We start from the raw sequence: 72,089 nt of genomic DNA, 5'->3' as shown, positions 1-72,089 counted from the left end.
CGAAGTACCTTACACCATCCTTCCAGAAGATCCACCGCCTGACTTCAGTGACCTGCAAGTCATCAAACCTCAAGGAATTAGCATCAATAGACAGATGTATCTCCATAAAAAAATTAGACCCTTCAAATCTTCAAAAAATGTACCGCCTAAAAAAGTAAGACTCAGAAAAGAAAACCACCAACTCTGGGAAAATTCTTCACAAAGATGAGGTCTCGACCCACCTGCGGCTACTGTGGAGAGGTAGGACATCGGGACCAGGCGGTGAAAGGGTATATAATATGCCCAAAATGCTGTCTTCAGCATGAATAACTGATATTCCTGTCTTATGCTGGCTGTGATTAACGATCATTAACGTATGTGAAATTTTTTTATAAGTGCAGTAGTGTTGCAATTAGTTGCCTTCAGTGACCTTCTGCAAGTCATAAAACCTCAGAGACTTAGCATCGATAAATATATCTCCATGAAAAAATTAGACCGTAAATAATATCTGTTGGTAATTTTTGTTAAAAAATATTCTGTCAGAATACTGGTGAACATGAAAATGTAAACACTAGCATAACTTCCAAATAGTTTAGTAGTTATTTGTGTCGCAAAGTAACCAAATTTTTAAACAGCTCTACTGAAAAGTTATGAAATCTGAAAAGCAGCTCGATTTGTTCTGGGTGATTTCCGACAAAAGAGTAGCGTTACAAAAATGTTGCAATGTTTGGGTTGGGAAGAATTGAGAGAAAGAAGAAGAGCTGCTCGACTAAGTGGTATGTAATACCAATATAAATGATCCGTTATTGGACATTATAAATTTTCCAGCTAGCTCATTCTTGGTTGCCAGCGTTTCGCCCTCGTGTGCTAGGGTGGGCTCATCAGTTGGTACCTAGCACACCTACCAATACGCTGGCTAGTGCATACCGTGGAGGCCACTGCGTAGGCTAACTGGAGCCACCGGCAGTGCCAATGCACTAAGAGACTTTGTCTCATCACTAAAAATTGATGCCTGCTTGGCCATCAGATGATATAGATGTTGATTCCCATAGGGAATCTGAAATATTTGTCCTGAATGAGCAAATTTATAATACCAATATAAATGATCCGTTATTGGACATTATAAATTTTCCAGCTAGCTCATTCTTGGTTGCCAGCGTTTCGCCCTCGTGTGCTAGGGTGGGCTCATCAGTTGGTTCCTAGCACACCTACCAATACGCTGGCTAGTGCATACCGTGGAGGCCACTGCGTAGGCTAACTGTACAATAACGGATCATTTATATTGGTATTATAAATTTGCTCATTCAGGACAAATATTTCAGATTCCCTATGGGAATCAACATCTATATCATCTGATGGCCAAGCAGGCATCAATTTTTAGTGATGAGACAAAGTCTCTTAGTGCATTGGCACTGCCGGTGGCTCCAGTTAGCCTACGCAGTGGCCTCCACGGTATGCACTAGCCAGCGTATTGGTAGGTGTGCTAGGTACCAACTGATGAGCCCACCCTAGCACAGGAGGGTGAAACGCTGGCAACCAAGAATGAGCTAGCTGGAAAATTTATAATGTCCAATAACGGATCATTTATATTAGTATTATAAATTTGCTCATTCAGGACAAATATTTCAGATTCCCTATGGGAATCAACATCTATATCATTAAGTGGTATGTTCCGAGCTGTCAGCGGAGAGATGGCGTGGAATGACATTAGTAGACGAATAGGTTTGAATGGCGTCTATAAAAGTAGGAAAGATCACAATATGAAGATAAAGTTGGAATTCAAGAGGACAAACTGGGGCAAATATTCATTTATAGGAAGGGGAGTTAGGGATTGGAATAACTTACCAAGGGAGATGTTCAATAAATTTCCAATTTCTTTGAAATCATTTCGGAAAAGGCTAGGAAAGCAACAGATAGGGAATCTGCCACCTGGGCGACTGCCCTAAATGCAGATCAGTATTGATTGATTGAATTGTATGTTGTAACATTACATGCTAATTTAAGGCCTTAATTTCTTTAGGAGGTATTCATTTCAATTACATGATATTAGTTACATATTATGGAACACGACAGTACCTTTATCTCAATACCTGACAAGTGGTCCCTTTTCATATCCATGCACACTCGTAATGAATAAATAATTACAACATATAATTTACGGTATTGAATTAATCTTTGTTAATAGTGATAAATTGTCAATAAGTTCAGAACATGCTGCTTAGTCGAGCAGCTCATCTCCTTACTCCCAAGTCTTCCCAGCCCAAGGTTTGCAACATTTTTGTAACTCTACTCCTTGTCGGAAATCACCTACAGCAAATCTGATCTTTTCCAGTTCTCAAATCAAGTAATCCCGGTGAGGGTCCCATACACTGAAACCATACTCTAATTGAGGTCTTAGCAGTCACTTACATGCCCTCTCTTTTACATCCTTTAATTAATCCACAGCCTGTTTCCAGTCATTCGACTGGGTCAGGAATGGAATGAATGAAGCCCCCATCTAGCGGCAAGGATAGGAATTGTGCCAGCTGTTGAAGCCTTCAGGTAGCAGGTAGGGACCCTTTTCGGAGGTAGCCCTACCCAGGGAGTGGCGCCCCTGCCTGTGTGAGTCCCAGAGCACACTGACCCGGTGTGTAACATCTGGTAAGGGTCCCAGCTCAGGGTTACGAGTGAAGACCTCAACGAGTTCTACAGCGGAGAAGGTGGACTTCGGTACGGTGGAGGTGGCGGAAGAGGCAGCCCTGTATTCAGGGATTAATATGAGTACAACCTGCTGCCTTGTAGGTTGAGGTGACTGGACACCAAAGGCTAAGGGAGAAAACCCTGAAAGAAAATCTCCATCTGTGTTAGGCTCAGTAGGTCAACAGAGGGATTACTGAAGAAGTTGCTTTCAAGGATAATACGAGCCTCGGATGTAGGAATTCACGACGACAACATCAGTTTGGTGCGAATGACGGTTTACAGTCCGATGCTACACCAGCTACCCAAACCAAACGAAGACAAAGTATCAGATTGGGAACATTAAATATCCTGACATCGACAAACAAAACTGAAGAGCTGGTCGACCTCATGGAAAGGAGGAAACTTCTGATCATGGGCCTGAGTGAAACAAAGTGGAAGAAAAGTGGGAAAATGAATATCAGATTGGACTAAAGTCTCTACTGGTCTGGAAATGAAGTAGAGTCTAAGAATGGAGTAGGATTTTTAATACATAAAGACATAGATGCTTGTAGTGAAGTTGAGTTTGTTAGTGAAAGGATAATTAAGTTATCTGTGAACTTAGGAGGGAAAAAGTACAATGTGATCCAAGTCTATGCTCCACAGGTAGGATGCTCAAAAGAGGAAAAGGCCAACTTCCTTAATAACTTGGAAGAACACACTGAGTATGACAATCTAATTGTAATGTGTGATTTTAATTCTCAAGTTGGCTTACAACGAACAGGATATGAATCCATACTGTGCCCTCATGGAATGGGAAACAGAAATGAAGAGGGAGAATATATGCTAGATCTATGCATGAGAAACAACCTGATAGTGAGTAACACTTGGTTCAATAAAAGGGACTCCCATAAGATCACAAGATATAGCTGGGATGATAAAATAGGTACAGTAATAGATTATATTCTGATAGATCAAAATGTATGGAAAAATGTCAATGATGTTAAGGTCATTCCAAGTGAAGACCTTGGTGGAGACCATAGACTGTTGGTTGCAGTTATTGCAGAGAAAAGACCTCCAAAAATCTATAACAAAAGAGTCCCAAAAATAAAAACTTGGCGACTAACCGAGCCAAGTGTAAAGGAAGAATTCAGGGAAGGTGTCCGCAGGTTGTTGCCGAGAGAAGAGCTGAAATTGGTCGATGAAGAATGGGATACTCTAAAGAAGGTTGTGGTTGGTACAGCAGAAAAAGTATGTGGATGACAGTCAAATAAGAAAACCTAAAGAAACTGCCTGGTGGAATGATGATATTAAAAAGGCTATCAATAAGAGAAACCATGCAAGATCCTTATATCAAGCAAGAACGTGGGGAGATCAACACAAAATAGAGGAGAAGCTGTCACTTTACAGAAAGAAAAAATTACAGGTCAAGCAGTTGGTTGTAGCTGAAAAGCAGAAATGCAAGGAAGATCTGGCTACCAAAATAATGCAGGATGGAAATAAAAAACTGTTATGCAGTATTGTTAAGAATAGAACAACTCAAAATGAATCTATCCAATCTGTAGAACTTCCTAATGGTGAGGTGACTAGGGATAAGACCAAAATGTTACAGGAGTTCCAAAGGCACTTTGAAACTTTGCTGAACTGTTATGAAAATGTCACTCCATTAGACGACGAGCCTTATGATTCTGGCAGCACAAATATCAGTGGTCTGACATGGTTGGAAGTAGAGACAGGAATATCTAAGCTGAGAAACAACACATCAGCTGGATCAGATGAATTAAGTGTTGAGATGATCAGAGCACTAGGAGAGGTAGGACAACAGTGGATGTACAGGGTACTAAATAGAATCTGGAAAGAGAATGTAATACCCAGTGACTGGAAGCAAGGAGTCATCATCCCACTGTTGAACAAAGGTGACAGAAAGAAATGTACCAACTACAGAGGTATAACTCTGCTGTCACATGGCCTTAAAATCTACGAATCCATCCTTGAGAGCAGGATTAGAAAATATGTTGACTTTACACTTGAGGAGGAACAACATGGATTTAGACCTCATAGATCAACTATAGACCTCATTTTTGCCACCAGAATGTTCTATGAGAAGTATTGGGAGAAAGGTAAAACACTTAAAACTGTTTTTCTGGACATCGAGAAAGCATATGACCATGTACTACGCAGGCATACATGGGAATGTTTGAGACATAAGAAAGTCCCCGATGACATTATAGCGCGATTACGATTATATGACGAAACCAAGTGATGTGTCAAGGTCCAGGATTGAAGGTCAGGTTGGTTTGAAACGAAGAGTGGAGTCCAGCAAGGAAGTTGTCTTTCACCACTTCTCTTCATAATCATAATGGATGAAGTTTTAAAAGCAGTTAAGAGAAAGGATCCAACAACTAATGCCCTGGTTTTTGCTGATGATGTAATGGTATGAGGTGAGACAGAAGCCGAAGTACAAACTAGACTAGATCTCTGGCGTGAAGTTTTTACACCATAAGTCTCAAAATCAGCCAAACGAAGACAGTTGGCTTGGTGATGAGTAGAAACTCTCCACTTGTTCATCTAAGAAGTGGAGATGAGGAGATGGATATTGTAGACAACTTCCAGTATTTAGATAGTGTTCTGTCATCAGACAACATCAAGAGATTAGTAACAGAATACAGAAAGCTTCCAAATTCTATCACGCTGTACGTCAAACACTTTGGGATGAAACATTTCCGTTAGTTTCCAAGATCAGCTTGTACAAAATATATCTAGTACCTATATTGACGTATGGCCTGGAAGCAGCAACACTTACTGGACCAACAAAGAGTCGTCTTCAGGCAACAGAAATGAAGTTTCTCCGTTCTTGTCTACAAAAAACAAAAATGGATAAAATAAGGAATGTGGATATCCGACAACAGCTTGGATTGGAAAGAAGCTTGCTGGAGACTCTAGAAGTGAAGAGATTGCAATGGTATGGTCACATGAAAAGAATGAACCCTCACAGGATTCCTCGAACATACTTTGACCACAATGTTCCTGGGAAGAGACCAAGAGGAAGACCTCGTGATGTTTGGGAAAAACAGATAATGAAGGGCCTTGTAATTAGAGATGTGAACTGGTGTTGCATATATGAGCAGCATCTGTAGATGGATAGGACAAACTATGGAGGCTCGTACACAACCGCACCCTGCTTGCTGGAGCGAAGAAATGATGATGATGATGATGATGATGATGATGATGTTGAAGCCTATTGCATACTTCTGGGGCAATGATTAATTACTGATGGATGAAATTAAACTACAGTGTATTGGAGCATGTTATGGAAAGAAAGATAATAGAGAAAGCTGGAGTACCCAGAGAGAAACCTGTTCTGCCTCTGATTTTCCAGCAAAAATCTCGCATGGAGTGACCAGGGTTTAAACAACAGAACCCAGTGGTGAAAGGCTTGAGCCATGGAGGGTCATCACCTCCTTACTAAACCACATTAATCTGGTTACGCCAATGAAGATCTTTTCTTATATTAACACAAATTCTTACAGTGATCTTCATGAGGTACTTCCACCTCATCAACACTGTAATTATAAGTGAGGGAACTTTTCCTCTTGGTGAACCTTACAACCTGATTTTACACTGTTGTCTGCTGTCCATCTCTCAACATTGTCAAGGTCTTATTTATTACTCAGTACAGTATAACATCATCCCCAAAATGTCTTATTTGTAATTCCAGTCCTTTACTTGTACAATTTATGTAAGAAATATAAAGGTTCAATAATACTGCTTATCTTGCAGATAAGCTTGGAATCACACTAGATGAACATTTATCTTGATCTGCGCATATGGTATCAACTTGCCTTATCTTTCGCCAGGTTCAGATATTCTCTAGGTGGTTCTGCTTTTTTTTGTTTCAGCTATGCTATCCAGATTAGCTTATTTGCCATTTGTTGATAATGCTTTCCACCAAGCGAGTTGGCCGTGCGCGTAGAGGCGCGCGGCTGTGAGCTTGCATCCAGGAGATAGTAGGTTCGAATCCCACTATCGGCAGCCCTGAAGATGGTTTTCCGTGGTTTCCCATTTTCACACCAGGCAAATGCTGGGGCTGTACCTTAAAGGCCACGGCCGCTTCCTTCCAACTCCTAGGCCTTTCCTATCCCATTGTCGCCATAAGACCTATCTGTGTCGGTGCGACGTAAAGCCCCTAGCAAAAGATAATGCTTTCCGTCATTCGCATTACCTTCCCAGTTAACATTTGGTAAATGAGTACTCCTGCTACAATTACGTTCCTTTTTGTGTCATTCCCACAAGTGACGTCGCTTGACCCATATCGAAGTGTTAGCACACTAGCTTATACAGTAGAAACATGGATAAAAAACAATTTATGGGTATTAGTGATTAAACAGACTCCCTGCAGGAATTCTGGAACTCTTTTTACATGCCAGTAAATCTACCGATGTGAGGCTAACTTATTTGAACTCTTTAAAATACCACCAGACTGAGCCAGGATCAAAGCTGTCAAGTTGAGCTCAGTTACTCAGCCTGTCTCCCTACCTCGTCATCATTATCTCGAACCCAGAGATCTACACCAGGCAAGCTGAATATGTCCTCTGATCCTTCTAAATAAATAAATTGCCCTTGATGCCATTTGAAAGAATAACTACTATTTCTGAGTCAGTGATGTGTGGAAGAATCATCAAACTGAATTTGATGCTACAAAGGTCAAGCATGTCACTCAAAACTTCAAAAAAACAGGTAAAATATGATTCTTATCACCAGTGCATCCGAAACAAAAGAATTTGGCACTGGATTTAGTTGAAGAAAGGAAAGCAACATGTGAATTTGAAAAATTGTTATATTTTTCAAGTTCACTTCTTCCATTAATTGCCAAGTTTCACTCAAAAACCCCTTGCTTATTCAAGCATTACTTTCTGAGATAGAAACAACAGAAGTTGTAACCTACAAGTGCTGGAAAAGTCAAAAGAATACCATTGATGAATTTAACGACAAAGTTTTCCTCTTTATTGAGCAATTACTTACAGCACAGGCTTCTTCAGCAAGTCTTGAAATAATCTTTTCAATGTTTGGGTTATTGCATTCAGAAGTATATAATAGATTGATTAGGCACAAAGATCTAAGCTCATGTTCCTCATTTTAAGGTATTTAATAGTGATGTGGAAATACACTGAAGAAAATGGAAATTGCACCACCCAGAAGGAGTGGTGTTGCATTGCTGCAATTGAACATGCAGGACGAGTGTTTGGTTGTGATTCATTGATTACACTTTCAGGTCCCTCTGACCACAAGTTTGGACAATAATCAATACAGGATGTGCCCACCACGAGCTGCAATACATTGATGAATTCGCCGAGGCATGGAGTCAATAAGGCCCTGGATCACTTCCTGAGGAATTGTGGCCCATGCTTGGTGCACTGCACGGGTCAGTTGTTCCAGAGTTGTGGGTGGCTGAGGACGGTTGGCCAGTTGTCGACCCATCATGTCCCACACATGCTCAATAGGACTGAGGTCCGGGGTTCTGGCAGACCATTCTAAGGTTGTGATGTCTTGGAGAGCTTCTCTGGAGATGCGTGCAGTGTGAACCCAGGCATTGTCCTGCTGAAACATCCCATTAGCAATGTTCGCCATCATAGGGACAACCACTGGATTGAGTACCCTATCAACGTACTGTCGAGCAGTCACAGTGCCCTCAACAAGCACTAATTGTGATTTCACATTAAAGCCAATAGCTTCCCAGACCATAATGCTTGGTGTTGGGACTGTGTGCCTCTCGACAATAAGATCTGGGCGGCCCCTCTCCCCGGTACATCGGCGCACATGATTCCGGCGATCACTGTGGGCAAGACAGAAACGCTATTCATCACTAAAGATGACCCTATGCCATTTGTCGACCCACGTCGATCTTTCTCGACACCAGGCCAGCCTTACACATCGCTGTTGTGGGGTCAATGGAACACGTTCTGCAGGGACACGGGCTTGTAAGCCAGCTGCACGCAGGCGATTACCAACTGTTTGTTGTGTAACGTGCGGTGCCACAGCTGCTCGAATTTGCGCTGCTGTTGCATGGGGTTCCATCCGGGCCATCCGAATGATGCGGCGATCCTCTCTCACAGTTATCTGTCGCGCTGGGCCTGTACCAGATCTATGAGTGTGGGTACCTTCATTTGACCACTGCTGCCATACATGTTGTACCGTAGATGCCTGTCGGCCAACACGTGCAGCGACAGTCCTTAGCGTTAATCCAGCCTCACACAGCCCAATTATCCGAGCCCTTTCAAACGGCGACAGTTGTTGACAGCGTGCTCTTCTCTGTCGTCGAGGCATGTTTGACGGGGAACACCTCACTGCACAGACTGCAAGTCAGCTACGCTACACCAGAGTCCGTATACTGGAGTTGATTCCTCCGCGACCAATCACATGGGGAGGCCTGTAGCAACAATCCAATGGGTCTGAAACTTTGAACGTTTACATACCTACATGGCATCGTTTCATATCTTGAAAATCAACACAAACGACCAATGGCTTCAGGGTGTTGCAATTTCCATTTTCTCAAGTGTACAGGCCCTAAAAGGAAAACGAAGCAGTGTTTATAAATATAATTATTTGATCTTTTAATGTTTAACTAATTCATAAATCATAAACCTATAGTGTTCTTTTAATGCTATTTAAAGGTTTAGATTTAATATTATTTAATAGACAGTAATTATTTTGTGCTTAGTAAAGTAGTTCAGACGATTATGTTGAAGATATTATCTCTTTAGGGTCAAGCGAGAGTGAAACCTCAACAGACGATGACAATGCCGATAGTGACTGAGAAATGAGTGGTATATTCGCTTTGTAGGATTATTTCCTTGGTTACGGGAAACTGAATCTAACAGCAACGCGATATCTCCTACATGGTGAGTAGAAATTTAATTTAATTTTCTCACGGTTTTTCTGTTCGAGCATTGACATATTTTTATCTTGTAGCCTTATCCTAAATGTGTTGTGCATTATTGATCTTAAGTGAATCATGTATGTTGCTACAAAGAATAACCGATTATGGACTTATATTCCAGTATTTACATTTCTGTTCGTGTTGTGTATCGTAAATCAGCTGTTTGTATTTGTGGCAATTTGGCACCACCGGCTGACTTCCGGCTAACTGTTCGAAACTCATAAAAACGGAACTATAGGCCTGTGCCCTTTAAATATACAATAGTAGAGGTATTTTGTTGCTCTAAATGGATTTTTAATGATTTTTTTAATGTTCTTGTCAGTTATTTCTTGTTAATCCAATCAACTTATTCCCCATTAATCCGGATTAATGAATTTCTACTGTATTTGCTTTAATTGTTACCTGATGGCTATTTTTCTTAGTTTCCATTGCTAGGTACAAATATGAAGTCTCTCCAGTGAGGTTTTTATTCTACAGTTGGCAGCATTGCCTTAGGCAGGCCATCAACTCCCTGCATCACCACTGTGTGCGCACAGCGTTGTTCAGATGTTTGTGCTTTTGAGAGAGGTGAGGAAGAGAAAAGGTGGACATTTTTCTTAAAAACTTCTTTATTTATATTACTGGAATAAATATTTACATTGTTCAAACGTGTGTCCTTTATGTTTTCTGAACATTTATGTACAATCAGTGAACTAAAAATACTAGATAATTCAATGAATTTTTTAGAAATCATGTAGGCTACTTGTTCTAATATTATAGTATTGAAGTTAGAGTATTATATTCAGGCCTCCTCTTCAACTCTTATGAATCTTGGTCTTGAGGATGTTTTCCTCTCTCATCTGATACTTGACAGCCAGGTTTTTCTTGTTTATTTGTATTTTGTTGTACAGTTAGCTCGTTATTATCAGTAATATATCCCTCAAAGACAGGAAACCAGAACAGAGGATAGTGAAATATCAGTGTGGATAGAGAGAACAATGGAAAAGGGAGAGAAGTTCAGAAAGGGTTAATTTTGTTATTGTTTAACAGAAAAGGGAGTCACTGACTTGAGTATTAGTGAAGATTTGGCACAGTGTAGGATGTATTTACATTATTTTTTATATTGTATTGTTTTGAATTTTTGTTTTTTAAAGATGTACAACCCTTCTATTCTGTATGCAGTATATGATAATTTAGTCAATAAATTAAGCTACATAACACATTATGAAATATTCCAATTTCCAATACAAATTTCAGTACCGTGTTTGAGACAGGACATCTTGAGAGGAGAAACTAGAACTGAAAATATAATGTTTTTACAGCTTTTCTCTTCACTGTAGATCTGGTTCCATACTGTTATATCTTCTGGTGTGACATGTCCTGTTATAAAGGCAACCTCAACTGTGATAGCTATTTGTATAACCAGTACCCAAATGTGAGTGTTTTATACACTTTTCGAATGCATTCCATACAAGACTTTTTATAAGCCAAATTGTTATTTCAATAAAGAAAATTTAATATCACTGTACATATTAAATTGTAATAGATATTAATTTTTAATGAAAAATACTTGCTGTGGACTTGTTTTCAGTAGGTTGTTGTGTTTGATGCCATTGCTATTAGACACATCATTCAAACTTATGCTTGTTGCAGAAGAAAAGTATCAAGCTGAAAAATGAGTGAACGTAAAATTCTAATATTGAAAATGTTGTGGAAGCTGTGCTATGTACCCTCACACCATGGAAGTCCAAATAATAAATGAAGAAACTTAATTTTTTTTCTGGCCCAATGTGTGGGTAAGCTGGCTCTGCCTGTCATTAGCCAGGGCAAAGGGTGAATGGTAAGAGTAGTAAGACCTCTCTAAAACAGTTTGATCCAGTTGGTAGTACCTTATAATGGCTCTTTTTGAGTGTTGGAGGAGAAAATGGTCAACGGTTTGGACGGCGGAAGAGCACTTACTATTCCAACTGCGGACAAAGCAAAAGAATTATTTTTACCTTGCAGTGATCAGTGAAGCATTATTCAGCGCCAGACTGTAGGTATAAAATGCACCTGCTATGTTGTAATTGAAGAAGTTAAGGGAGTTCACCCTCAACAGAAAAACCCTCAACTTTGATAGGCCTAGTGGGTCTGTGGAAGGGGTAAATAATAAAAGTTGCTTTCTAGAGGAAAAAAAATAAAACAGACTGTTACCAGTTATTCTCATACCTTTGGAGCAAATGTAGACTCCTTAAAGCCTGAAGCTAATACAGAGATGATAGAAGAAATAACATCCAGATTTAAAAAAAGAAATCCAAAACTGATATTGGAATACTAAATATAGAAACAGGGACTGGAAATGTAAAAGTGATAATACAGAAGATGTGATTGAGAGAAGGAAATTGGATTTGCTTAGGTTGGCAGAAAGAAGTTGGAAAGAGGAAGGCAGGAGAGAAAGTAGAAAAGGTTTTAAGTTATACTGGGTTTGAAATGAAGAAAGAGGGAGGAATGGTGGTGAGAGAGAGTTTGAAGGAGGAAGTAAAGGGAATAAGTGACAGAATAATAACAGTTAAAATACCTATAAAGGGAAGATAGTGTAAGTGTGTGTCCCACAAGCAGAATGTATATCACAAGAAAAAAAAAAAAAAAGACTTTAAAGAAGGAATGCAGAAGCTGTTCTGAGCTCTCAGTGGAGAGATGGCGTGGAATGACATTAGTGGATGAATACGTTTCAGTGGTGTTTTAAAAGTAGGAGAGATCACAATATGAAGATAAAGTTGGAATTCAAGAGGACAAATTGGGGCAAATATCATTTATAGGAAGGGGAGTTAGGGATTGGAATAACTTACCAAGGGAGATGTTCAATAAATTTCCAATTTCTTTGCAATCATTTAAGAAAAGGCTAGGAACACAACAGATAGGGAATCTGCCACCTGGGCGACTGCCCTAGATGCAGATCAGTAGTGACTGAGAATTGAAAGAACATGATAGTGATTGGGGATTTGAATGCATAAAATGGCAAAGAAAGGCAAGGATACAAAAAAGTGCTTGGAAGAGAGGGTTGAGGGAGTCAGAATGAGGAAGGTGAAAAGTTGCTGGATTCCTGCAAAAGGAAGAGAGGCATTACAGACATCAAGGTAATACCATCAGAGGCCTTGGACAGTGTGCATCGACTGCTGTTAATGAACCTGATAGAAACCAAGGATAGGAAGTGGACAGAAAATCAAGAGAGGCAAATAAAAATATAGAATCCGGAAGAGGAGAAAACTAGGATAGAGTTTTTGGAAATAGTAAAGGGAAACATGCCACTGAATGAACAAAAAATGGGAGATGAAGAATGGAGAATATTTAGAAACACTACAAGAGGTAGCAGAAGTAGTATGTGAAAAACTAGTATGAGGAAAAGATGGAAGGAAATCCCGTGGTGGAACGATAAAATGAAAGACATAGTGCAGAAGAAGAACATTGCTTTTAGGACATGGTACCGAAATAGGATGGTTGAAGCAAATGAAGAGTATCAGTCAAGAGAGAAGCAAAGAGGATGGTGGTAGAAGAGAGGAGGAGGTAGATGGAAGAGTGGACCAAGAGTAAAGAAGAAGCCAGTGATGGTAGTAAAAAAGAAAGTGTTTCATGAAATGGTAAAGAGAAGGAAAGACATGGAGCATGATAAAAACAGTAAATAAAGATGGCAAGGAGGTGTAGAAAATACAAACTTAATATCATTGTGGAAGAAGTACTTGAATAATTTGAAAATCCAAATGGAATCTCAGAAGAGTAAGTAATTAAGAAGGATGAAGATGGACTACAAATAGGAGGAAGTGGAAGTAACATTGAGAAAGATGAAAGGACGGCTCCAGATTTGGATGAAATGAATGTGCAGATGGTGAGAGAGGCTGAAGAGGTGGGGAAACAATGGCTGCAATGGTCACTCTAATGTGTAATTTTACAAAAGATTTTTGAAAAGATTCTGGAAATCGAGTCAGGTTAAGGTTGGAAGAGGTCTGAGAGGAGGAAGGCCCACAGTAGATCTTGTATTTGCTGTAAGGCAGCTACAAGAATGGCATTATGAATATGGAAAAGATCTACTGATGGCCTTCTTTGATACTGAAAAGGCAAGTGACGGTGAATGCTGAAGGAAGATACGGAAGGCCCTAGAAAACAAAGTACATTCTGGTACAAAAACGGTATCCCCACTATGTATTCTGCCCCAACATTTCAATTTCAACCTTATTTTCTAACACACTTGCATTGATACCAGCGTTTTCATGCTATCAGTTTATTTACTGTGAAGTTAAGACACTCTTTGCAAGGGTATTTGTTATAAAAAGCCCAGTTTTGATTGGTTAATTGGAGTAATGTGAATGATAGAAGAACGTGATAAGATTTATCTTGATATTGGCCGTGTTCACGGTACCATCTTCCGAGGCACATTCAAATACGGCGCGTAGGAGACACTGCAATATTTGGCCACAAGATGGCACACACATGCCTGAAGTTCACAAAATTCCCACCATATACCTCTATTTGTACTTCCGTCTGACTTCTTATCAGGTGAATTTTAAAAAGAGAAACCAGTCTGGTAAGTTTTCAGAGAGCTATTGTTCTGTTTCTCAATAGATAGAATTGTGTTTCCATAGCTTACTGGATTTTGAGAGAATTTAAGATTGATATTTGTTTTTTTTTAAGTTATGGGGAGGAAGAAAGACCTATTTCTAAGGAAGCATGGCATGATTCATGCATTCAGTTCCCAAGGAATATCCAACAGGTAAATTGCTATGAGGTTATTCATTGACTATAAAACAGTGGGTAATGTTTTAAAGAAACAAACAGAGCCAGGGATGACAAGTTTGAGGCATAACTGTAGTTGCAAAAAGAATGCCAGCTCAAGATTGTGCAGGGCGCTGAAAGCGATGGCGAAGCAAGGAGAAATATTGAGTTCCAGGCAGCTTTCGTGCAAGTTGCAACATGATCTAAGTCATTCCGTTTCACACCAAACAGTTAAGACGTCTCTCAGATATGAACATTAAAAAAAAAAAAGCCTGTAAAGAAGCCACTCCTGACAAAAAGCGATCAAAGACAGAATTTTTTTTTGTTGAGATGTATGAAAATTGGAGAACTGAGGATTGGTGTAGGGTGATTTTTTCAGACGAAAAGAAATTTAATGTGTTCGGTAATGGTGGTGGTGTAAAACTGTGGATGGAGCCTGGAGACGAGTTAAAGAAGGAATGTGTTGTGGAATTAAGAAATTTAGTGAAAGTGTTATGCTGTGGGGAGCAAAAACTTCCAAAGGGGTGGGTTCAATCAATGCAGCGCCATACTGTGACATCATTAAGAAGGAAGTTTTGAATACTGCTAGGGACCATTTTAGTGGTACAAATCTAGGACCGTTCATTTTCCAGGACTACAATGCCAGTTGTCACCGATCCAGGGTTGTCCAGCAATGTGTCTCAGATCTCGGCATTCAGCGGTTATGTTGGGCCCCAGATTCCCCCGATATGAACCCCATTGACAATTTATGGGCTATTATGTCTACAAAACTCAGGAAACATTGTTACACTACCAGAAAAGAATAAACTTAAAAAATTGTTGAAGTGTGGTATCATATAATTGAGCCTGCTACTTGTAAAAAACTTGTTCAGTCAGTGCCACAAAGAGTACAAGCCCTCAAAAAGGCTAAAGGGTGGTCACACAAAGTACTGAAGCATGTAACATATATTGTAGAAATCCTGTATATTGCTATTCTGAAATAAACATTCAAATTATTTATCAACTCATAAAATATGTTTTTTCCTTAAAACATGCAGGTGGGGAATTTTTTTGGACCAGAGTGTAGTTGGGGAACACACATATGGAGGATACAGGAGATGTGTAAAGAGAGTGTGATTTGTGCAAAAGTACAATTAGAGAAAACAGAAAAAATGGTTTGAAACAAGGAAGTGCATAACTTTTCATTGTAGTAATGGTTGATATAAAGAGAGTACCGGGCAAGTTGGCCATGTCGGTAGTGGCGCACGGCTGTGAGCTTGCATCTGGGAGATAGTGGGTTCGAATTCCACTGTCGGCAGCCCTGAAGATGGTTTTCCGTGATTTCCCATTTTCACACCAGGCAAATGCTTCCCCTTCCTTCCAACTCTTAGGCCTTTCCTATCCCATCATCGCCATAAGACCTATCTGTGTCCGTGCTACGTAAAGCCCCTAGCAAAAAAAAAAAAAAAAAAAAGAGATGAGAGTGGCAGAGGAACTTGGGGAAGAAAAGACTGAAGCAATGTTGTTTGCAGGCGATTTGATGGTGTGGGAAGATAGGGTGGAGGAGATTCATGCATGGGATGAAATAGTACAAGGATATGGCATGAAATACAGTGTAAAGGAAACTGTGATGGTGTTTACAATCAGGAAGAAAGATAGACCGGCTTGTTAGAAATTAAAGCACAGGACTTAGGACTTCAGGTGAACATAGATAAAACCAAATACATGATGGTGGGAGATATAGGGGGAGCCAAAATAAGAGAATGTGGCATAACTCTGAATGGAAAGAAATATCAGAGTGTTCAAAACATTTAAATATTTTGGGTCAATAAAAACAATGCAGATGGTAATAGCATTGTATCAAAATTGCAAAAGCTGTGTTAGAACCAGAGTGGGTTGAACTGAGTGGTTCAGAGTTGAGACAGGCTTAAGACAGGGAAGTGTATTGTCTCCCTTACTCTTCATTATCATCATGGATAGAATTCTACATAATGCCAAGGAGAAGATGATGGGCGAGCAAGTAAAGTCTATGCTCTTTGCTGATGACATTGTAGTTTGGGGAGATAATGAAGAGGAAGTACAGACACAAGTTGATTTATGGAATGAGGAGGTAAGAAATTTTGGAATGAAGATTAGTACTGTGAAAAGCAAGACTTTGATCATGACGAGAGGTAACAGAAAATCCAGAGGAGTGATAAAGATAGGAAATGAACCTCTTAAAGTAGGGAAAATTTTTAAATATTTGGGCAGCATGATGTCACAAGATGGAAATGTGGATGGAGAATACATCAGTCTGCAAGTTTCTACCAGTGTGCGAGAGACATTGTATGGAACAAAGATGTGCCAATGAAGTGCAAGAAGGTTTTATACTCATCCTATTATAAACCTATCCTGACCTATGCTTCAGCAGCCTGGACGTTAACTAAGCGGAACCAAAGTAAGATACAAGCAGCTGAAATGAGGTTCTCTAAGAGCATACAGGGAAAGACAAATACGAAATGAGGAAAAGCGAGGGAGTGTGTAAACTTCAAGAAGAGATTGATATAGCAAAGCTAAAATGGTTTGGACACGTGATGAGAATGACAGAATGCCTCCTCCATAGCAACTGGTATTCCAACTCTCAGGTCCACGTGCTAGGCCACTCAACGATCGGCCATGGTGCACCAACGAGGATGCGACTACAGGAACCCACACCACGAACCATACAATATACAGGGATAATATTTACAACCACACACGTCAAAGAGAACATTCATGGATACAGAGACTGCAGAGGCCTAGGGGACGGCCTAGAATGAGATGGAGGAACTCTGTTGTGGACTGTATTGCAAATAGAGGAGTCGATAGCAATAAAGTACTAGAAGAGGAGTGGTGGAAAGATCAGGTACACTACCCTGCCCAGAGAGAATCTGGAGCAGGGAATGAATGAATGAATGAATGAATGAATGAATGAATGAATGAATGAATGAATGAATGAATGAATGAAGAAGAAGAAGAAGAGAGAGAGAAGAAGACAGAAGAATAACAGGAGATAAAAAAACAGCTATAGACATTCAAGAAAATGTAGCATGTGGAAACCAACCCTATTATACTTTGCAAAATGTGTTTGAAAGTAGAAATATCAGCAAGAATGCAAAAATCAAAATGCATATAACCATACTCAGACCAACAGTTACCTATGGTTCCGAATGCTGGATGATGACCACCAAAGAAGAAAACTGGTTGCTGAGATGGTAAAGAAAGATCCTAAGGAAGATATTTGGAGCAGTGAGAGAGAGGTTGGTGGAGAATTAGAACAAATGCAGAGGTGCAAGAATTGTTTGGACAGCCAATATTTTGGTGAAAATGAAATGAGATGGGCTGGGTATGTTCAGAGAATGCCAGCATTTTTCGAAAGTGTCTGATCACTTCCATTTTTTCCGTCTGATTAGTGTTAATAGAGGATGGTTGCTCACTTGTACTTCCTTGTAAAACAATAATCACCACCACTCTTGAGTCTTACTGTGGGAAGTGGAGGATAAGAAGGAAAAATGTAGGAAAATGGAAGAGACAAAAAGGTAAAGATGATAACAGGTGGTAAAATACGAACACAGGACACACACAAAAGCAGTAAAATATGTAACAGAATCAAACTTGGATCTTATCACATACCATTTCAGATTATGGAAATTTTCCCCTTCTTGTACTCAATGCATGAAGTACATTAACTGTACATTTTCTTCTCATCTTCAATTGTAATGGCATGTCAAATGATACACTAATATTGCTGTAGTTTCTGAATGAGACACCTTTGAGGTTCTTCCATCAACTTTTTTATCTCCTAATTCAGTTTCATAAAGTTAGTCAAATCCTGGCAGAATTCTAGAACATAAAAAACACTGTATATACGTGAATAATCTGCGCACCCTACATTTAGAGTGGGGAATTGAAAAAAATAAAAACCCTTCTATTTGTGTTTCATTTCCGTGAGATAATTCATAAGTAATATTTCAATTTGTTTTTAAACAGCTTGCCATAATCTTTGGATGCTGTAATCAGATTTCCACAATAACAAAAAGTAGAACTCGAGTTACAAGCTTTTAGTGGGAACATTTTACTTGTACCTGCATATTTGTATTGTCTCATTTCATTCATATAATCGTGCAGCCTATTTTTAATATTTAGATGATTTGTTTTTTTGGCTGACAACTGGCGATAGGGAGGTAACAACCTTATCCTGAATAATGTGTGCACCTGTGTTATTCGGTGCCATCGTTTGAAATATGCGTGGAGTATTCACATGGATACAGCGTTATTTATATACTGTCATTCTCTGCTCCTTGCTTATGATACTGACACTGTCATTGTTGTATTCAGCATGAGTTGTGCCATTATTAATCAAGTGGAACAAGAATGTGGAAGCTATTTACTTCTTTTAAAAGGAATGAAATTACAGACACATGTACAGAATATCTACAAATGGAAAAAGAAAGAATGGAACACAAGCAGTACAAAGGATCTTGTCATGTTTATAATAATAATAATAATAATAATAATAATAATAATAATAATAATAATAATAACAATAATAATCATAATATGGCCTCAGCTACTGTGTGCAACCATTTAAATTTGACAGCATCTGGCTGCCTGCTCACCAATTTTGACAGACCATTTTACTGGATGGCAAAGTAAACCGAATCTCTCTTGGGCGTCTATGGCTGAGTTTTAATTAATTTTGTCGGGTAAACACCAAATGTCTGACAACAGATCTTTTACATGTGGACATCTTACGACATCGAGTGCGTAATGGACTTTTTTCAGCCTTTCAAAAATCTGACTTCCACTGCCGGGTTTGAACCACTATCTTGGAATCCAAAGGCCGGCACTCTACCACTGATCCACAGAGGCAGTTAATAACAATGGTAGCGGTATTTCACCGTAAGTCCCTTAGTGTGTAATGTCTTTATAGGTAGTTGGTTTCTTATTTCTCTTAAGTTGACTGATCAAAAGACTCACTCCACTCCAGTACTGGTGTGGGGTAAACTCAAAAGACACCAAATAAACTTGGACAAGAGAGTAATACTTGTTTGGAATCTTCCTGACATTATTCTAAAAATCGAAACCTGCCGCCACTGAATTATGTGGGTGAAGAAAACTGCGCTGTTGTCAGATATGGGAACGGCGAAGCGACGGATGATCGAGAATGGAAATTCTAAGTTCCCATGGCGGGAATTAGATATTTTTTCTACCATCGAGAGTCGCTTATCTCTGATCATGGATTGGCAACACTGATCGTGCAGTGTTGTGTAGTCAAAGCGGCTCCACTCCAGGTCCACGTATTTTTTAAGTAGTTCTTTTTTTTTTATATTCACAGTGTGATAAATAGTATTCAAGTTATATTGTTGCAAACCATAAACATAAAAATATTTTAATAAAACTGATACAGTTTAATATGTAATCTGAAAGTACTCGTCCTGTGCTGGTGCACGCGACCCGAACGACTTCAGCTTTGGTGATATTTATATGGCCACTCTCCAGGCCAGTTTCCAGGAAAATGAAAAGACATGTTTCAGATAAATAATTTAAGTCAGACAGTTTTCTATAACTTTCCCGCAGACAAAATTTTATTGGCTCAAGAAACAAAAATGTGGCTGTTTACTGAAAATTTCAATACACGATTTTATGTATTTAAATTTACTTGTTCAGGCTTTTATTCTTAATAATTACTTAAAGTGGTTCATATGGAAAATAGTTATACTGCTGAAATCAGCAGTCTTTCCTGAAGCTTTTAGTATTAATTTTTTGCAATATTTTACTAAGTAACATCAGGAGATTATGAGAGAGCAAACTGCCTTATGTTTCGAAATGATATAACCTTGGCAACAGCGTAATTTCTCTGATCTGTCTAATTTGGTGGCCGTGGCAATAATAGTGTGCCTGTGCTGTTACTGCTGCACTCTATGTCAGTGTTACATAACAATCTGCAATCTCCCAGTTGTTTGGATTTCATCCTGTTTTCCACTTTGGGAGGGGGAAGAGCAGCCTCAGAAGCAATAGACTTTATTGTTGGATTTCTGATCCCATTGCTTTCTGGAAAGATCCTTTTTTTAAATATTCTATGTGATCTCAAAAGACATTAGATTTACCTCCATTTTTTTTTCAGCAATAGATCCGTCTGCAAAATCAGTAGGTGCGGCAAATTGGTTTGTAAGAATCATTTTGCCTTTACTGTGTTCCATTCTTTACAAAGTCTTATTTTCTCTCTCAAAGTGATATCTGTAATTCCCTTTCATTGTGAATAAATCTTCCTGGTTTGGGCTAAGGAAATAATTGTTTGAATGGGACCTTCAGGAATATCCTGTTTGCGTATTCTCTTAAGATCCTATCCCACGCATCATTGGCAAATGGCAGCATTTCTCGGTAGATCACAGGCCAAAACTCGTTGGCAAATTCTAGTGCAGCCTTATCTGGAATACAGAAATGAAAAGCATTAATTAATAACGTAGCATACTGAGAAACCAAGTTGTTTTAAAAAGAGACCACACATAATGTTCATGGATATAGCTTTTGGGTTGAATTTTGCTTTACTTTTCTTTGTTTTGAGTGTTTCCTGTATTACAAGTTATGAACTTCATTCCGGTTCCGTATTGGCTTTAAATGTTTGTTGGGTATTCAGCCCGAAGGCTGGTTTTATCCTCCACAGGTCCACGAACAGCTGTCATTTTGGATTCTTCTTCAATATACTCATTTTATGGGGCAAAATATACAGAAAATTAGTGGAAAATTACATTAAATAAATTTAAAAATTGAAACAGGAGTGAATTGAGCAACATGGGGTGAATCAAAAATTCCTTCCTTGAGTTTTTTAATGTTTTAAGGAAGAATCATTTCACAAGTTTTCAAACTCTCAGGTAAAAATCCATCCCTCAGGGAACTTTTTGAAAGTTGCCTGTTTCATGAGTGTCATAAACACAAAGTACATCATATCTCATAAACTAATAAGGATATTAAGCTGAAATTAAGATCTATTATAGTCCTACATATTCCACAACAATTTCATTGTGATTGCTCAAAAATTGTGGAAAATAAAAAAATGTCTCCCAGGTTCCCTTAAATATCTAAGAAAAATTCTAAAAGAATTTAATTGTATAAAGTCCACCTATTTAATACATGTTTGCCATTTAATAAATGGTCTGTCTAAAAAGCTACATAGGACATGTTTCAATCCAGCCTAAAGGTCATCTTCAGCTTAAAGTAACACAAAGATTAAAAACATATACAAAAACAAACAATATATATATATATATATATATATATACAGGGTCTTTATTTATGCTTGGCAAGGACTTTCTCGCTCGATCTTGGCCGCCAGTGACAGTTCAGTTGCCGGCTACCGCGCGTGCGTATGTACGGCAGAATACGGTGCTCAAAATCATTATCATGCATTTTACTCACCATGTTTACTGTTTCTGCTGAAAAAGTTACCCATGCACTGCCACACATAATCGGCATCTCCTAATGAAGTTTTCGGTTACTCTACCAAGTTCTTCAGCACTGATGGATGAAATTGCAGCTCTTGTATTGTCTTTAAGTTCATCTAGTGTGTGAGGGTTGAGCCACACCCTCCCCATCTATCACTACATAAATCAGCGATCCAAGCAATACCTTAGTGAAATATTCATGGGGAACAATATTTGAGGCCCGGATCGTGTCGACTGGGCAAGGCACATACATAACCCTGAGCTGAAAACCCCCCCTTGTAATCAGGGAACAAGGGCAAGACTACATCTATTTGAAATAAAAGAAGAAATGGTTTAAACCAGGGGATTTATTAAATAAATATGAGAGAAAAAAATTAAACCAAGAAAAGAAAATCACACAAAATAAATAGGGAAATTAATCGTAATACCGATGGACATACCTTGTTCTTTTTCACATAGTTGAAACATGGCGTGAAAACTCACTAATACTCTTCAAAAATATTGATACGTAATTTAAAATGCTCACTGCTCCTCGACACATCGCTATTACAATACCAGCAGCTTCCTTTCATCATAAACTATTCAACCAGGTCGCCCGTTTTACCAAGATTCAAGTATCCAAGGCACTGCACCATATACCATATCAGGCAACTAACAATGCGAAACGTTCGCACAACAATAAGCCGTGCCGGAGAACAAAAGGCAGATAAGAATAACGACAGATGAGACTGAGCACAGCCTCCATGGACCAATCAAAGCCAAGACAGATCAAAGAATACAATAGGTACGCCCATGCGCAAATATGAAACCAACATGGCGGGTACTCAAGCTGAGCATCAGCCATGAATAATAAATAAATATAGCTCTGCGCTGAAAACCAAACAAGGCGCGGAATTTGAAAGACAAATACAACAGGTCAATCGGCATATCAACCTTTCCTCTCCCACACATTCGAACTCTCATGCATACCACATTCACTCACACACAATGAGGGTATCGGGAAAATAAAACACGAACGGCCGTTCAGATTTCGTGGTCAAATACAAACCATAAATTATGACTCCACGGTCATTATCAGTGGGTCTCACGTACTCAAATGTTTTTTTGCGGCGTGCAATTACACATAAGGTCAGAATTGGACATTACTTTATTCACATCACTGGCATGTTGCGCCTTGTACAACCTGGATTGGTATCTCCTGCGGTCGAGACAAGGGGCACATCATGAGGATCACGCAGTATTAAAGCACGCAGTGCACCAAATCATAACCACAGAGACCCTTTTCCAATTATAACAACAAGACCACAAATACATTCATTCAAAGCACATCGGATGACGGAGCGGAAGGATGTATGCCATCGACCGTAACATACGGGAATAAATCGTCACCAAATTTAAATATAAACCAAGTATCACATACCAGTGATTATCAATGGTAAAATCAAATAGCAGTTAGCGTGAAAGGTCCAGGCTTGAACACATTAAATGAATATTTGAGGCATAAAAATGCCACACCAAACACAGCGGCAGCCATTGTTAGTATCTGCCCCACATAGAACAGCAGAAGAACTCCACAGAGTAAAAATTATCGCTCAGCAAAACGAACGACCTCACAGATAAAAACATAGCGTGTGCTGCTCCCTACTGGACGTCATTAGACTGACACACAAAACTGAAGGAAGCTATTTACATAATTAAATGTCAAATCGTGGAACATACGATAAGCATGGTTCAGGGTTGTTCCCATAAACTAAATTTTTTAACATTCCCCACAAATAAAAATCACATGCTGTTAAATCTGGGCTATGAGGGGGCCATGTATTTTTACTTATGATCCTCGTACCAAACATGCTTCACTAAGGAGATAACGACCTTTACGTCTATTTTTATTGTTTACTGAACCTGTAGGTTTGAATCTCTTGGCCGGTTGTTTTATTGTCCGATTGACAGGAATGGGTCTCCCTGGAAATTTTGCTCGAAACTTTTGTCTTGTCCTAGCGCACGATTTTCTGCACTTAATGTAAGTATTGTGCAGATATACAAGTTCACGTAACGAATATTTCACGTACATTACAGCACTATACACAATCACAATAAAACACTATACAATACGACATACAGTACGCAGTACCTTCATTGAACACCCTACTATCTCGGAGCTCAGCTCTCAGCAACTGCAGGAAGTGCCGGAAACCGCGCGCGCCAGCGGCCGATAGCGGCCTGTCATCGGCGACCAGGGTCGAGCGAGAAAGTCCTTGCCAAGCATAAATAAAGACCCTGTATATTATTATTGAATATCCAAAGCAGTTTGGAACCCTCTTTTCCATAGTATACTAGGGTTATATTTAAAATACATATTCAGTTTTACAATGAAAATGAATTCATGTATCTCATCGACGGAAAATGAAGTGGACGAAGTTAATAAAATGTTTGTAACAGCACTGCTTCTTAAACAAATGATACAGGGGTTTTGATAATGCAGTGTTGCAATAGTTCAAATGAGAGTTCAAGTCATGCCTTCTTCTTCTAAATGCAGCACATTCAAACAGTAGGTGGTCCACTATTTTTGTGAGAATCCGCAAACGCACACGCAGTCATCAGGACGATTGATTCCAAATCGATTAAAATAATAACCAAATTTACCATGACCAAAAAAAAAAAATTGAGTAATTTCAAAGCTTGGCACCAACACGTTACTTTGCAGGCGGTTGAAAACCTCAGGGAAGAATATTTCTCTTGCGACTTGGCCTCTAGTGGAAGAAGTCCAAATAAAGACCCTGTATATAATATATACTTTAAAAACATATAAAAACTTGAGATAAAATACAATCAACAAATGCAATAAAAATCTATGTTTAAAATGTTCATAGCTTCAATCTAGTTGTAACAGGTGTGGGTCCAACCGTGTTTACCACAGCTATTGGTTGGCTGGAGGAATACTTTAAAATTGTGAAGTCTGTCAAATGTTATCTCTTTATCATGCTTCTGAAATGGAGTGAAGTTTTGAAATCCGTAAATTTCTTCGTGAAGAATAAAAGTATAGCCAGGATTTAAAAGTGAAACTAAAAAGCCGAGTGTGAGTGATGTCCTGAACTCAAATTTTCTGTTTTTTCGTTTTGATTTTGGAAAGTATACTATACTCATCATGTAAGGCAGTAACATGAAGGAGAGAACTCCTTAAAGTTCCTCTGTGCTCTGGCCGGTATTGGGGAAAAATACAAGTAGCGGTGTATGCTCATTAAAAATGTGACAGCTAATTGTGTATCTTTGCTACTGTACTTACTGAAGTCCTCATTGCCTGTGAAGAGGTTAGATGCGTACACCTGCATGTCTTGTATCTCAGGAAACATTGTGAAGTGCGTGATGTGGACGTAGTCCTGCCGTCTCCTGATGACATGTTCACCGGTCAGATTCCATGTGGCAGTCACGTCAACTGGAACAGAATACAATAATCTCACTGGAAGAACATTTGCTCATGGTAACTCTAATTGAATATTCTGTTAGTCCTTTATAATGTGACACAATACAAAGGTTATTTTTTAATTAAAGACTGATTTTCCGTATCTTTTAAAATCCTGAGTGTTTACTTCATGTGTGTGCACTAACTTCCAGCATTCCTTCCTTGCCCACAAAGACCAGTTTGTTGCCACGTTGGTACCGAGTTATTGCTTCGTAGTATGCAATGGAACTCATTAAGATGAATGAGCGGTCTGCTGCGTGTGAGATGCAGCAACGAATGTTCCCCTGACAGAGATTCATCGTCATATCTATGAAGTGCACAGCCCCAATGCTATGAGTGAGGTTATTCAAGGAAGGATGGGAGAATGTTCATGATGACCCACGCTCTGGTCGGCCAACTCTGATCAGCAACAATTTTATGCGTGAGCTTGGCACCACCCTTTGTGCAAAGAGACGGTTCACAATTTCCCCTCTGTCACTTCACTTACCACACGTTTCGAGGTCAGTTCTCTACAAAATTGTGTCAAAAATTTGACTACAGAAAGTTGTGCAATCAATGGGTTTCAGAGATAATGAATGAGTAACATAAAATGAAGTGATGTGTCAGACCCAGTACCATGAGGAAGGTTGTTGAACCACATTGTCACAAGGAACAAGACTTGGTGTCCCACGTGACCACTGAATCCAATCAGCAATTGATAGACTGGTGACACACACATATCTGATGAAAGAGTTCTCAACTCACTTGATGCCACGAGGCGACTGATGAAACTACAAAGTTCAGTCCATCATGTTCTGTCTGCCACTGTGTTGTTGCTTCATGACTAGAAGGCATATGTGCATGTTTCTCAATCACTACTGATCTGCATTTAGGGCGTCCGACTCGTTGGCTGAATGGTCAGCATTCAGAGGGTCCCGGGTTCAATTCCAATGGCACGGGGGCTGGGTGTACGTGTTGTCTTCATCATCATTTCATCCTCATCACGACGCGCAGGTCGCCTACGGGTCAAATAGAAAGACCTGCACTTGGCGAGCCAGACCCGTCCTGGGATATCCCGGCACTAAAAGCCATACAACATTTAATTTCATTTTTGCATTTAGGGCAGTCGCCCAGGTGACAGATTCCCTATATGTTGTTTTCCTAGCCTTTTCTTAAATGATTGCAAAGAAATAGGAAATTTATTGAACATCTCCTTTCGTAAGTTATTCCAATCCCTAACTCCCTTTCTGATAAGCGAATATTTGCCCCAATTTGTCCTCTTGAATTCCAACTTTATCTTCATATTGTGATCTTTCCTACTTTTAAAGACACCACTCAAACTTATTTGTCTACTGATGTCCTCCCACGCCATCTCTCCACTGACAGCTCGGAACATACCACTTATTGCAGGTTATAAATTTCATTTTTTGTCCGTATTGAAGGTCTACTTGTGATACAAATTCTTATAATTTTGTTAAATACCACCTATTCAGTACAATAATGACGTAATGAAAACTTACATATTTCTTAAGTTGTTGATATGGTACATGTTTCGCTCTTTTTTCGTGAGCATCATCAGCCAATTATCATTTACTTAAGGTTATATAAGATCATGAATCTATTCTATTGGATTAAATTATGCATGTAAACCTGATTGACCTGATTGATATAACAATAAAATTATGTCTTTAAGTTAAAACATATTTGACTAAAATCTATCTAAGTTTAACATTTTATTGACGAAACTCATCTGGTAAACATCCTTTAAAATTATTTTTAAAAAACCACTTTGAGATCTGGCTAATTGTATTGATTCAATGTTGCTTGACTTGTATGGTTGTCGTTGAAACTTCGTTAACTATATTAACAATTTTCAACAGTTGATAATTGCCTAGGTTTGAACATTTAACTTGTTCTTGATGTTGCTGGAGTAACATTTGTACAAAATGTATTGGCATTAATTTTAAGTTGTCAATACGAGAATTTTGTTTATGAACAAACTTGTTGGTGAATAAACACTTTCTAATGTGAGGTAGAATTTGAATGGTTGTCATATGTTCCAAATTGGGCTTGTTGGTATATCTGTAATGAAAGATAAAAAATATATATTTATGGTTTTGATTATAATTCTGTATAAACTTCTTATCGAAAGAATTGTCACTTACTTTTCTTTCTGCTGCATAGTTGTCTAGTGTTACTCCTAGTTCTCAAGAGGTCATGGTCACAGGTATGATTCACCCGTTTGCCGCTCGCATTCCTCAGTTTGCAAGTCTCTTTAGTGTCTATAAGTTTCTTAGTGTGTAGTCAAATAATGAATTATTTTAATTGTATAATCACGCCATACTTTTATTTAATTGTAATAAATGTGTAATATTGTTCCTATGGTGAAAGTTTTATTGTATAAAATTGAATCAAAATCTCACAAAACTGTTATTACCACACTTACCTATTTTATATTCTTGTCGAGCTGAATACCGGACCTGTGAAGATTACAAGATTATTTTGTGCATCTACAGAATGGTGTGTTAATGAAGCTATGTAATATAGAGAGAAACTTTCAAAGGTGGTTAAATGAAGAAGTTATATCATGTTCAAGATCATGCCTCCACATCTCTGCACAGTATTTAAAATACAATTTACCGTTGGTCTTTTATAGCTATTGTTGAGAGTTAAGGAGAATTTCCTGTTGTGTATGTTTATCAGGAACTCAAGGGAGACTTCATTAATTAGTCGGAACATAGAAAGAATGATGAACTCTTCTCAGAAGAACTCTTAAGGTTTCACCTTACTTTTTCCTACCTGCTGGCTCTTTAGAAATATGTGCGCCTGCGTCTTGTATTCAGGAATCATTCAAGGCAAATATTTTCGCACTACAAGTTGTGTGGTTAAACTTATTTTTAATATGTATAATTTTGGCTTTCTCAACGATGCATTTGTTTCTACATTCGTCCCTGCTTTTATCTCCTCGTAAGATGTGCATTGTTTAATGTAACACCTTGTGTAAAAAATTGGGTTAAATGAAGGAGTTATATTATATTCAAGATCATGCTTTCACGTTTCTGCACAATATTTAAAAATGAAATTTACCGTGGTCTTCATAGCTATTGTTGGAACTGAAGGAGGATTTCCTGTTGTGCATGTTTATCAAGAACTCAAGGGAGACTTCATTAGTTAGTCGGAACATAAAAATGATGAACTCTTCTCAGAAGAACTCTTAAGGTTTCACATTACTTTTTCCTGCCTGCTGGCTCTTCAGAAATGTATGCGCGTGTGTTTTGTATTCATGAATCATTCAAGACGAATATTTTCGCACTACAAGATGTGTGCTTAAGGTTATTTTTAATATGTATAACTTTCCCTGTTTTCATCTCCTTGTAAGATGTGTATTGTTTAATTTCCTGTTGTGTATGTTTATCAGGAACTCAAGGGAGACTTCATTAGTCAGTCAGATCATAGAAAGAATGATGATCTCTTCTCAGAAGAACTCTTAAGGTTTCACCTTACTTTTTCCCCGCCTGCTGGCTCTTCAGAAGTGTATGCGCGCGCGTTTTGTATTCAGGAATCATTCAAGGCAAATATTTTCGCACTGCAAGTTATGTGGTTAAGCTTATTTTTAATATGTATAACTTGCCTTCTCAACGATGCATGTGTTTCTACATTCGTCCCTGTTTTTATCTCCTCGTAAGATGTGTATTATTTAATGCAACACCTTGTATTAAAAAACTGGGTTATATGAAGGAGTTATATCATGTTCAAAATCATGCTTTCACGTCTCTGTACAATATTTAAAATAAAAATTTTACCGTTGGTCTTTAGAACTATTGTTAACAGTGAAGGAGAATTTCCTGTTGTGTATGTTTATCAGGAACTCAAGGGAGACTTCATTAGTTAGTCGGAACATAGAAAAAATGAGGAACTCTTCTCAGAAGAACTCTTAAGGTTTCACTTTACTTTGTCCTGCCTGCTGGCTCTCCAGAAATGTGTGCGCGTGTGTTTTTTTTTTTATATTCAGGAATCATTCAAGAAGAACACTTTCGCACTGCAAGATATGTGGTTAAGGTTATTTTTAATATGTATAACTTTTGTTTTCTCAACGATTCATTTGTTTCTATATTCGTCCCTGTTTTTATCTCCTTATAAGATGTGTATTGTTTAATGTAACGCCTTGTGTAATATAAATGCCTACATCTTGCCTATTTCCCACATTTTGGCTGATGATGACGCAAACACAGCGTCGAAACTAGTCCCAAGTGCAAATACATGTTATAAATAAATATAACATTTTTGTATTGAAAAGGTGGACCGTTTTAAGTTTTTCCTAACATCCTTTCTCAGTTCAATACGGACAAAATGAAATTCGTATGTTTAAATTGGTAAACTGTCAATCTCTACCTCTCTGTCGAAATTCGCTCAGAGAGCATCTAAAAGCTTGCCACTTTGTAGCTTTTTTTTCTTCAGTATTGATGAAATCCCCACTCCATCCACTATATCCTGCAAACCCGGGAACTGTTTGTTGTGTGTATTTTTTTGCCCCCGCACTTTTACTTCCCAATTACCGCTACTGCTCACTGTAAATGTGTTATTTAAATGTTGTGGTCCTTAGTTGGTCTATATGAAACATAAAGAAGAAGAAACTGCCAGAAGGTGTAAAGAACTCCACTTCACTACAAATTTTCAAAGCGAGGTTAATGAACTGTCTTAAGTAGAGTAAGATTTTAGATGTTATGAATATGAAATTGACTGTTATATTTTCGTTCTTACATAATTATTTATTTAATTGTTTGTTTACTCTTACAGTGTATCAGTATGAAAAATTTAAACAATATAATTCAATTATGTATACAAAAACCTAACGTTCCATCTTAAGTGATGGGTCAGCGAACGAGGCTTCTCCACCACTTCCAGTCTCTGAACTTCTCTCCTTCTTTAATGCTTTCCAAAGTACGTCCTCACTGTTCAATGTCAATCTTCACCATGTCCTTGTACCTGAGTCTTAGTCACCCTCTTGGTCTTTTGGTCTTTTGTCTTCAAGTTTTAGATCATAGATTTGTTTTGGTAATCTGTTATCTTCCATGCGCCGCATATGTCCATACAATCTCAGTTTCTGCGCCGTTATTCTGTCCTGCAGTCTTATAACTTGAGCCTGCTTGCGGATTTCCTCATTACGGACTCTGTCCCTCCATGTTTTACTGATCATGCTATGGAAAAATCTCATTTCTGCTGCCTGGATTCTACTAACATCTTTATTTCTCATGGTCCATATTTTGCAACCATAAGTCAGAATTGGTACGTAATAGGTTTCATACATGACTCTCTTACATTTTGTTAGTATTTTCTTGTTCTATATTATGTCTTTAACTACAGTATTTTGTACCTGTTGCTACCTGTCTGAATTCTGTGGGAAATTTCCTTGTCTATAGAACTAGTATCAGAGATAACACTTCCAAGATATTTGAATTGATGGTTCATCTGTAGCTCTTTCCCTCCATTTCAATGTGTCCCACTGGTTGTCCATATCTTTTCATGACCATAAAAATATTTCCATTTGTGTATTGATAAATGTCAGAATCAATCAAAACGACCATTCCTCCTTTATATGATGTACTGATTACCTGTGATATTAAAAATGTGTAATGTGTAATTTGTTGATGTTACAAACTTATAATACTAGTGTGAATTAATTTATTTTATACATACTCTGTAGCCATTATAATATTAGCATGTACTGCACCACATGCCTTGATAAATAAATGAGAGAAAAAAATTGCGAACAAAGTCATATGAGGATAGACACAGAGTTGTGAAGTAATTGAGTAAAATTAATTGGATTACCTATAACAATTACATTCTTATTCATTTTTACTTGTAATTGTTACTTTTTACAAAATTTAACTTTTACTTGTAATGTACTTCTTGAACTAAAATGTAATCATTACATTCTAATAACTGATGTATGGTACATAGAATGGAATCAGAAATGGGAAAAGAATTGATGATGAACATAAATTATTCAGTTCTATTACTGCAGAACTAGTAACTTCAACAGTTCTGTATGAGTTACTTTCTTACCTCTCCAGTACTTCTAAAGACCAACGATGTTCTTAATATTAAACTCAGGTATTCCTTCAAGTGCCCTTGTAGGGTGTCTTTTAAGGAAATGCAAAGATGTACTCCCCTCGCCCAACCCAAAACATCAAGGCTTAGCGATGAGAATCTTAAGAACCCATTAATTATTTGCAAAGAAAATGGAAACTTATTTGAAACGCTAAAATTCATTAACTAAAATACAATAGTATCCAAAAGTTAACCATAATCACTAAACAAGGCCATATCACCTGATAGGAATATCAGACGGATTGCTGAACAAACGGAAGCTGAATCACACACCATATATCACACAACTTGTCCAAAAAAAACATTGTCAGAAAGGTTCTGATAGCTAAGGTGCACCTTTGACAACAACTAACAAAGCTTGGCAAGGTCTTCCACAACAAAATATGCTGTTAATATGGTGTATGGTTACCCCTAATGGCCACGCATGCTTTGCAGCGACATGACACGCTCTCTATCAGACGGTCCAAGACCTTTTGTGATAGTCGATCCCATTCCTCCAAAAGGGCAATGCGAAGGTCTTGGAGGGTCCTTGGTGGAGGCTGACGGGATGCACTTCATCTCCGTAATGCATCCTAGGCATGTTCTGTAGGATTCAGATCCGCAGACCTCGCTGGCCTATCCATGCAATGAATGTCTTCCCCAGCCAGAAATTCAGCCACCAGAGCAGCATGGTGCGATCGGGCATTATCGTCCGTTAATAGGAACTCTGGACCAACCGCACCTCTGAAGAGTTGAACATGTGGTCTCAGAACCTCATCCCTGTATCTCCGAGTGTTAACAGTGTTCCTCGGACCACCCACGAAGATGTGCAGGTCCGTACGGCCATTCAACATGATGCCGCCCCACACTATGACGCCACCACAGCCATACTAGTCCCGTTCCACAATGTTCCTGTGGTTGTATCGGCTACCCGGTTCTCTCCAGATTAATGTGTGACGGAATAATTCTGCAAACTGAAGCGGGATTCATCTGTGAAGAGCACATGCCTCCATTCATTCATGGTCGAGTTTTGATGTAGACGGCTCCACAGTAAACGGGCCCATCTCTGTACTGGAGTGAGCGGGACGCACAGCACTGGACGTCGGGCAAATAGCTGTGATGTTCTGAGCCTTCGGTACACAGTTTGCCGGGAAACGCAATCCCTGAGTCGGCTGCAAGCTCCGCCAACAATTGTCTTGCAGGGGCAGTTAAGGCCAGATATCGGTCTTGCTGTGAGGTGGTTACCCTTGGTCCACCTGGTACTGGCCTACGACTAACATCTCGTGTGTCTCGAAATTGTCTCCAAAGCCTGGAAATGACACTTTTTGGCACATTCAAGGATACGGCGACTTCGGTCTGTGTCTGGCCTGCTTCCAGGCAGCCAAGTAGTCTACCTTGCAAAACGGGGTCCAAATGGCATTGTTGTGCCATTATGTTGTCACGTTCACCACGAGGCTACACTCCGCACACTACAACAGGGCAAACACGACTGAGGGAATATGGGGCACAGGCACTGGCTGTATTTACCTTGCGGTTACGCCTCTAGTCAAAGCAGGGAACACTCCTTTCCTATACAGAGCGAACACGTAAGGTTGGTAGGTGCATATGTCCTGCGATTTGCGGTCTATTTCCTGTTGCCCTGCTTACTCGTAACTTATGGTTAACGTTTGGACACTAGTGTGAAAACGATGGAAGAAGATCATTTTGAAATTTCCAAGGTATGCTTATTCTCACCTAGTGATGATAGTTACTTAATGCTTTTATGCTTTAAAAAAAACACAAAATGAGGTAATACCTTTTCCTTGCAAACTTTGTATTATTCCAGTCCCATACACATAAAAGAAAAAAATAATAGATTTCCTTGACTAACATTCTGCAAAGTAATTGTAATTTTACTGATTCCTTGTTGAAAAAGTAATTTGTACTTGTAACTGAGTACTAATTGAGCCCAATTAATCTTTTCTTATACTCTTCCCATCACTGAATAGACAGGCCCATGGGGAAAGAGGGAGTTCACCATCCAGGCTTGGTTATTCCCTCAGACTCAGAGAGGAATCCCACCTCACCACCTCAAGGGCAGTGTCCTGGAGTGTGAGACATTGGGCCTGCAGATACAACTGGGGAGGAGATCCAGTACCTCACCCAGGTGGCCTCCATGCTATGCTGAGCGGAGGCCTTGTAGGGGATAGTAAGATTGGAAGGGATAGGAAAGGAAGTGGCCATGACCTTAAGTTAAGTACCATTCCAGCATTTGTGTAGAGAATAAGTGGCGAAACCATGGAAAACCACTTTGAGGATGGCTGAGGTGGGAATCGAACCCGCACCTCCTGGGGTGGCAGCTAATTACGCTAACCACTACACCATAGAGGCAGACGTTTATTCCGTTTATACTGTTATTTCTTCCTGGCCATGATCCTATATTTCTATATATGACTTAGAAAGACAACACGAAAGAAACAAAGAACGGAGCATAGTTTGAGGAATGTACACAATGACCGACTGTGACTGGAGTCTGTAAACACAGTAACAAGCAGTGTTGCCACTGAACAGGAATGACATTACCCTAACATTACCAAACTTTTACACTTAATTACCCTAGATATAAAAAATACATGATTAAAAACAAATAACTTAAATTTATTTCCAACCTATTTTCGTGGTTTGCAGATTGAAAAATTTTCTGTGTCTCTGTTAAAAGGTGTGCTTACATGCCTGAATTTTTTTATCATTGTTTTGGAATGACTATCCATTTTCCTTTGTATTTTATATGCCTACCTTAATAAATACAATAAGTTAATTATGTTAATTATCACATTTTTCAGTTTTAAAATATTCCATTGCTTTGTCCATGTTAATGAACCTTAATATATCACTTTTATCTCTCTCAACAGACATGTTAAATTCAATTATTCGTACAAAACATGGTTTCAGGATTGTGTTAAATTCGAACACTCAGGAATGGGCTGTTATTACAGTAGAACTGTGAATAAGACAAGCATAATCATTTTTTGTATTTGTAGTAAAATGATGCTGTCACACTCAAGTAATTTTTCCATTTTCAAAGCTTGTCATTGTTATACTCTAACCTTACCCTAGAATTACCTTATGCAGTACAAAATTTCCCCAGATTAATGGCATCACTGGTAAGAAGGCCACTGCATTGCTGTAGTTGGTGTACTTACTCATACTGATGTTGTAGACTCCTTTTCCATTGATTGGGAACACCACAATCTTGCCTTGAGCCTTGTAGTCTCCTTCCAGGAACAACACTGGGAATCTAACATCAATCAGTAGTTCAAATGTCTTCGAGTCATTTAAGGTGGCTCTGGAAAAAGCGCAAAGATACAAAAATAAGTAGAGCATATTAATCATAAAATGTTGTTACAATTACCTATGCCAGAGCATTGTATACAATGGAAAGGGAACACAAAATTTATGAACCTATCTATCTATATAAAATACCATGTCCTGCCTGACTGACCTGCAGGATACTGGAAACAGTTATTATCATTAAGTCTGTTAACAGTAAACAATAAGTGCAAGTTATAGAATAATGTTACTGGTTTTAACCTTGTATAGTTGAAGATGTTCAAAATTAGAACGAAACATGTCCTATGTTTTTAATAATTTAGCAATAAAATAAGGATGAGATCCTAATTTTATAATTGCTTTTAAAGTATTGAACAGGTGGAAATCAAAGTTTTATTGTTCTCCTTTGATTCATCATCGCCGAGTCAAAACTACTGGACATAAACAAATCAATTTTGGGGATACATGCAAATTACAGTGAAGCCTCCGTGGCTCAGGCGGCAGCGCACCGGCCTCTCACTGCTGGATATCGTGGTTTAAATGCCAGTCACTCCATGTGAGATTTGTGCTGGACAAAGTGGGGGTAGAGCAGGTTTTTCTCTGGGTACGGTACTCCGGTTTTCCGTGTCATCTTTCATTCCAGCAACACTCTCCATTGAACATTTCATTTCATCTGTCAGTCATTAATCATAGCTCCAGAGGAGTGCGACAGGCTTCGGCAACTGGCACATTTCCTATCCTCACCGCTAGATGGGGGCTTCATTCATTCCATTCTTGACCCGGTCGAATGACTGGAAACAGGCTGTGGATTTTCATTTTCATTTACAGTGTACGTACTCACTAAAGGAGGATTTTTGGATATTCAGTCGCTAAGCAGGTGAAAAGAGGGGTGAGTTTTAAAAATGAGTACCATTTCTGTATATCAAAACTTAACAGTTTGAAGATGTGAAAATTGGTATTTGGAATCTCCTTTACAAATAAAGAAGTATTTTTTTTTGTTTTCAGAAAATCCACTTAATGGGGGGCAAACATACGTGAAAAAGGGATTGAATCCTTTTTATAAGGGTACTTTTACTGGTATCTCAAAAACTGAAGATGTTACAGATGTAAAAATTGGTATTTGGAATCTCCTTTTAAAATAAGGAAACACTTATATATATATATATATATATATATATATATATATTTGGGAAATCCACTTGGGAGGAGTAAATGAAAATAAATGAAAAAGGGGTTGAATCCTTTAATGGGGATATTTATGTCTCAAAAGCTGAAGATGTTACAGACATGAAGATTGGTATTTGAAATCTCCTTTAAAAATACAGAAACACTTTTCTTTATGTTTTTGGAAAATACACTTGAGGGGGTGGAAAGAACTGAAAAATTGGGAAAATGTTTAAAATGAGTATAAAAGCTTAACATGCACCAGTTGTGAAACTTGGTATTTGAAACCTCCTTCAAAGCTAAAGAAATATGTAGTTTTGTTTTCGGAAAATCTACTGAAGTGGGGAAGTGAAAAAGGAGTTCAATTCTTTTTATGATGATACATAACTTATCTCTGAAAAACTGAAGATGTTGGTTCTGAAATCTTCTTTAAAAATAAAGAAACACGTACCGTACTTTTGTTTCCAGAAAGTCCACTTAATGGGGGAGGAGGGTGGAAAGAAGTGAAGGAGTTGAATTCTTGTTATGAGGATACATATATCTAAAAAAATTGAAGATGTTACAGACGTGAAAACTGATATTTGGAATCTCCTTTAAAAATTAAGAAACGCCGATTTGTTTCGTAAAATCCACTAAGGGGCTGAAAAGAATTGAAAAAGCGGGCGAATGAGTGAAGAAGTAGTTGAATTATGTTTATGAGGAAACTTATATTTCAAAAACGTAAGATGTTACAGACGTCAAAATTCGCATTTGGAATCTCCTTTAAAAATAAAGCAGCATGTATTTTTTGTTTTCGGAAAATCCTGTTAGGGGTGGGGAAGGGGGTGAGAGGAAAGGAAAGGGGTTGAATTATTTTTATGGGGATAGGCCCTACTTATATCTCAAAAACTGAAGACGTTACAGACGTAAAAATAGAGAAACCGGTATTTTTTCGGAAAATCCACTTACGGGAATGAAAAGAATTGAAAAAGCGGGTGAATTTTAAAAATGAGTATATCTACAGTATGTCTCAAAAACAATGTTACAGACGTGAAAATTTGTATTTGAGATGGCCTCTAGCAATACAGGAATATGCTTTTTTGTTTTCGGAAAAGCCACTTAACAGGGGCGAAAAGAAGTGAAAAAAGAGTTGAATTCTTTTTAATGATGATACTAATATCTCAAAAACTGAAGATTTTACAGACATGAAGACTGATATTTGGAATCTCCTTTAAAAGTAAAGAGAAACATGTTTTTCTTGTTTTCGGAAAATCGCGGGGGTTGGGGAGAGGGTGGGGGAAAGGACTGATAAAGGGGTTGAATTATTTTTATGGGGATACTTATACCTCAAAAAGTGAAGACGTTACAGACGTGGAAATACGTATTTGGAATTGCCTTTAAAAATAAAGAAACACGTTAATTTTTGTTTTAGACTTGAGAGATGACTGTTTCTCACATGATGTCGCATGATCCAGAGTTAGCTCTGCCAGTAGCCTGGTTATCTTAGCCCCAAAAGGAAATAGTTCTGGAGTAAATGAAACTCAATTTTTCGGCGATTTTGTTATACTTTAGGAATTTTCAGATAATGTCTTAGTGCAGTACCGAGGTACGATTACTTTAATCAAATTACGAATTCCATGGGAGCGAAGCCGCGGGTAACCACTAGTCTGTCTATATATAGACACATACTGAATGTATGTAAATTATACTGACAACAACAAATCAGGGCTGCCCTCCGTGTGATGTAAAGAACTGTCGGATTGGCGGAGAAAATGAGCTTACTTTCTTCATTTCCGAGTGTGCTATTCAAATTGACGAATTCGCCGTATTCGCTGCTGGGTCAGAGCGCAAATCGCTGGCTACTGCTCTGCTTCATGGTATTTATTTTAAGTCTAGTGATGTCAATGGAGACGAGATACAATGAACGTCGAACTATTCAGCTTTGAGGCCCGAGCTGCACATTTCGTCACAATGCCTCAAACACATTTACACAAGCAACATCACATTCAAAGTGCAGTATGACCGTGAAAAGCTAAAATATGCATTGACATACCGGTAGCCTATAAAATAAGGCTAAACACAATATGATCAGAAACGTCCAATTCGCGCTTAATTTCAACAAATAGCCAAATCGGAATATGAATAGGGCCCGGATGTTTATGCCCTAAAAATGTTAGATATGCAAGCATTTATGGCCTAAAATGTATTAAAATATGACAAATATGACTTAAAAATGTTTTGGTAACATTTTATAAATCTTCAAAATCTTGCCGCTATTTAAATCAGCATTATATTGACAATATACTTTTAAAATCTAGAACGTTAAATAAAATAGGCCTAAGTAATAATATTAATTTTATTATTATATTTTGAATTTATTTAATTACTCTATGTGTCACATTTTGATGGGCGATCAGAAAGAATTACAATAGAAAATTACATACAGTCCGCCTCTGTGGTGTAGTGGTTAGTGTGATTAGCTGCCACCCCTGAAGGCCCGGGTTCGATTCCCGGCTCTGCCACGAAATTTGAAAAGTGGTACGAGGGCTGGAACAGGGTCCACTCAGCCTCGGGAGGTCAACTGAGTAGAGGTGGTTTCGATTCCCACCTCAGTCATCCTGGAAGTGGTTTTCCATGGTTTCCCACTTCTCCTTCAGGCAAATGCCGGGATGGTACCTAACTTAAGGCCACGGCCGCTTCCTTCCCTCTTCCTTGCCTATCCCCTCCAATCTTCCCATCCCCCCGCAAGGCCCCTGTTCAACATAGCAGGTGAGGCTGCCTGGGCGAGGTACTGGTCATCCTCCCCAGTTGTATCCACTGACCTAGAGGCTGAAGCTCCGCCCTTGAGGCGGTAGAGATGGAATCCCTCGCTGAGTCCGAGGGAAACGAGATTAAGTAAGAAAGAAATTACATACATTTAAAAGTTTTCAAAAAGAAACGATCTTCTGTTTTCACGCAACTTTGACTTGTAACGGGAAAAAGACCGCTCAACGTTGCAGGATATCGTTAGAGTTCAAAAGAGGGTCACTATTCTGTCGTTTTCTACGCATCTGTCTCTTTCATACAGCTACCCTCCTAATCTGCATACATGTATATTGTAAGAAATTACAGACAACACAGGAGATGTGAAAAAGAAGATATGCGAAAATGGAATAAGAAGATAAAAATGACAAACAACACGACAATTCACGGAGAAATATGACCATAAAATGACCAGAAAATGACAAAAAAACGTTAAAAGAGCCAAAATATAACTTTATATGACCCACGAAAATTGCATAATTTGAGTCTCCGTAGATAAAATCATGTTTAACTTGTATTTTCCATAAAGACAAAATATGGCAAGTGATAAACATCCGAGTCCTATAAATGACTTACCGGACATCTGTGACTTGAATCCCTTCCAGGCCGTAGACTCGTGTGTTCTTGACTAGCATCTTTCCGTTCACGTCACCTTGGCGATATTCCACTAGCATCTCCGGAACTACCATAGGATCAAATGGTTCGAGGTCGAACTCAGGTACTCCTGTTGAATAATGATACAAGGATAGAATATCTTACTTGTGTTCGGTATTCATTAAGGATAGTTCCATGACCCCCTGGAAGGTTTCCTCAAGGAGCTATGGAGCAGGAAATGTTGGTCTGGTGTGTAGCCTTGGTAATGAGTTGTAAACAACAGTGAGACAAAAGTGGATAATTAACCAGACGTATGAAAAACTAGAACACTGTTTCTCAGGTGCCGGGCCTGGGATAATTCCTACCGGGAGTAGGATTGTCTTCACCCTCAAATGATGAGGTGGGGTCAAAATTGGCACCAGCATAAAAATACTCATACCGAGCGAGTTGGCCGTGCGATTAGGGGCGCGCAGCTGTGAGCTTGCATTCGGGAGATAGTGGGTTCGAACCCCACTGTCGGCAGCTCTGAAGATGGTTTTGGGTAGTATCCCATGTATACACACCAAGAAAAACAGGTTGGAATGGAGTTTCTTTCACTGACTGCAGCAATTCCTGTCGCGTTTGGAAGCGATTTTCATTCACAAGCCGTGAAACGCGTCTTCCGGTCCCTCTCAGGTGGTGGTGGTGGTGGTGGTGGTGGTGGTGATTATTGTTTTAAGAGGAAGTACAACTAGGCAACCATCCTCTATATAATACTAATCACTAACACTAATTCGAAAAATGAAGGTATCGGCTCTGCTACAGTCCTCACTTAATGCGCTCTCGAACTGGTGCCGTACTTGGAAACTTATCCCCAATCCACAAAAATGCAGCCACATGACCATAACACTACGTAAATCTCCTCTACCGACATCATATTACCTACTCGACAAGCCCATCACCGTGGTTACGCAATAGCGTGACCTAGGTGTAATATTCGATACAAAATTACAATTTAAGACCCATGTAGAAACATATACAACCAAGGCTATGAAATTACTAGGCATTCTCTATCGCTTCACAGAAATTTCTGACCCCATTGCTCTTCGTCACTTCTTCCTCACGATCATTCAACCTCTCTTAAACTACTGCTCTCCGATTTGGACAACAGCCTCCCCCTCCAATACTAAGCAGTTAGGCAGAGCAGTGTCCTTCTTTGCTGCAATTGTAAGGAACAGAAACCCCAAGCTCAGAAATCTGTCTACGCAGCAGGTATTAATGGCAATTAATGTGTCACCGCTGCACATCAGGTGACAGCTGACCTGAGTTTCCTCCACGGGATTTTAAATGGACACTACCGCTCGGAACATCTTGTCTCACTCTTCTCTCTCCGCGTTCCTTCCCGCTCCACCAGAACCAAAGACCTTCTCCATATTCCCCATACTCAGCACTCATTACTTCAACGATCTTTCCTAATCCGCCTCCCAACACTCTTTAACAATATTAATAGGAGACAAGAGCTTGATATAAGCATCAAATAAAAGTGTATTCGAGAGGTGTGTAAATAGTATCTTAAAGATAAGTTGATGTGAAGGGATTATACCGCCATCTTGACCCACGACGACTTGGCTATGAACATAGACATTCTCATGGTTTTCGATTTGGACAGTTGTTATTTAGGATGTGTACCTGATCTTGTTATATTTTGTTATGTTTCTTATGTTTTATTATGAAAGTTTACGTTTGTTAAATAGTCTGTTGACAGTGCAAGTGAAATTTGCTCAGTGTAGCTGTATCTTGTGCTTCGTGAATAAATAAATAAATAAATAAATAAATAAATAAATAAATAAATAAATAAAAAGGGCCACGAAGGGCATGAAAATGAAAGACTCCCTAGGCCTTCATACGTAATACCGTCGGGGTCTGAAAAGAACAAGAGTTGACGAAGGGAAATCGGATAGGATAGATGAAAGTGACGAGTCTGGCAGAAGTAAGTGGAAGCAATGCCAGGACTCACCTGAGGGCCGCGTGGTCGCCAACCCCCGCTCCAAAGTTCAGAGCCCCCTTTTAGTCGCCTCCTACGACAGGCGGTCCCTCTCAGTCCCGACCACAATTCTGACGTCGTGTTTCGTGACCACTGCTTGTAGACACGTTGAACACCAGCTGTTAGCGAGAGAACATCGCGACGGGAACTGCATGCAATGAACATTTGGAATCGGTCACTTCGCAAGAGGCCATTGCTGACGCAGACATATAAAAGCTGTGCGTTTTCAATGGGCTAGAAATCATTGAACGTGGAGGAACGTAATGTGGTCTGATGAATCAAGTTTCGCCTGTATTTCAGTGACGCACGTCATCGAGCGCACCGAAGGCCAAATGAAGCATTTCATCCTCGATGTGTGCAAGCCACCGTGGGTCTGCCGTATCATGGATTGGACCCGCTCACTAACACTAACCAGCATGTTTATTTCAACTTTCTGGATGATGTGTTCTCCCTACAGTACTGCCTCGTGAACAAACTTTTGGGTCACACTATACATTGTATAGGCTACATGGGGATCTTTTGCCGTGTCAGACGAGATTTTCTTCTGATGACGCAGAGCAAAGTTCTCTGCGAAACGTAAATAATTTCACCTTATTTTCTTGACACGGCATAAGCCCAAAAGCTTATATTGTGTTTGCAGTTACGGGCCGTGAAAGAGCGTCTTTCGTCTTCCCTCCTTCCGCGGGCTTCCCTTTTTGTAAGACTGAAGTATTTTTTTCATACAGCTCCGTCTTAGTGTACCAGATGTATGTCACCGCCGTCCCAATCTCTATACACTGCCTGCGCTGCGCCGCGATAATTGCGTGTACAGCGACATTGCAGATGGCAGCACTTACCGCACCCAGATTGTTCGACAGTAACACCAATATAAAATGAAAAAAATAATCCTAAACATGTTACTAATTGAGAATATAATGCACATGCAGAAATTAATATTTCACATTTGAGCTTGGTTTAAGATATAGAAATATAAAATATATAAAATTTTACCAGTTACAGTAGATATATTAGAATCATCCCACTGCTGCATGGCATATAAAATTTCAGAATTTTCTGGACACGAGTAACGGAGCACCTTTACAGTCCTTTTCTTTAATTCACTGGGAAAAATCCAAACAAAAGCAGCTCGATTTGTTCTGGGTGATTTCCGACAAAAGAGTAGCGTTACAAAAATGTTGCAAAGTTTGGGCTGCGAACACTTAGGAGAAAAGAGACGAGCTGCTCGACTAAGGGGTATGTTCCGAGCTGTCAGTGGAATGGCATCAGAAGACGAATACATTTGAGTGGTGTCTTTAAAAATAGGAAAGATCAAAATATGTAGATAAAGCTGGAATTTAAGAGAATAAATTGGAGCAAATACTCGTTTATAGGAAGGGGAGTTAGGGATTGGATCTCAATAAATAAATTTCCAATTTCTTTGCAATCATTTAAGAAAAGGCTAGGAAAACAACAGATAGGAAGTCTGCCACCTGGGCGATTGCCCTAAATGCAGATGAGTAGTGATTAAGTTAAATAAATAAATAAATAAATAAATAAATAAATAAATACATCACAACTGATCTGCATCTAGGGCAGTCACCCAGATGACAGATTACCGCTCAGCTGTTAACCTAGTCTTTTCTTTAATTTCAAAGACGTTGAAAATTTATCGAATATCTCCCTTGGTAAATTATACCAATCCCTAATACCTCTCCTTACAAATGAATTTGTCCTAAATTTTAGCTTTATCTTCAGGCTATTTATCTTCCCTTACTTTTAAAAAGCTCTACTCAAATTAGAGTTAGGAGGTGCCAATGAGATCATTGTCTGCCTTTTAAATCTACAATCACCCAAATCAGTCTGCTTCCAACAAAACTGTCCCAAAGATGACAATATTCGATCTATAATGGTCGATAATGTTATAACAATGCCGGGAAGGATATTATGAAATACAAGAAAAATGATGGAAACGTGAAGCCTGTGTAGAAGGCAGTGATGCGTAAAGCAATGATCAGAAAGTGAAAGTCAGTTGGCTCTAGGCCCATTGTTCTACGTCTTCCGTATGTCTCTTTCTTTGAAGGAACTATTTTATCACGGATTTTTTTTTGGTCTATCTGTAACTAGAACCATCAATTTCCTGACACCATTGTAAGCATGGCAACCAATGTTCTTCTATGTATACTAGGTTAGCAGCGTCATCTATAGGTTGCTATAAGAACGCACTGAGTAATTGAATGGGTTGCTATATTTATAGAAAATAGATATCAGAGAATTAGACTAATACTTTAATCATATTAAAGTATTTGAATTAGATTAGGCGAAGCTTTATCTGACCCTGTCATAATTAAGAGGGGAATTCCTCAAGGCAGTATTATTGGACCTTTCTGTTTTCTTATATGTATATAAGTTAAATGATATGAGTAAAGAAGTGGAATCAGAGATAAGGCTTTTTGCGGATGATGTTATTCTCTGTAGAGTGATAAATAAGTTACAAGATTGTGAGCAACAGTAACGTGACCTCGATAATGTTGTGAGATGGACAGCAGGTAAAACCCCAACTAGAGTGTGGTTCCAGTGTATGGGACCCTCACCAGGATTACTTGATTCAAGAACTGGAATAAATCCAAAGAAAAACAGCTCAGTTTGTTCTGGGTGATTTCCGACAAAAGATTAGCGTTACAAAAATGTTGCAAAGTTTGGGCTGGGAAGACTTGAGAAAATGGAGACGAGCTGCTCGACTAAGTGGTATGTTCGGAGCTGTCAGTGGAGAGATGGCGTAGAATGGCATTAGAAAACGAATATATTTGAGTGATGTCTTTAAAAGTAGGAAAGATCACAATATGAAAGTAAAGCTGGAATTCAAGAGGACAAATTGGGGCAAATATTCGTTTATAGGAAGGGGAGTTAGGGATTGGAATAACTTAACCAAAGGAGATGTTCAATAAATTTCCATTGTCTTTTCGGTCATTTAAGGAAAGGTTGGGAAAACAACAGATAGGGAATCTGTCACCTGGGCGACTGCCCTAAATGCAGATCAGTAGTGATTGATTGATTGATTGATTGATTGATTGATTGATTGATTGATTGTATGCTCTTAGATACATGTTATAACTCTCTCCCTCGTCATCTAAGTCCAAAAAATATATCCATGATTGTGTGCCTTTCCGTGTAGCGGAGAAAAGTGTACGAGTGTTTTTATTAAGATCAGCATAACCTTTCCAGTGTCCTAACTGTATGATTTTATTACATAACTTGCAGAAGTACCCGTTATCAGAAACTGGCTTTAGTTACTCATACTAGCGACTTCATTAGATCACTGGTGTACTTATTTAAAGTACGTAGACATTGTTTGTCATGTTTGAAATTATAGTGTAAGTACCACAAATATAAATATTATTGAATGTACTTGTTTGATCCGACATTTCGTAACTATTACAAATGTGAACACATTTTGGATGGCAAATCTCGCTGCTGTACAATCCTTGAGCTGACGTTGCTATGGTCACGGCTGGTCGTTTCTTTATCGGATTCCTAGAGCAGGGGCAGTTGGGTGCCAATATCTCCATAACGGTTGGTTTTAGGGACTTAAAAATGGTTTTCGGGCCCGTACAGAGTTTTGTTCTTTGCGCCAAGGGGCTTAGAATAAGCGTGTCTTGTCCGTGTACGACAAATTCGATATTTCGCCTATCATTTTTGTATCACAGCCCCCCGCCCCCGATCGCCTCGCTCTAATTGTGTGGACAATTTAAAAGTAGCCTAAGTTACTCCTTATACCATCAGCTATCTGCCAGTGAAAGTCCCGACAAAATCAGTCCAACCGTACCATATACACTTTCATATGCACTTAGTAAAATGCTGTTATTATGACATGAGTGGTTTACCTTGAGGTCACAGAAGTGATAGTAAATGAAATTGGATGCTTAGGTGGAAGGAATCGGCTGTGGAATAAGAACTGTCCCGGTATTTGACTGGAAGGAAAAATGGGAAACCACATAAAACTATTCTCAGGACGGTGGGGTTCGAACCCATCCACCTCCCGAATGCAGAGCTTGGGTACATAGCCGTAGCGTGTTAAAACGCGCGACCACGGTGCACAAAATTGTTTTCGTAAATTAAAGGAGTGTTAGAGGAGGTACCGGGAGGTACACCTCAACGCCAAAATAACCGCCTTTATAAACTCCTCTATCGATCAAAAGGTGAAAGTGATACTACACGAACTTGGAGCTTTAATGTCACCACTGAAATATTAAGTAATTGTTTTGTTGTGAAGTTTCCTAAACTGACTGAATTTTTCCTTGTTTTGTTGGCTATACATCAAGAAGTTTGAACAGTTTTCCACAGATGACACTACCAAAAACTATGGTCATGCACTCTGGTGCAAGGTGAAAGAACTTACAACTTAAATAGGTTACGTATTTCTAGGTTTTTCTAACTGAATCTATGTTCATTTATTTTTGTGTTGGCAACACTTCCTTTTCTTTCTGCCAGTTTTGAATCTGACCAATCACGAATTTTTGTAATTAATTTTCAACCAATCCCGCATTTCTTGTTCACTTTGAATCTGCCAATAAAAATTAAGAGGGTGTGTCTGATTAGTCTCGAATGCTCTCGAACCTTCCCTGAGGGTATATAAACTGCGGCTTTTCACGTTTCCTTGTCAATTGATCATCGTCTTTCTGTGTGTGTGTTAAGGGAGGAGGCGGGGCCGCCTCTTTCTTCGGTCACAGAACATCTATAAGGCAATTGCTACATACATTCATTCTTTCTTGCTACCTCCGCAGCTTTATTCGAGGGGCAGGTCCGAATCTTTAATTATGTAACAATACGTTTCCAAAAATGTAACTTTTCTTTCGGCTAATGTAAAAACTTCATAAAATATTTAACTGTAAATCGGGGATAGAGAGTGAGTTACCCTCTCGAGCTCCCCTTCATCTTGCTTTGAGGTGACTACGTTTTGCAAACTTTCTGTAATATGTTACAGATATTTCCATGCGAGCCACCTCAGTAGTTTGGGAATAGCCCCTGTTTCACCGGCCGAGAGCCCTATAGGTTTTAATATTTCGTTATCTGGAGCGCAGTGTTCGCCTCCATTCAGTTTGTGTTCGGGCCGTTTTATTTAACCTGTTCATTTTCGCAAATCCCTGTAGGTTGGGTTCTAGATACCCCTGTATTAAGCAATTTCCATTTGTAATTTGTGCCTTGTGAGGCCACAGATTGTAATAGTTTGATCAAATATTGCCTTGAGCGGGCTGTAAGGAACTTGGAGCCTGTTAGCTCTTTTCAAGTTTTTGTAATAGGAACGAGTGCCTCTGGAAGGCTAGATAATGTATTTTGGGAGCAAGTGCTCTTGAATTAGGGGATTTCTGCCCTTGAGTCAATGATTCCTTGTTTGAATTAAAGTTGTAAACTGGATCCGATATCTCTGGAATTGTAACCTAGGGGCTTGTAGCCCAGAATTGTCAAGGTCTGAATCTTGAATTTTCCTATTTATGAAATTGTCATTGTACCTGATGTTCATTGTTATGAAAAATGGTTAAGTTTGAAGTTCTAAAAGAAATATAACCTTCAGTTCAAGTTTTAAATTAGTGTTGATATTGTAGATAGATCCATTCAGCCCAGCACCTTCTTTAACCTCTTTCCGCTCCACGGGTAACCCCGTAATAGATGCAAATACAAGTATTGTGAACATAGGAACTACAGGTGTGTGGCGATTGGGAGTACAGACAACAGAAAGTACCAGAGTTTGTCGAAGGAGTGGGGGGTGAGGGGGTGGTATATACATCAAAACTGAATAAAAAGCTACAAAATGGTACCGTAAGTTTTTTATGCTCTCTGAGCGAATTTCGAAGGAGACGTACATGTTGACTGTATGCCAACTTAAGTGCGGTAAAACCTAATAGATTTTTTTTTTGAGATTTTGATTCAATATTATACAATAAAAGGCAATATTACACATGTATTACGATTAAATAGAAGTACGGCGTGATTATACAATTAAAAATTATTTAGTATTTGATTACACACTAAGAAACTAACAGACAATAAAGAGACTGCCAGCCTTCCTCACAGCACATGCAAAGTGTCCACTTCTTACTGCGACGCTTTACTAATCGGTTAGCCGCGACGAACGACTATTTTTGGCGTATTTCCGCTAATAATGTCCGGCTCCATGGCTAAATGGTTAGCCTGCTGGCCGTTTGGTCACAGGGGTCCCGGGTTCGATTCCCGACAGGGTCGGGACTTTTAACCATCATTGGTTAATTTTGCTGGCACGGGGGCTGGCTGTATATGTTGTCTTCATCATCATTTCATCCTCATCACGACGCGCAGGTCGCCTACGGGAGTCAAATCAAAAGACCTGCACCTGGCGAGCCGAACTTGTCCTCGGACACTCCCGGCACTAAAAGCCATGCGCCATTTCATATTTTCCGCTAATAATTTGTTAATAGTTAAAGAAAATAAAGGATAATTCGGTTTTTTTGCAAGTTGCTTTACGTCGCACCGACACAGATAGGTCTTACGGCGATGATGGGACAGGAAAGGGCTAGGAGTTTGAAGAAAGCGGCCGTGGCCGTAATTAAGGTACAGCCCCAGCATTTGCCTGGTGTGATAATGGAAAACCACGGAAAGCCATCTTCAGGGCTGCTGACAGTGGGATTCGAACCCACTATCTCCCGAATACTGGATACTGGCCGCAATTAAGCGACTGCAGTTATTGAGCTCGGTAAATAATTAGCTGAGAAGACAATAAGGCTTGTACAAATTGCTTGTTTAAATAATTGCTAGTTTCAGCCGGCTAAAATGGAATACAAAATGTAATGTTTTCTCCACAAAGTATGTGTGTGGAGGGTAGGCTGCTCACCTCCCACCTTTAACGAGCCACACTGTTTTTCCTGAGGCGCTGTTCGCGTGACCATCCTTGAGTCCTTCCGTCTGTCCGTCGTCACTCCTGAACTGAAAACCAGCCGGAATTTTCCAAGGAATACGCGATTCATTGTTGTATTGATGTACCGCCAACGTCTAACGTCTGTTCTTGTTTTGTCCATTTTCATTGTGTGCAGCTAAAATGTAAATCAAAAGCAACGTTTACGCTCCAACAGCTCATCTGACATCTTTAAGCGTGCGTAGCACCGACCTAAGATTCCCATGTTCTAACACTCCTTTAATTTACGAAGCGAAGTTTTTCTGCAGCCTGTTCAGCAATGAAAAGAAATAAACTTTAAGAAAATCATAAAACAACAACATTAACTGGCAATAACAATAATAATGACAAGCAAGAATCATAAAAATAATATATTGAATTTAATATAAGTCTGTCTGTTAGGTCATCAGCCCAGAGGCTGTTTGGATCCTCAAATAGCACCACCAAAGGTTATGCGGTTATAAGAAAACCGCAAAAACCAATGGCAGCACCAAAATGAGGCGTACTAGGCAAGACGAGGAGTGAGGTAGTTTGCCATTGCTTTCCTCACTATGAGCAACACTCAGATGCACTAGTCGTGCTCTGATTGTCATTACTCAGCACCACCCATACCCCAGCAGCTTCCATATTGTCACAGCCTTGGATGAGACTGGGACTTCGGTGAAAGCTACACTTTACTCTGGCCTGTGCCAAGAGATTGATACAAAAGTACTGTATCCATCAAGAAATGGCAGCAGGCAATTAATATAAGTAAATTTGCCATATTGTGGAATAAAATATTGTACACAACTGCCACTAAAGGGATAAGTTTGCATTACTCCGTTTTGACATTTCGTCCTCGCCGCGAATATCTCACTCGTAAGGTAAAACACCACCTTCCTTGGTTGTTGCATAAGTAACTACAATGTATTTTGGCAAGTAGAGTGCATTTAGAAATGGAACAATTGGCAACTCTGCTTGTTTTGTTTTGTAGAACGAGCTCTTTGCGGAGGCAAGTTCATAAAGTGCAGATGTCAAAACAAAGCGAGTTGGCGCGAGAATATATGATCAGGTGACAGGGGGATTGTGTGTGGCGATTGAACATCGTAAGTTTTAAGAACTGAAAAGTTAGATTCTCGCCTTCAAGAATGTCAGTCGTATGCTCAGCGTATGGCTGCATTAATCGGAGTTTGGTGATTGATAATGTTCCCTTTTTCCTACTGCAAACGGCCGTAGCCGTGTTGAAACACCGGATCCCGTGAGATCTCCGAAGTTAAGCAACATTGGGCGTGGTCAGGAGTTGGATGGGTTGCCACGCGCTATTGGTTGGGGGTAAGGGAATGGAGGAGCGGAAAGGAACTGGCCACCCTACCGCACGTAAACTCCGGCTCAGGAACACCTCTGCGGAGGTTCGGACCTGCCTTCGGGCAGAATAACTCTTACCTTACCCTTTTTCCTACTTGTAAGTGGTGATTTCTTGGTACCTGCTTATCATTTGCCCTAGAGAGTTCATTTTTGTTGCCATCTGTTGGTGGTGGTGTATGATTCATTGAAGTTTGATATTCAGATTCTTTCATGTTTTCTTCTTTTTCTCCATAATGATTCTGAAGGCTATGTGTCACTCTTTGTGTCTTGAGCTCGGGCGTTAATGTGAAGTGAAGGAAAAAAGTGATTTATCCCCTATATTGTAATAAATAATTACATTAAACAATTACAGTGGTACTCATGGGGATGCAATATATTTAAAAGGATGATCAGAATGAGGTTGGAACCTATCGTAAGTCCCTTTCGTTTTAAGAATTTCCGTCATAAATAATAATTTTTGTCCACGGATTTTATTGTAATTTGCGCTTAAGCACAACAGCCAAGCAGGGTAATTGTGTGGCCCGTTCATATGTCACTGTATGATGATTCTGTTTACATCCTTTTCGAACAGCCCTACAATCAACTGATCGTGATGTTGGCCTCGCGCCGCAACATGGATGAAGTGGCGTTGTTCGTACTCGATGATTATTAATTATTAATGCTCTAAGCTTTCAGCTAATGGGCTTTAATTTTGCACCAGTCATTCTATAATGCGTACATTCAACACTTTTCGTTATTCGAGAGCCACGCCCCCTTGCTTATGTGACCACTGGAAACATGGCGGACATTCGTTCAGTTAGCTTCAGCCAGGCAGCGCTTCCGCCTCTCTGTGTAAATCTCATCATCATTAGTCGTTGTGCTCATTACTGAGCGTCGTGACCTCATAACTCCATCATTTCCGTGTTGCAACCTTGACAAGATGTCTCCATCCCGAGCGGTTTTCACATTTCGTTAATATGACCTGAAGTGGTAGCCCAGTGATCTATCCATCTGCTTGCTGTTCTTCCTCGTGGTCTACTGCCTTCAATTTTGCCTTGTAAAATTACCTTTTCCATGTTCTCTCCGTCTCGTCTTAGAATGTGGCCAAGGAACTGGAGGTAACGCTCACTCACACGGGAAGATAGGCGTTTCTTGATGCAGAGTTCGTCCAGAATGGAAACATTAGTTCTTCTTTCTGTCCAGGGTACACGTAGCATTCTCCGCCAACACCACATCTCAAAGGCATCAATGCGTTTTTGGTCTTTAGCATTCACGGTCCAGGTCTCACAGCCGTACAAAAAGACGGAGAATAGTGATTCTACCAAGAGCATCTTCGTGGCGTTTGATATTGCCCGGTTCTGCCAGATCTTAGTAAGTTTAACCATTGCAGCACGTCTTTTTACCTCTTTATCACAGCTTCCCGTGTCATTGATGACAGACCCCAAGTATACACATTCCTTAACTATAACCAGGTCCTTTAGGCATCCCGTAAGTTGGATTTGACCTTGCTGATCAACTACCATTCGTTTGGTCTTTTTGATATTTATCTCTAGACCATACTGAAGACTAGTGTTCTGCGCCCTTGTAAGCAGGTCATGAAGTTCCTCTACACTACCAGCGATGAGAGAAGTGTCATCTGCAAAGCGCAGGTTATTAATTTTTCTCCCACCAATCGAGATTCCACCATTCCAGCCATTGAGAGCTCTTTTGATGACACACTCTGTATAGATGTTGTAGAGTTGAGGTGATAATATACAACCTTGCCTTACTCCATTTGTCACATTGAAAATGCCTGAGAGATCACCATCCATCTTTATGGTTGCTGCGTGGTTTTTATACAGACTTTTCAGTAACGATATTAAATGCAGTGGAACCCCAAATTCCTTTAGCAGCTGCCACAACGTGTCCCACATAACACAATCAAAGGCCTTTTTGTAGTCCAGGGACACAATCTAGCTCGTTGGTTTTGTAGGTTGAAACAAATACAGTATAGACAATACACGACACTTCTGGACATACCTTGTTAAAATGAGAGGCAGTTCTCAAGTGGTGCTCCTCGTGGCGTGACTTGGAAATTCGCGCTAAATTGAAATACCTATGGAAATTCAAATACGGAAACAGATAAATAAATTACGTTTAGAAAGAAAGCGTTATTAAGATATTAACTTCAAAGTTGCTAAAGCAATTCTGGATAAATGAAAGAAGAAACAGGTTATTATCTAAAGACTGGAATTAGACATATAATCAAGATGTGAAATGCATTGCTGTGAAAGGGTTTGACGTTTCATTTACGCATGGTTATTTTTGCTTTAGCATTCCTGCCTGGACGTTTCCGGTTAGATTTATTTGCCTATTCCCTTATAAGACTGCAAGTGTTTAGGTAGAACTTGCAGTCAAGTTTGCAATGCAAAACTAAGTGGCAAAATGGCGCGAAACGAGCTCTGTAGCGAATAACAACCGTAACTATCCGAAGAGAGTTCGAATACCAGAAAACAATGCTCGAGTGGAAAGAATTCCGACGAAGTCTCAGCGCCGTTTATCTGTGCAAGTGGTAATTAAGGGATCGTCCTGTCGAAACGTTATCAGAAAGGACCTGCATCTGTATCCTTACAAATTTACTGTTGCGCATGCGTTAAAGCGGAGTTCTGCCGGTGAAGTGGAGTTAGGACTTTTGGATCCTTAGTTTCTCATTTCTTCCGATGAGACCATTCCCAGCATCTTCTGTGATGTTCATTAACAAGGGCCAATCCCGCGTCAGTCCTATAGTAAATATTTTGTACACTCTGTATAAAATATAGATTAAATTTCATAGCAGGACTAGATTACATACCTTCCATGAATTTTGGTAGTATTCTCTGCAGTGTTGAAGTGAGACACTCATCGACAGCCGGGTCCTTTCTGCTACACAACTCTAGGAAATCAGCTGGAAAAAAAAAAAAGGAGAAAAAACATGTCAGTTATTTTAAACGTAGCCGTACAAACAATAACATTTTTTTCAACATTATATTGGGCACTCTATGTAAGTGAGTACTTAGAATTTCATTATAGGTGGCAGTAGGACGGTGAGAGTTACGTCAGTATCCAGATGTTCTTAATCTCCTTCCCCTTGTGCTAACTTCGTTGAAGGCTGACGATTATCTGCATAATTTTCACTTTAGAAGTTGCTACCCGGAAAAGTTCATTTATCACTGATCTGCATTTAAGGCTGTCACCCGGATGGCAGATATTCTATAAATAGTTTTCCTAGACTTTTATTCAGTAATTTGAAAGAAGTTGGTAGATTATTACCGTCCTTAATTCTTCTTCCAGTAAACGAACATTTGCACCAATTTTTCGTCTTGAATTCTAAATTAATTTTTTCCTTCTCTTAAAAAAACTACACTCAGGCTTCTTCGTCCACTACTGACATTCCACATACTACTGCTTAGTCGAGCAGTTCGTCTCCTTACTCCGGAGTCTTTCCAGCCGAAGGTTTGTAACATTTTCGTAACATCAAAAAGACCATACTAATGGTAGTTGATCAGCAAGGTCAAATCCAACTTACGGGATGCCTAAAGGACCTGGTTATAGTTAAGGAATGTGTATACTTGGGGTCTGTCATCAATGACACGGGAAGCTGTGATAAAGAGGTAAAAAGACGTGCTGCAATGGTTAAACTTACTAAGATCTGGCAGAACCGGGCAATATCAAACGCCACGAAGATGCTCTTGGTAGAATCACTATTCTCCGTCTTTTTGTACGGCTGTGAGACCTGGACCGTGAATGCTAAAGACAAAAAACGCATTGATGCCTTTGAGATGTGGTGTTGGCGGAGAATGCTACGTGTACCCTGGACAGAAAGAAGAACTAATGTTTCCATTCTGGACGAACTCTGCATCAAGAAACGCCCGAGTGAGCGTTACCTCCAATTCCTTGGCCACATTCTAAGACGAGACGGAGAGAACTTGGAAAAGGTCATTTTGCAAGGCAAAATTGAAGGCAGTAGACCACGAGGGAGAACAGCAAGCAGATGGATAGATCACTGGGCTACCACTTCAGGTCATATTAACGAAATGTGAAAACCGCTCGGGGTGGAGACATCTTGTTAAGGTTGCAACACGGAAATGATGGAGTTATGAGGTCACGACGCTCAGTAATGAGCACAACGACTAATGATGATGACTCCTTTGTCGGAAATCACCCAGAAAAAGTCGCACTGCTTTTCTTAGGATATTTTTAGTTCTCGTATAAAGTAATCCTGACGAGGGTCCCATACACTGGAACAATGCTCTAAGCTGGTGTCTTACCAGAGACTTATACGCCCTCTCCTTTACATCCTTACTAAAACACCTAAATACCCTCATAACCATGTGCACAGATTATCCCAGTGAAGACGTTTCCTTATATTAACACCTTACAGTGATACCCATGAAGTACTTTCACTCCATCAGCACAGTAATTAAAAGAGATGAATTTTCTCTTGCTATTGTCTGCTGTCCATCTCACAACTTCGTTGAAAACATTTCTTAGCGGACAAAGTAAGGGTCCCCATACTACGAAAAACGTAAAATTAAGCAATTTCCTCAATGTGCCGAAAGGGCCTGGAAAGTCTGAGTCTTGGATAGCTCTAACAAACTTAAAAAAAAAAAAAAATCGAAAAATCACACCCAGGTTAAACGCAGTTCCGGAAAAACAGCCAAAAATAGCTTGTTTCTCTATTCGTTTTCTTTTTTATTCAAATCCTAGCCAAATTAACTTCCTTACATGATTCTCTCTGTATTGTGTCCTTTGGTTCAATACCCTCAGGCGGTTTTTGATTTTTGAAAAATCTCCACATGGAATGCATGGGCGCCCATATGACAGTTTTTAGGGGGAGAGGCAGACCTGGGGGCATGTAGTATTTTTAATACTTTAGAAGATGAATGGCGACCTGTATTCCACGGTAGAATATCACCCACGGTATCCCTTGCCTGTTCGTGGGATGGGGAGGGGGCGCTACTACCGCTTCTACGTAATACAGACTTTTAAATCATTTTCTTGAAAGAAAAATACCTAACTACATTAGATTTTCGCCTTTCCCTGAGAGCTAGGGGGCCCTTGCCCCCGGGCATGGGCGCCCTTGATGGAATGTAGTTATAGGGGCTTAAGTATAACTGCATTGACTCGCATTAGCGCTCATAGTGGTGCTTAAGTGAAATAATGCATTGACTCACATTAGCGCTCATAGTGGTGCTTAAGTGAAATAATGCATTGACTCACATTAGCGCTGATAGTGGTGCTTAAGTGAAATAATGCATTGACTCACATTAGCGCTCATAGTGGTGCTTAAGTGAAATAATGCATTGACCCACTTTAGCGCTCATAGTGGTGCTTGAGTGAAATAATGCATTGACTCACATTAGCGCTCATATGGTGCTTAAGTGAAACTCTGCATTGACTCACATTAGCGCTCGTAGTGGTGCTTAAGTGAAGTAATGCATTGACTCACATTAGCGCTCATCGTGGTGCTTAAGTGAAACTCTGCATTGACTCACATTGGCGCTCGTAGTGGTGCTTAAGTGAAGTAATGCATTGACTCACATTAGCGCTCGTAGTGGTGCTTAAGTGAAGTAATGCATTGACTCACATTAGCGCTCATAGTGGTGCTTAAGTGAAGTAATGCATTGACTCACATTGGCGCTCGTAGTGGTGCTTAAGTGAAGTAATGCATTGACTCACATTGGCGCTCGTAGTGGTGCTTAAGTGAAGTAATGCATTGACTCACATTAGCGCTCGTAGTGGTGCTTAAGTGAAGTAATGCATTGACTCACATTAGCGCTCACATGGTGCTTAAGTGAAACTCTGCATTGACTCACATTAGCGCTCGTAGTGGTGCTTAAGTGAAGTAATGCATTGACTCACATTGGCGCTCGTAGTGGTGCTTAAGTGAAGTAATGCATTGACTCACATTGGCGCTCGTAGTGGTGCTTAAGTGAAGTAATGCATTGACTCACATTAGCGCTCATATGGTGCTTAAGTGAAACTCTGCATTGACTCACATTGGCGCTCGTAGTGGTGCTTAAGTGAAGTAATGCATTGACTCACATTAGCGCTCGTAGTGGTGCTTAAGTGAAGTAATGCATTGACTTACATTGGCGCTCGTAGTGGTGCTTAAGTGAAGTAATGCATTGACTCACATTAGCGCTCGTAGTGGTGCTTAAGTGAAGTAATGCATTGACTCACATTAGCGCTCATAGTGGTGCTTAAGTGAAACTCTGCATTGACTCACATTGGCGCTCGTAGTGGTGCTTAAGTGAAGTAATGCATTGACTCACATTAGCGCTCATATGGTGCTTAAGTGAAGTAATGCATTGACTCACATTAGCGCTCATAGTGGTGCTTAAGTGAAACTCTGCATTGACTCACATTGGCGCTCGTAGTGGTGCTTAAGTGAAGTAATGCATTGACTCACATTAGCGCTCATAGTGGTGCTTAAGTGAAGTAATGCATTGACTCACATTGGCGCTCGTAGTGGTGCTTAAGTGAAACAATGCATTGACTCACATTGGCGCTCGTAGTGGTAGAAAAACAACGGCCAATCTATTCACGGCCGACTAGAGCTCTCGCTGCGCTCCTTAGAGAGCGACGCATCAAGTCGGCCGTGATCTGTTCGACCGGATAACGATGATTAAGAAAAGAAATGTAATGTTTAGGAATAAATAATGCATCCTCATACTTTATTATATTTTATTTACCTAACATTCGTAGCTCATATCCCTAGGATGTTTTCAACATTGAGTTACTTGCCTGAAGGGCTACAACTGTGGATTTTTCTAGTCGCTCACAAATCCTGAACCTTATTCATTACTATACGGTTTAAGAACTTTCGCCGTCGTTGTTCTTGCTGCTGCAGAAACTCTCTAGTTCGTTGGTTAGCGCTTGTTTGAAAAACAAAACAAAACAAAACAGTCAGAGCGTGAGTAAGTAGTCACCGAGAATTGACAGTACGGATAAGAAAACAGAGTTATAAAGAGGAAGGGAGTGGACGGCCAAACTCCAGGGGTCGGCTTTGCGTCGTCGTGGGCAGTGGAGTCTTCGCATATTTTCTCTCCGTCGCTGGGTGCAGATTACTTGAGATACATTCGAGGCCGTGATTACTAGGAAATGGAGCACCTAGTTCTCTCGTGGACTATAAATGTCGTCCTTCATCAGCCATCTGGTCCGAGACTTTCACTCTTATTTTAGCCGGTGACAGAATACTCTTTATAAGGAAGACAGCCATGAGAAGACGTGATATGAATATATATATTGCTATTTGCTTTACGTCGCACTGACACAGATAGGTCGACGATGAGGTAGGAAAGGCCTAGGAATGGGAAGGAAGCGGCCGTGGCCTTCATTTGCCTGCTTTGAAAATCGGAAACCACGGAAAACTATCTTCAGGGCTGCTGACAGTAGGATTCGAACCCACTATCCCCGAATGCAAGCCGCAGCCACTCGCTCGGTTTTTAATTTTCTAGTATGTCAATACTTTTGATGGAAAACCCCACGGGCAGCTTTTTATTGGTTTGGGTTTTCTTCTTCTCCTCCCAGAACCTCTTCGTCCTCTCTCTCCTTCTGTCCCGTTCTGCAGCTGATATTTTCAGTATCTTCTTCTCTTGTCTTCCCCAGTGGTGCTTCTCTATCCTGTTCCTGTACATTTCTCTGACATATTGGTTGGGGTATGTTTTATTCTCCAGTTCTTTGTTCCTTCCACCGTGATCCCCATCTCATTCCAGACAACCACTTAGTTCCCGTCTTTCCTCTCGTCCTACCCGTTGTCTCCCATACTATCCATGTCCATCCTGATCACATGTCGAGCTCTTTTGAGTCTTATTTCTTCGGAGATTGTCCTCAAGTTTCGGTACAGTTCTTCCCTTGACCTTCGTTCCTATCTTTCATCTCCTTCTTTTTAGTCCACGTCTTCCTAGAGTCACCCTTTCTCCCGCGTTCCTCATTGTTGTCTTGTGGTGCCCGAGTTCCTCCACACGGTATTCAGGTCTCGTGTCTCTGCTCTCCAATGACACATCTAGTTCTCCAACTGATTCAGCACACACTACTAAATCATGGTCTCTTAAGATACTGATCCATTATTCTTCTTTCAAAAGGCTAGTCCTTGTCTTGGCAGCTATAGTTTCCTTTCCTCAGCAGTCCTTTTCATCTCTAAGCAGAAAGTATGACCCATTTCACTGATCATATTTTTTAAATACGATGTTCTTGGTCGACCTTCTCTTTTCTTCCCTAAGATCTTGACTTCGAATATGTTTTGTAAAAGAGTATCAATCAATCAATCAATCAATCAATCAATCAATCAATCAATCAATCAATCAATCAATCAATCAATCAATCAATCAATCAATCAATCAATCAATCAATCAATCAATCAATCTGCATTTAGGGTTATCGCCCAGGTGGCAGATTCCCTATCTGTTGTTTACCTACTGTAGTCTTTTCTTAAACATTTCTCTTGATAATTTATTCCAGTCCCTGACTCCTTACTACTCCTACTCTTTGCCCCAATCTGTCTCTTGGATTCCAACTTCATATTATGATCTTTCCTACATTTAAAAGCTCCCGTCAAGCTTATTACTGGACTACTGTCATTCCACGCCATCTCTCCCCTGACAGCTCGGAACATACCACTTAGTCGAGCATCTCGTCTCCTTACTCCCAGGTCTTCCCAGCCTAAAGTTTGCAACGTTTTTGTAACACTGCTCCTTTGTCAGAAATCACCCAGAACAAATCGCGCTGCTTTCGTTGGATCTTTTCCAGTTCTTATACCAAGTCATCCTGGTGAGGGTCCCATATACTGGAGCCGTACTTTAATTAGGGTCTTACGAGAGACTTTTTTTTTTTTAGTTGCTTTACGTCGCACCGACACAGATAGGTCTTATGGCGACGATGGGACAAGGAAGGGCTAGGAGTGGGAAGGAAACGGCCGTGACCTTAATTAAGGTACAGCCCCAGCATTTGCCTGGTGTGAAAATGGGAAACCACGGAAAACCATTTTCAGCGCTGCCGATAGTGGGGTTCGAACCTACTATCTCCCGAATACTGGATACTGGCCGCACTTAAGCGACTGCAGCTATCGAGCTCGGTACGAGAGACTTACTACAACTCCTAAATACTCTCATAACCATGTGCAGAGATCTATAACCTTAAAAACCTCGTTAATATGATCACCCCAATGCAGATCACTCCTTCTGTTAACACCTATGTACTTACAGTGATCCTCATGAGATTCTATCACCCCACCTACACAGTAATGAAAACTGAGAGGACTTTTCCTTTTGGAGAAACATGCCTTAGGATGGCAAAAAGTAGTGGGCTAAGTGTTGAAAGGACTGTGTGCAGTGTATCGTATCGAGCTGCTGTATTAATACAAATATGAATACCGAAGCGTACATTGGCTTCCATGTAGTGTAGATGAGTGCCTCTTAGTAAGAGGTAATATGAGCGGGCAAGTTGGCCGTGCGGTTAAGAACCTGCGGCTGTGAGCTTGCATCCGGGAGATAGTGGGTTCGAATCCCACTGTCGGCAGCCCTGAAGATGGTTTTCCGTGGTTTCCTATTTTCACACCAGGCTGTACCTTAATTAAGGCCACGGCCACTTCCTTCCAACTCCTACTCCTTTCCTATCCCATTGTCGCCAAAAGACCTATGTGTGTCGGTGCGACGTAAAGCCACTAGCAAAAAAAAAAAAAAAAAAAAAAAAAGAAAAGAAAAAAGGTAATATAAGCCTCATCCTGCAGGTAACAAACGGTTCAATGCTGTTTAACGTTTCAAGACTTATCCTTTTTGTTTCGTCATAGTAGATAAAAAAAGTAGAAGAGACAACGGAAGAAATCAAAGTAGAAAGAAGATTGTTATTCAAGCCGTTGTTAGTGAAAGCGAGATTCCATACGCGCATCGGAATCGGCCTCGAAAAGCAAGAAACTGTCAAACAAACTAGTTGTCCTTCTTTTATCATCTTCATATGCCAGGAGAATTTGTACGATGACAGTGGCCTTGGCTTACAGCGTCCAACTAGTACATATTTAGAGGATTTGACCGTGTTCTTACCAAGACTGACGCAGAATCTCAGACTGTAATATCAAAACAAAGATGGCAGAAGTCATAGGGGAACAGCTGCTTGCCCTATCTAACCAACCACATTTCGACGAGGACGTTCGTACATTTGATTATACTATACCAGGAAGTCAAAAGGGAAACAATCGGAATGATGTACTACAAACAACTAGAGACGGTTACTTAAGATACATGCATTAATTACACCAGTCAACACGATTTTGGTGACTGTTCTCCTACGTACGACTGGTCCCTTTTGTCCCAAAGCAAAGAAAAAAATCAATGGTATAATACTCCTGATTTGCTTTTGCAGCCAGGGCATTGATTTTGCTTTTATGTTTTCCCTGAACTTTTTTAAACCCCAACTTTGCTCTGGATGACCAATAAATGTTTTATCCAGCCTAGGAACCCTGAGGGAGTTCTACTGTACTAGAAAAGGCATGGTAGAACCATCGCGAAGCAGAATTTCTTTTAATTACGCACCTCATTTAAAAACGACGATTTAAGAGTATGATCGGAGATTATATTTGTGGTCTTCTACACAAAAATCTACTGGAATACAAACAAAAGTCGAAACCATAGCGGCATTTATTTTCCTAATTTTTTGTTTTTCTGTTTTTCCTTTTCTGATATTGTTCGTTCGTTCGTAATCTGTTTACCCTCCAGGGTCGGTTTTTCCCTCGGACTCAGCGAGAGATCCCACATATACCGCCTCAAGGGCAGTGTCCTGGAGATTCAGACTTTGGGTCGGGGATACAACTGGGGAGAATGACCAGTACCTCGCCCAGGCGGCCTGAACTGCTATGCTGAACAGGGGCCTTGTGGAGGGATGGGAAGATTGGATGGGACAAGCAAGGAAGAGGGCCTTAAGTTAGGTACCATCCCGGCATTTGCCTGGAGGAGAAGTGGGAAACCACGGAAAACCACTTCGAGGATGGCTGAGGTGGGAATCGAACCCACTTCTACTCAGTTGACCTCCCGAGGCTGAGTGGACCCCGTTCCAGCTCTCGTACCACTTTTCAAATTTCGTGGCAGAGCCGGGAATGGAACCCGGACCTCCGGGGGTGGCAGCTAATCACGCTAACCACTGCACCACAGAGGCGGACTTGTTTGTAATCCTGCCTTATTTTTAAGTGCATATTATGTGGAATAAAGCTGTCAAGTGTATTGCCTCAAACACTTGCGCAATAAGAGTTCTAAAAATAAACAAGAAAATAACTATTCCAGCCTATTGTTTCAAACGGCCAATATCCCTTAGTTATCAATGAAAACTTATATTCCCGTCCATTCACATTTTAAGATAGCGTAAACATTTCGTTTTAACGGAAATTTTTTTAAAAAACGAAAAAAATACTTTTAAGAAGGAAGCTTATAAATATTTATATTTTTCGCTTTGTGACAGTTCTACGGTGCCTTTTCTAGATTAGGGAGCTCCCTTGTGCTTTCTAGGCTGGAGAGTGTTCTTGTTTGGTCATACAGAGCAATCCTTGTATTAAAAAAATGATAAAATTGCTGACCGCAAAAGCAAATTAGGACCATTATACTATTAATTTTCCTTCATTTAAGGGCAAAAGAACCAGGCACATATAGGGAGAGATAAGTCACAAACAAAAAGAAAAATGTTCTTGGCCTGTGTTATGGGCAGTGCTGCCAACTTATATTTTCAAGATCCGCTAAAATTCCGCCAAGAAATCCGATCTCAAATAATGAGCAATATAAATGAGCAATAATAATAATAATAATAAAAGTAAATGAAATGGCTTTTTTAGTGCCGGGAGTGTCCAAGGACAAGTTCGGCTCGCCAGATGCAGGTCTTATAATTTGACTCCCGTAGGCGACCTGCGCGTCAGGATGAGGATGAAATGATGATGAAGACGACACATACACCCAGACCCGTGCCAGCGAATTTAACCACTTAAGGTTAAAATTCCCGACCCTGCCGGGAATCGAACCCGGGACCGCTGTGACCAAAGGCCAGCACGCTAACCATTTAGCCATAAAGCCGGACTAAAAAGTAAATGTCTCCACACACCTGATCTGTGAGTTTCACTGGGATTAACCCCCTGCTTGCGAGCCGGGGAGCTAAAACTTGTAGGCGTTTTAGTGCCTGGTGCAAACTAGGTGAATCCCCTACCTCAAGGGTCACACACAGAACAGGCCAGTTCATTAAACGGCCTTCCTTCATAGCATTAATATAAATGCTACTCTCTCACAGTTTCATTATCTGTCGCTATTCGTCAACTAACAGATAAGTACCCATTCCCCACGCATTACAAATTTATGACACCATGATCTCATAACATCAAATCCAAATAATATGTTTTCCTCGTGTGACTGCTAGCTCCTGACAAGAAATACGGAATAGCTTGGAGACAGACTGGAGTACAAATTTTTAAAAAACGTAAAATGGATCAAACACTAAATTCCGCTATAATAAATCTAGAATTCCGCCAAAAAATCCGCTGTCCGCTAAATGGTATATTTCTCCGCCGACAGTCTTCTAATTCCGCCAAATTTAGCGGAAAATCCGCTAAGTTGGCAACACTGGTTATGGGAATACCATAAGCCCTCATTTATGCCGGACAGTTACACGATTTTACATCGTATCCGGGGTCCGGGCAGATGGGCACATATGAAAGTATCCATCATGCGTCCTCGATATTGACATAAATTTTTCTTATGGCTGGGTGGAGCCCTAGCAACCGTGCAGACTGTGATGTAAGGTATGGATGGATGGCTCCCACCGTTAGGCCGTTCACTGCATGAAAACCCAAAGCTGGTGTGTTTTCCTTCAATGGTGTTACCCCTTTTCCTGTATGAGACTGTGCTCCATTTATCAAATTCGCGGTGTATGAGCGAACTTTTTTCGTTCTATCGAGATTTCACTACTGCAACGACACTAATTCTGACAATTGAAAAATCACAAAATCCGTTTACCCTCCAGGGTTGGATTTTCCTTCGGACTCAGCGAGGGATCCCACCTCTACCGTCTCAAGGGAAGTGTCCTGGAGCGTGAGACTTTTGGGTCGGGGAATACAACTAGGAAGGAGGACCAGTACCTCGCCCAGGCGGCCTCACGTGCTGTGCTGAACAGGGGCCTTGTGGGGGATGGGAATATTGGAAGGGATAGACAAGGAAGAAGGAAGGAAGCGGCCGTGGCCTTAAGTCAGCTACATCCCGGCATTTTCCTGGAGGAAAAGTGGGAAACCATGAAAAACCACTTCGAGGATGACTGAGGCGGGAATCGAACCCTCTCTACTCAGTTGACCTCCCGAGGCTGAGTGGACCCCGTTCCAGTTCTCGTACCACTTTTGAAATTTCGTGGCAAATCCGGGAATCGATCCCGGGCCTCCGGCGGTGGCAGCTAGTCATTAATTACACTACAGAGGTGGAAGCGCTGTAAATATTCAGATATTCAGATAAATTTGATGAGGGTCTCATTGAGACCTATTCGCCCTCTCCTGTACATGTTTACTACAATACCTAAACACCTTCATCACCCTCATATTCAGATAACCGAGCTCGATAGCTGGAGTCGCTTAAGTGCGGCCAGTATCCAGTAATCGGGAGATAGTGGGTTCGAGCCCCACTGTCGGCAGCCCTGAAGATGGTTTTCCGTGGTTTCCCATTTTTACACCAGGCAAATGCCGGGGCTGTACCTTAATTAAGGCCACGGCCGCTTCCGTCCACTTCCTAGGCCTTTCCTATCCCATCGTCGCCATAAGACATATCTGTGTCGGTGCGACGTAAAGCAAATAGTTTATTAGATAAATATTTAAAGCTTGGATGGCTTTTAGCTATAACGTAGAATGTACGTGCGCGCTATACGTACGTGCGGTGATCTTGGAAGATCGCTCACAATGAAACATCGAATATGGTTAGAATCATGGAATATAAATCAAAAGTGGCAAGGCTAGATAATTCGCGTTCCATGAACACTACTACTACTAAACTGTTTTCATTCCCCTCCTGAAGGAGGAGGCGGGCCTCCTGTCTCTCAGGCCGGGAGATTTGTTACGGTGAAGGAGGTGCCGGGAGAATTGGGGGGGGGGGGGATTGGCGGCCGTGGCCTTTACTAGGAACTGTCCCGGTATTCGCCTTAGTGCAGGAGAATGGAAAACCACGGAAAACCATTGTCAGGACAGCCGACGGTTGGGACCAACCGTGAGGTCCACCACCATCCCGTCTCCTGAATGCAGTGGCGTAGAGCCACGGTACAGCCGTGACCACCCCTCCTCTGCTCGGTTGGCCGGTCATAGTGCAGAGCTGTTGGACCACGGACCTGCCGTGGCCACTTAGGGCCGAGACCCACTCTGCATCTACCGGCGTCCCTGTGGGCTACACACATGCACGCAGTGGGTCGAGCGAGTTACTTTGCCACTCGCATCAAAGTTATTGAGTGTGAATTAGTAACTCGTTTGCAGTTAAAATATAATTTTTGGGAAACAGATGCATTGTTGATAGTTTCTCCCTAAATGTAATAGGTGCTACCTGCCAATCATCCTGATTTCTGAGATTTGTATAGACGGGAAGTTTTGCAGCTTCAAGTAGTTAAGCAAGAGAGGGCGTGGTTCATCAGTAGTCACGAAGCATGACGGTAACTTCTCGGTCAGGCAGGTGTGGTCGCTACAGGTAATTCCTCTGCTCAGCAACTTTATTTGTAACTCTGCAATTTAATTACTATGGACACGGTTTATACCTTATCATTGTTAACATCATCATGCCTTACCCTTGTGGGTTGCGGCAGTAGAATAACACCCATGGTATCCCCTGCCCGTTTGAGGTGACTAAATGGGGCTCCTATTACTATTTTGCTATTTGCTTGACGTCGCACGGACACAGATAGTTCTTACGGCGACAATAGGATAGGTCTAGGAGTGGGAAGGAAACGTTCGTGGCCTTATTTAAGGTACAGCCCCAGTATTTGCCTGGTGTGAAAATGGGAAACCACGAAAAACCATCTTCAGGGCTGCCGACAGTGGGGTTCGAAGCCACTATCTCTCGAATGCAAGCTCACAGCTGCGCGCCCCTAACCGCACGGCCAACTCGCCCGGTAAATGGGGCTCCAAGGGCTCTTAACTTGGAAGGGTGGGTTTACGATCACGGGGCCCTTAGCTGAGATCAGACTTTGCTTCCACTTACTTGTGCCAGGCTCCTCACTTTTAACTATACTATCCGACCTCTCTTGGTCAACAATTGTTCTTTTCGACCGCGATGGTATTAGAGCACTCGAGGCCTAGGGACTCTTTCATTCACGCCCTTTCTTTCTTTGGCCGACATCTTCATTTTTCGAAGTGTCGGATCCCTTCCATTTTCCCCTCTGATTAGTGTTAATAGAGCATGGTTGCCTAGTTCTACTTTCTCTTAAAACAATAATCACCGAGCTCGATGGCTTCAGTGCGGCCATTATCCAGTACTCGGGAGATAGTGGGTTCGAATCCCACTGTCGGCAGCCCTGAAAATGGTTTTCCGTGGTTTCCTATTTTCACACACCACGGTCGCTTCCTTCCAACTCCTAGCCCTTTCGTGTCTCATCGTCGCCATAAACATATCTGTGTCGGTGCGACTTAAAGCAGCTTGTGAAAAAATAATTACCACCACCCCGTCCCTACCTCACTATCACCATCACACATACCCATGGGCGCCAACTAGAAACACCTACACATGCAATTAATTATGCAAATTGTTAAAAAAGCCGCCATGACAGAGTCATTTAACCGGGTCAGGAATGGAATGAATGAAGCTGCCATCTAGTGGCGAGGATAGGAACTGTGCCAGCTGTCGAAGCCTGTCGCACTCCTCTGGGGCAATGATTAATGACTGGCAGATGAAATGAAATGATAGTGGAGAGTGCTGCTGGAATGAAAGATGGCAAGGAAAACCGGAATACCAGGAGAAAAAACCTGTCCCGCCTCCGCTTTGTCCAAAACAAATCTCACATGGAATGATCGGGATCCAGCCTGAGCCACGGAGCCTTACAGTAGCCAGTATACATAAAATTCAAACTTGGTATTGGTACTCACGTATCGGTTGCTGGACGGCAGCCGTAGCAACCACAATGACAGCCAGCACCACCACTGTCTCCATGTTGTTGCTCGATGAACCGCTGAACACAGAATGAAGCCTGTCCGTCCAGTCTCCGCAGCATATAGAGCTCGAACCTTGAGGTGCCCTACCACAACTCGCTACTGGAGAGGAAGAATTTTGTTCTAGTTCAGCGATTTCCGTGTCACCATGATTGTCGAGATTATCCACGAGAATCACAGTGTTACTAGGAAACTTAGCTGCTTCCCGTATTTCGTGTTGTGACAGTAATCATTACGTCCACATCAACTCCGTCTTGGGTCACCAGTGAGAAGATAAAATAATAATAATAATAGACAATGAGAAACTAAAAAGATATCTAATTATGCCTCCTTATGTATGTATGTTCAGTCCGTCAGCGATGCCGCTGGTGGGATCCTCAACAGCTCTGCCATCAGCTGTCATAGATGGCCTAGGCATCACTGAAGAGGTTTACTAGGGAAATGAGGAGTGAGGTAGTTTCCCGTTGCTTTCCTCACTATGCCTCCTTACTAAAGTAAATTGATCATTGACACGACGCGAAAACGGAAGATTCTTTGGACACATATACTGCTTACCAAATGTCCTCCGTAGCTCAGTGGCACTGCACCGTCCTCTCACTACTGGATTCCGTGGTTCAAATCCCGGTCGCTCCATGTGAGATTTGTGCTGGACAAAGTGGAGGCGGGACAGGTTTTTCTCTCGATACTCCGGTTTTCCCTTTCAGTCTTTCAGTCCAGCAACACTCTCCAATATTATTTCATTTCATCTGACATTCATTAGTCATTGCCCCAGAGGAGTGTGACAGGCTTCGGCAGCCGGCACAATTCCTATCCTCGCCGCTAGATGGGGCTTCATTCATTCCGTTCCTGACCTGGTCGAATGACTGGAAACAGGCTGTGGATTTTCATTTTCACCGCTTGCCAAATGCTAGACTCCTGAAACAACTTTTTGATTTCTTTTGGAATAGTAAAACAAAAACACATGGTTTAAAGAAATACAAATGGATTTAGTTGAATTAAAAATTACTAGTCCGCCTCTGAGGTGTAGTGGTTCGTGTGATTAGCTGCCACCCCCGGAGGCCCGGGTTCGATTCCGTCCTCAGCCATCCTCGTAATGTTTTTCCGTGGTTTCTCACTTCTTCTCAAGGCAAGTGCCGGGATGGTATATAACTTAAGACCATGGCCAGTTTCTTCCCTCTTCCTTGTCTATCCCTTCCAGTCCTGCCATTTCCCACAGGGCCGCTGTTCTGCACAGCAGGTGAAAGTAGGTGTACTGGCCCTCCTTCCCAGTTGTATCCCCACCCGAAAGTCTCACGCTCCAGGACACTGCCCTTTAGGCGGTAGAGGTGGGATCCCTCGCTGAGTTCGAGGGAAGAACCAACCCTGGAGGGTAACCAGATTAAATAAGTAAATAAAACTTGAGGGTTGCAGACAACGGGGTTCAAACTCACTATCTCCCGAATAGAATCTGGCGCCTACTTGACCCAAATCAAGCGGCTATGGTCACTTCCTTCCCACTCCTAGCCCTTTCCTCTCCCATCGTCGCCATAAGGCCTCTGTGTCGGTGTGACGTAAAGCAAATTGTACAATAATAATAATAATAATAATAATAATAATAATAATAATAATAATAATAATAATAATAATAATAATAATAATCACTGTACCGGGAGGTACACCTCAACCCCGTGCATTTAAAAGAAGCGCCTTGAAGAACGCTATCTAACACATAAAGTTTGCAACAACTATTTCAAGAAGTTTGGACCTTTCTCCATAGATGCCTCTGTTAAAGAACTGATGTCATGCATTCTGGTGTAAAGTGGAACGACTAAAAATTTAAAGAGTTTTGGTATTTATAGATTGTCTAAACTGAATTGATATTTTCTTTGTTTTGATATTTCGAAGGTTGCAACACTTCAAACTTATCCTGCCAGCGTTGAATTCTGGCCAATCAGAAATTTTGTGTACGGTATTTATTTTTCAGCCTATCATATTTATCTTGTACGTATTTTTTTTTTTTTTTTTTGCTAGTTGCTTTACGTCGCACCGACACAGATAGGTTTTATGGCGACGATGGGACAGGGAAGGGCTAGGAATGGGAAGGAAGCGGCCGTGGCCTTAATTAAGGTACAGCCCCAGCATTTGCCTGGTGTGAAAATGGGAAACCACGGAAAACCATTTTCAGGGCTGCCGACAGTGGGGTTCGAACCTACTATCTCCCGAATACTTGTACCTATTTTATCTACCACTAAAGTGAGAGGGTGTGTCTGGTTTTAGTCCAGAGCCTTCTCGAACCTTCCTCTCAGGTATAAAAGCTGAGGCCTTTTCAAGTTAACTTGTATTATTGATCGTCGTGTTATTGAGTATGTGTGTGTTAAGAGAGGAGGAGGGGCCCTCATCCATCGGCAGGCAAAACATCAGCTAAGGTCATGGCCACCATCTTTCTAACTCAGTAGTTTTCTCCGCAAGCCGACTCGAGGGGAAGGTTTGCTATCTTCAATAATGTAACCGTAAATTTTCTAAAGGTAAACTTTTCTTTCTTCTCATTTAAAACTTCGAGTAAATCAAGTGTGCTTCTTAAATTCGGGAATAGAGAGTGTGACACCCTCTCGAGCTCCCTATGACCTTGTAACCGTTTTCTGTCTGTAGGCTAGTAACTTAAATTTCCTCCATCCACTCATCTCAGTAGTATGGGATTAGCCCCTGTGACGTCGGACAGGGAGCCTTATTAGGGTTTTAAACTTCTATGTATACGTGTCAAGGAGTGCAAGTGTCTGCCTCTGCATCATTTTGATTTTCAGGCCAGTAACTTTAACCTGATTCTTTTCTTCCCACCAAGACCCGGTAGAATGTGTATTTCTATACTCCTGTAAAAACTTTTATGTTAAGTGGTGAAACTGTTGTGTGTCGAAGACAGGGATATCTGTTTATTGGACCTTTATGTTTTCTTATATATATATATATGATGTTATTCTCTATAGAGTGATAAATAAGTTACAAGATTGTGAGCAACTGCAGCGTGACCTCGAAAATGTTGTGAGATGGACAGTAGGCAATGGTATATTGATAAACGGGGTTAAAAGTCAGGTTGTGAGTTTCACAAATAGGAAAAGAACTCTCAGTTTTAATTACTGCGTTGATGGGGTGAAAGTTCCTTTTGGGGATCATTGTAAGTATCTAGGTGTTAATATAAGGAAATATCTTCATTGGGGTAATCACATAAATGGGACTGTGAATAAAGGGTACAGATCTCTGCACATGGTTATGAGGGTGTTTAGAGGTTGTAGGAAGGATGTAAAGGAGAGAGTTTATTTGTCTCTGGTGAGACCCCAACTAGAGTATGGTTCCAGTGTATGGGACCCTCACCAGGATTACCTGATTCAAGAACTGGAAAAAATCCAAAGAAAAGCAGCTCGATTTGTTCTGGGTGATTTCCGACAAAAGAGTAGCGTTACAAAACTATTGCAATGTTTGGGTTGGGAAAAATTGAGAGAAAGAAGAAGAGCTGCTCGACTAAGTGGTATGTTCCGAGCTGTCAGCGGAGAGATGGCGTGGAATGACATTAGTAGATGAATAAGTTTGAATGGCGTTTATAAAAGTAGGAAAGATCACAATATGAAGATAAAGTTGGAATTCAAGAGGACAAACTGGGGCAAATATTCATTTATAGGAAGGGGAGTTAGGGATTGGAATAACTTACCAAGGGAGATGTTCAATAAATTTCCAATTTCTTTGAAATCATTTAGGAAAAGCTAGGAAAACAACAGATAGGGAATCTGCCATAAATGCAGATCAGTAGTGATTGATTGATTGATTGATTGATTGATTGATTGATATTAAATTTAGGCTGTGCCTCGAGAGGGCTGAAAGTGTAACATCTATCGAGCAATGACGCTCTAATGTGAACTTAAGGGTTGCCTTGATTAGGCTGTAAGGGTTTGGGAGCGCAGTCTCCTGGGTAGAGTTTTAGAGCACAGAGGCACTTTTCCTGTAAGGTAAAATATATTTGTGTGATACTGAATGGTGCCTTTGGAAGGCCGTAACTTGTAACCTTGGGAGCAAAGTGCTCTTGAAAATTGTGTAATTTAAAAATCCTGTAAAAGAAATTGGGAGAGTTAGTCTCCTTGACTATCTATCTAAACGCAACATTAGTGATGTAGGGACTTTTGTAAATAGGGAGCCTGGAGCTCAAACTGTAACTAACCTTTTCTGGGCTTTTCTGGTTTTTCTATTTTGTACCAAATTAGCTCTGTACCTCTTGATTCGTCGCCTAGCGCATTGTTTTGTTAAAATTTAATATCTGAAAAGAAATATAACCTTAATTTGTAAAGTTTTAAATTAATCTTTTGACTGTCGTAGATAGAGCCATTCAAGCCAGCACCTTCTTTCACGTCTCTGTTCCACGGCGTCAGAGGGACCTACAGCAGATCAACGTAGCGAATCTCGAAGACCGCACCGGGTGCCCAAATAAAATCACAAATGTAAAATTTGAGTCAAGAATATCACGACAACCTGTGAGAAAATGGACAGAGGAGTGGAAGAGGAGGATGACGAGATTTTGGGAAGAAAAGAGGAAAAACGCCCGAAGATGATATTATGTATTCAAATTCAATCACTCTCCTTAAAGGGAAGATCGTGTAAATAAGAATTATAAATAATTTCCAGCCCGTTGGCTGAATGGCCAGTGTAGTGGCCTTTAGCAAAATTAGGAATTTTATACACGGCAGGTTAAATCCTCCACGCCCCACACCGGGGATTGGGTGTTTGCGTTGTTCCGAAACCTCCCTCTTCATACTGAGACAAGACATCACAGAACCACGGAATAGTGAATACGTCCCTCCATATAGTATTGACCTCCGAAAAGGGAGAAGGTCGTAAAATCGGCCTTAACACGTCAATGCCCAAGGTCTGGCTTATCAGACGCTTGAAAAAATCTATACTATTATAAACAATGAGATGATAACTGTCTGCTTCTTAGTTTGTTCAAGATAGGCTTGAAAACTACTGAACTAATTGAGCTGAAATTTGGTAAGAATACAGCTTGAGTCACGCAAGGGATACTGTAGATTTTCACCGTTTCGAGCTAGTGGGAGAATTTTACAGGGGCATGAACCAAATTTGGACAATTAACTGTGTGGTTGAACACAGTGCTTCAGCAGGTCTACGTTTAAACACGAAAAAGACCAAAGTAAACGTCATAAGTAGAGCTCGGAAGTTAGGCAAAATGCCTTTTTTATCTGGGTAGATATACCGAAGTGTAACATAGAGACAAACATGTTTTCGTACGTTTGGGAGCGGTAGGACCAGTTGTTATTTTGCCTCTTTTGCCTTTCTTACGTGGCATTTTCTACTGTTATTTATGTATTAAAATTCATAACTGGAAAGAAAATCTATATAATTTCAATGCACTGTATCAATAATAAAGAAAACAATCATTTTAGCTTAATATATAAACAATAACATGTGCATAAATATTATGTTTGCCAGGTCATATCCTTGCTACGTAAAATTAAGTGCTGATGCTAATTATTGTTTACATATTAAGTGCTGATGCTAATTATTGTTTAAATATATTAAGTGCTGACGCTAATTATTGTTTATATATTAAGTGCTGATGCTAATTATTGTTTATATATTAAGTGCTGATGCTAATTATTGTTTATATATTAAGTGCTGATCCTAATTATTGTTTACATATTAAGTGCTGATGCTAATTATTGTTTACATATTAAGTGCTGATGCTAATTATTGTTTATATATTAAGTGCTGATCCTAATTATTGTTTACATATTAAGTGCTGATGCTAATTATTGTTTACATATTAAGTGCTGATGCTAATTATTGTTTATATATATTAAGTGCTGACGCTAATTATTATTTATATATTAAGTGCTGATCCTAATTATTGTTTACATATTAAGTGCTGATGCTAATTATTGTTTACATATTAAGTGCTGATGCTAATTATTGTTTATATATTAAGTGCTGATCCTAATTATTGTTTACATATTAAGTGCTGATGCTAATTATTGTTTACATATTAAGTGCTGATGCTAATTATTGTTTATATATATATTAAGTGCTGACGCTAATTATTGTTTATATATTAAGTGCTGATGCTAATTATTGTTTATATATTAAGTGCTGATGCTAATTATTGTTTATACATTAAGTGCTGATCCTAATTATTGTTTATATATTAAGTGCTGATCCTAATTATTGTTTACATATTAAGTGCTGATGCTAATTATTGTTTATATATATATTAAGTGCTGACGCTAATTATTATTTATATATTAAGTGCTGATTCTAATTATTGTTTATATATTAAGTGCTGATGCTAATTATTGTTTATATATTAAGTGCTGATGCTAATTATTGTTTATATATTAAGTGCTGATGCTAATTATTGTTTATATATTAAGTGCTGATGCTAATTATTGTTTATATATATTAAGTGTTGATGCTAATTATTGTTTATATATATTAAGTGCTGATCCTAATTATTGTTTATATATTAAGTGCTGACGCTAATTATTGTTTATATATTAAGTGCTGATGCTAATTATTGTTTATATATTAAGTGCTGATGCTA

At 40.1% G+C, this 72,089-nt stretch overlaps 1 protein-coding gene across 1 annotated transcript; it reads right to left on the bottom strand.

Annotated features, from left to right (window-relative positions):
- Positions 1 to 18,356: 18,356 nt before the first annotated feature.
- LOC136885473 (circadian clock-controlled protein daywake) lies at positions 18,357 to 65,524 on the bottom strand. Its single transcript, XM_067158049.2, has 6 exons — positions 65,453 to 65,524; positions 52,196 to 52,288; positions 39,101 to 39,248; positions 34,453 to 34,595; positions 25,022 to 25,171; positions 18,357 to 20,724 (listed from the first exon to the last, which is right to left on the bottom strand). Exons 1-6 carry the CDS (start codon positions 65,514 to 65,516, stop codon positions 20,576 to 20,578), a joined length of 747 nt encoding a protein of 248 aa, XP_067014150.2. The 5' UTR covers positions 65,517 to 65,524; the 3' UTR covers positions 18,357 to 20,575.
- Between the last annotated feature and the right edge of the window lie 6,565 nt (positions 65,525 to 72,089).

Source organism: Anabrus simplex, chromosome 14 (assembly GCF_040414725.1).
Source record: "Anabrus simplex isolate iqAnaSimp1 chromosome 14, ASM4041472v1, whole genome shotgun sequence".
Lineage (NCBI taxonomy): Eukaryota > Metazoa > Arthropoda > Insecta > Orthoptera > Tettigoniidae > Anabrus > Anabrus simplex.
Note: the sequence above shows the minus strand (reverse complement) of the source record. Positions and strands in the feature narration are given on the sequence as shown.

Coding starts and splice junctions, on each gene's coding strand:
- LOC136885473 (XM_067158049.2), bottom strand. CDS start 65,516: ATGGAGACAGTGGTGGTGCTGGCTGTCATTGTGGTTGCTACGGCTGCC. Junction 34,596..39,100: donor ATTCAAGTCACAGATGTCCG/GTAAGTCATTTA, acceptor CGCTTTTTCCAG/AGCCACCTTAAATGACTCGA. Junction 25,172..34,452: donor AGTCTACAACATCAGTATGA/GTAAGTACACCA, acceptor ATTCTGTTCCAG/TTGACGTGACTGCCACATGG.